The 61101-nt window shown below is 38.3% G+C and overlaps 1 protein-coding gene and 1 pseudogene across 2 annotated transcripts; both read right to left on the bottom strand.

Annotated features, from left to right (window-relative positions):
• Positions 1 to 6453: 6453 nt before the first annotated feature.
• Positions 6454 to 41985, bottom strand: GLUD1 (glutamate dehydrogenase 1; the record flags this gene model as incomplete). The annotated part of the gene is made up of 13 exons (XM_084246274.1): positions 6454 to 6573; positions 7112 to 7174; positions 11056 to 11147; positions 11954 to 12077; positions 13485 to 13565; positions 13762 to 13899; positions 14113 to 14250; positions 22138 to 22317; positions 26019 to 26113; positions 28617 to 28680; positions 29411 to 29466; positions 29888 to 29968; positions 41541 to 41985. 13 exons carry the CDS (start codon positions 41983 to 41985, stop codon positions 6454 to 6456), a joined length of 1677 nt encoding a protein of 558 aa, XP_084102400.1.
• Positions 41986 to 56932: 14947 nt separating this feature from the next.
• LOC311178531 (ATP synthase subunit g, mitochondrial-like) lies at positions 56933 to 57442 on the bottom strand (annotated as a pseudogene). Its single transcript has one exon. The product of its transcript is annotated as an ATP synthase subunit g, mitochondrial-like (transcript).
• Positions 57443 to 61101: the final 3659 nt, after the last annotated feature.

The raw sequence follows: 61101 nt of genomic DNA, 5'->3' as shown, positions 1-61101 counted from the left end.
AATGATTTGTAAAAATATGGATTGCATTGCTCGTTTACCTTTCTGGAAGCTGCTTGTTCTCAGCAGAAATTAGAGGAAAACAAGTTTTGTCTAAGCAGTGAGTGATTTGCTCACCATATTTATGGTGTTCTTTTAGACCTGACTTCACACATTCTGACTATCCATGTTCTGGCTTGGGAATGTCTGCCTCTATCCAGCTAGGTCTGGACCGCCTATCTTGAAGACTTTTGAATCACCCCCATCCAAACCCAAGCTCAAAAAGATGAGAACATTGTGGGCAGTAGTATATACTCTTTGAATGGTAACTCCTTTACCAGACTTTATTTCTCAGATGTGCACAGGTAGATACAGAAGCCCAAAGTTTGAGCAAACAGGTTTATCAAGGAATGTTTGTAATAGAGAAAGACTGGATGTACCTTAAAATGTTATTGGAAATTACTTGTATGATAAGTTTTGTGCCTCGTATTAGGTTTGGCACACTACAGAGAATTGGTAGCTGTCACATCTAGTGTGTTGCAATGCCTGAGCTGCAAAAATGGTACCTATGCCTGAATAGCTACCAACAGGGACCGATTAATAATTACTGCATATATATGAAGCAACATCCTCCATGACTGTCAAAAAGAAAGAGGAAAATGTACACATATATGGGAACATATCCAAGTAAGTTATTAAGTTGCAAAATATGTACACAGAATCATACAGAGTCAGTCCCTTTTTACAAAGCAAACACATAATCCTACAATAGAAAAAAACTGGTAGCACATAAACAGCAAATATATTAAGTGTTCATCTCTGAGTCTAGAATCATGAGGAATCCTAACTTTCCACGTTACATATTTCTATGATGCTTGAATTTAAGAGAAAATCAATGTAGATATATTTTAAAGTGTGGTAGTGGTAGGCATGCACTAGCTGATTGAAGATTGTTTCTGAGTAAATGCTATCCAAAGTTTGTTGGTTTGCAAACTTTGTTACTACTTAGCGATAAGATAAATAAACTGAGAGTGTTTAGAAACTCTAATAGCAATTGGACAATTCTTGAACAGAGCAAAGACCAGCTCAGGTTGTTGAACTTGCACAGCAAGTTGCATGTGAACTAGTCACATGAAATAAGACCACATACCAAGATGAATCAGATTAATAAAACTGCTCCTTTACAATAGAGTTGGAGAAGCACTGCCACGTTCCCCTAGCTTCTCCTTCCAGTGGGCTAGCTATTCTTGAATGAGTACTGTGTGGTGGCGTGAGGGGCATGGCATCAACCTCAGATAAATTTACTTTTTATTTATTTATTTATTTATTTTTAAATATTTCCCCTTAATTAATTATTTATTTATTTGTTTTTGTTTATACATGCACTGGGTACAGTCAGAAGCGCGGGAGGGTGAGAGAATTCACCAGAGCCAGAGTGGGGAGCAGAGCAGGCAGAAGGACCGAAGTACACTGCTGAGGGGAGCAGCGGGCGGCAGGAGAGGTCTGCGCGCCATGTGGGACCCTCCTCTGGTGGCCGGGGAGCAGCCGGGGATCGAACCGGCGCCACAGAGGCCGCGGGCAGCTTCGCAACCCAGCGCTCAACCGCTGCGACACCAGGGAGGCCCTAAATTTACTTTTTAAAAGCAAAAGTGCATATAGCGGATCAAGGTCCTCCAAAAAATTCCCTCCTTCATAAAAGCAACGAGAAAAAAAATGCAGAATGCAGTCAAAATTAACTACTTTCAGAACTCTGAAAATTAACTCAAGTTTTATAGCAATGCAGGGAGCATTTATGTAAAACAAACTGAAGACAAAATCTTGTTAAGAACAAGAACATCCGGTTTTGTCATGTTCTTAACCTTCCTTATTTGATTTTCACCTTCCCGCTCCCCCTTTATCCAGTGCCACGGTGGTTTTGAAAATCAATAGCTCACAATAACTGTGAAAACCAACAGTATGGCAGCCACTAGAAAGAGCAGTCATGGTTAGAGTTCCTTCAGAGCTCAATTACCAGAAAACTGACATTATGCGACTTTCCTGGTAGTTCCCCGGAAGAGCCCATTGCAAAATTGTCATTTGTCCTGACTCAAGAGTTCAACTAATGCCAAAGAAATTTTTCCTGGGGATGTTTGTCAAAAAACATTTAGAGGCGGGCCTCCCGGGTGGCGCAGTGGTTGAGCGCTGGGTTGCAAAGCTGCCTGCGGCCTCTGCAGCGCCGGTTCGATCCCCGGCTGCTCCCCGGCCACCAGAGGAGGGTCCCACATGGCGCGCAGACCTCTCCTGCCGCCCGCTGCTCCCCTCAGCAGTGTACTTCGGTCCTTCTGCCTGCTCTGCTCTCAGCTCTGGCTCTGGTGAATTCTCTCACCCTCCCACGCTTCTGACTGTGCCCAGTGCTTGTATAAATAAATTAAAAAAAATGAATCTTGAAAAAAAAAAAAACATTTAGAGGCAATTTTTTAAGTTGGTGGCTGCATGAGGTAGTGGTTAACAGTTTGGGCAAACAACGGGCTAACCAGAAAACTTAAAAGAAACAGCAGGAAATAAAATGTTCATGGGGACTTTGAAGATTGACGTATTCCTTGGAATCTAGAAGCCGATGCACACGTTCAGGGCAGTGTGGATGCTCAGTAAAGACCTGAGGAGGCTTAAAATGCTCATTTCTGACTTTGAGCCTTCATGTAAGTGGGAAGTAAAAACCAAAGCAGAGATGTAAGCTGCTTGGTTAAATGCTGGAGGTGAGGTCCAACAAGTACCCCATCACTTGGCAAAGGTGAGAGATTTACTGTTTCAGGTCATTAAGGAATCTGTCCAATCATTAGTTGAACACGAAATAGAAACTTGAGTGGTCACATACAAGAAAGAAAAGAGACGACAGAATTAAGTTTGGAAAAGTCACTAAACAATAATTTTGGGGGGCAGGAAGGAATCTCATTTCCAGAGTTGCCACATTATATTGCTTAATACTCTAGTTTTCAGCAAATCGCTCCCCCCGCAATATAGGATATGCAAGGAAAGAAATTATGGCCCATTTATAGGGGGAAACATGGAAACCATTCCTGATGAAGCCCAGAAATTGGAATTTAGAAGTACAGACTAAGGTTTAAATCAACAACTTTAAACATGTTCAAAGAGCTAAAAGAAACTACACTTAAATAATTTAAAAGTATGACATGCACATCAAATAGAGTGAAATGTAAGGAAAGGAGGAGGAAAAGATTTTATACCCTTCTCATTCATGGTTTGTGAATATTCTCTATTCTGTGGGTTGTCTTTTCACATTCTTGATAAATTCCATTGATGCAAAAAGCTTTTAATTTTTATGAATCCATTTTTCCTTTTAGACTGCTTTCAATGTCAAACCTAAGACTGCATTTTCAAATCCTGTTTCCTTCTACTCTTTAGATCTTTGAAACATTTTGAATTAATGTTTGTATATGGAATAAGAGGTCAAAGTCATTCCTTTGCACGTGGATAGCCATTTGTCTGCCTTTTGTTCAGTTATTTTTCCTCATTGAATGGTGCTAGGGGTTGAATTGTATCCTCCAAGAGTATGTTGAAGTCCCAAACCCACTACTTCTTAAAGAATGTGATATTATTTGGAAACAGGGTAACTGAAGATGCAACCAGTCTCGGAGAAGTCATACAGCAGAGGATGTGGGCTCTTACTCCAGTATGACTGCTGTCACTGTAAGGCAGACACACAGAGGGATGATGACCTGATGACCAGGCAGAGGCTGGATGTAGCTGCAAACCAAAGAATGCTAAGGATTGATGGCTACCACCATAAATAAGGAAAAGGCAAGGAAAAATTCTCTTGCTACAGATTTCAAAAGGAGCATAATCTTGCCTTTTCACACCTCAATTTTTAGTTCCTGGTTCTGTGGTTTTTAAGCCATTCAATTTGCTGGACATTGTTAAGGCAATCCCAGGAAACAAAAACAAATGGTGTTGGAATCAATGTTGACAATCAATTTGACCAGATATTTCTGGACTTTCAATCATTTCCATAGTCTGCTTGTATGCCAGTAGTAAAATTTTAATTGCTGTAGTTTTTATACTAAGTTTTGACATTGGAATTGTGAATCTTCTAAGCTTGTTCTTTTTCAATATTGTTTTGGTTATTTGGGGTCACTTGCAGTTTTATATAATTTTTAGGATTGGTTTTTCTATTTTGCAAAAAAAAAAAAAAAAGCCAATGGAATTTTGAATCTGTAAACTGAGTAGCACCATTTTAACAATAGTAAGATTTTCTAATCTATAAACACAAATGGCTGTTTGAAATATTAATTTTCAGTTTATAGCACCTTTATTTCCTTGGTTAAATTTATTCCTATTTTATTTTTGTATGTTATTGTAAGTGGAATTGTTTTAATTTCCTTTACAGACGCTCACTGCTGGTGTATAGAAAAATGTTTTAAGTGTTGGTAATGTACCTGATAACTTTGCTTAATTCATTCATTAGCTCCAGTAGGTTTGTGTGTGCATTCTGTGGAATTTTCTATACATAGAATCATGTAACTTAAAATAGAAATAGTTTCACTTCTTCCTTTCCAAGTTAGATGGCTTTTATTTGTCTTGCCTAATTGCTCTAGCACAAGTGCTTCTAGCACAATGCTGAATAGCGGTAATCTGAATCTACTGTCTACCTGGTATTGTTCCAAATATTGTGAAACTGAATTTTCACATCACTCTGTCCCACAACGCATCTCAGTGCTCCACCTAGAGTACAAGTAGATACTGTCATGCTTGGGAAGGGCACAGTGTGCCTGTTGTGGCAATTTACCTACTGCCTGGCTAGATGCTCAGAATGAGGCAGATTCTGGACAAAACAGACACAAAGTCTAACTGAAAGCTAAGCTCCAGATTTGGTAACTAAGTAATTGGTAGAATCATGTCTCATATCCAGTTCTGCTGATTATGGTTAGTATTCTGTCTTAAATTAGTAATTGTGTCTAAGCTACAAAATAAAACCTTAATAAAAATTTCATTAAAAAAAGGCACAGGAATTACTTCAGTATATCAGTTTTAAGCATGAAAATCTCTTTTCCAAGAATAGTCATGGATATTGCTTAATAGAGCTTAATAGAACAAAAGAATTCAAGAATAAAATTTGGGCTATTTACAATACACTGGAAAGAAATGTTATGTAGATGACTTTAAAAAAATTTCAGAAACCCAACCGTAGTTTTATCATCTACTAAGAGACACTACCAAATGTGAAAACACAGAAAAGAAACATAAGGTTTGGAAAAGGTAGACTTTTAATAACTGCTTTTATCACCAGGTTAAGTCATGCAGTTACAAAGTAGTTAGAAATTTCTGAAAGGATATTATTGTTTAAAAAAAAAAAAAAAAAGCTCATTCTTACATAAATAACATCTAGTACTTCATTGGGACACTACTGTTTAAAAAAGGCCCTGGCCAAATAACTCCAAACAAAACACTCAACCGAATGTTTCTAGCCCACTGTTAATGATGCTGTGTGCAGGACACAGTCAGGCTGAGTGGGGGCCATTGGCAATGCTCAGAGCCACCAGCCAGACTCCAAACAGGGAGACCACGTGTTTTTTTTTTCTGGGACACTCTACTTGAATTATTGTTCAATTAGTCTACACAATAGCTCTTCAAAAGAGAAGAACAATTAATTAACATGATAAGGAGGTTACTGCATTCTTTGGACTATATGTCATAATTAGTAAATTCGAACAGTCTTAACAAAAATAGCCTCCATCATTTGCAGGTAATTCTCCATTGGGCATCTTATATTTGCTGGACAACAATACATGATTGATAAGCTATAAATGATACTGTTTTATGTTATAAAAATACTAGCTTTTTTCCATTTATGTTTATAGGCATTCACTGTTTCAAAGTTAGGCTTGTTAAGTGATTAAAGGCAATTTTATTACAGCAGCATGTATTTATTTTATTCTAAAAGAATAAAATGCATAAAGAGAAATAGCTTTTGTTTGCAACTTGTAAAATGGAGTTAATTTGCTGATGTAAAATACCAATAACTCACTTAAGGACCATGCTACCTTATGAAAATGCCACACATCTGCTTCTTAAATGTGTCAAAGTCACAGCATGTCTCAGACTTGTCCACAGCTAAAGCAGCAAGCAACTGACTATTCTTGGACAATAGGTGCTTTCTGGGCCACAGCTTTCACCGTGTTGGGAAACAGCCATGGAGCAAGGCAGCACAGCCAGATGGAAGAGACATTTTATTTAAAGGCAAAGTACCCAAATGGCTCTCTGGAATAGGTAATTTCTACTTTCACACTTATCCATTTACACATGATCCCCTAACCTTAATTTTCTTTCTTCTTAAGGGGCTGATTTGGATTGGCTTGTTGAGAATGGTGTCCATTATCTAATAAGTCATGAGAGAGAGATTTCTGTGGTTACATGTAAACTCGTGATAGGTCTGCGGATGAAGAGGTGAAAAGGGTAGTGAAGAAGTCAGCCACAATCCATCTATGTGAAGGTTACACCAGCTTCATTGTACACCTTGAAGACTTTCTCAATGGCGTTGACATAGGCAGCCGTTCTCAGGTCCAATCCCAGGTTATACTTCATGGCAGTGCGCATGATTTGCTGCAACAGGAGAGAGGCGATGAAGACCACTCTGACTCTAACAGCCACAAACTCACAGGTAACATATGGGCCTATGACAAGTTACCCTGCTCCATTTCAGTGCAGGACTAGGCCAGCCAAAGAGAACTACTCACGCAGTAGGACACTCAAGAGTTTTAGACACCAGCTCTCTGAGCTCTTGTACATCCTGTTTTCTGGATTAAGTTCACTTGTTACACTGTGTTATCATTTAAAAGAAAAAAGAATGCGGTGACAAAAATAGGTGGTGATAGCTACTTTGTGCTCTTTTAAGGAGTGAATTTATGGCATGCCAATTATATAATCACTGAGAAATTAACAGTCAACAACATACTGAAGAGCCTGAAAACACTGCTCATCATTTAAGACTGAAGAGGCATGCATTTTGCTATATGCAAACAAGGAACATGTAAACAGATGGCTATTTCTGTCACTACACATACAGTCTGGCAGCTGAGATGACATACTTGAGCTTCATTTCATGTAACTAGCACAAACACAAACAGCTCTGCACACTTACCCTGGCAGAACGCTCCATAGTGTAAGCTAAGCCAGAATGCACGATGTCTTTCTCAGATGCACCCTATTAGGAAAAAGAACATAAATTTAACAAAGCTGCACAAAAACATGCTTCATATCTAAGAGTGCAAAGGATTCTTAAGGCAATATATAGCCAGGAAGAATTGTTTAGTCTTTCAGTAAAGACATACTTAATTTCTGTACAGTATCATGATAACTATTAAGTAGTTGCATTTTAATGAAAATTTAGTTTTGCTTCTGACAGCCTACAATACTCATAAGATCACAGTAATACAACCAACACAGAAAAATATGGACCAAGAAATTAACATATTAACAGTCAACAACATACTGAAGAGCGTGAGGCATGCTATTTTTAGAGCCAGGATATAACCTAGGGCTTTTGACCACCAAACTCAGCTAATGTTTTTCCTATGCCAATTATCTCTATAAGTCAATTTGTTTTACTAGGTTCCTCTTAGTATCTAATTTGTTTGGGATAATGTCTAAAACTTTAGGACAATCAATTATCACTAAGTCTCCCAGTATGTTTTATGTAGCTATAAAACACATATGCTAGATAAAAACTTAAAAGTGGGTAATCAGTGAAAAATTATCTAGGCTGAACTTCATCCAGGTAATACTCTATTCAATTAAGAAACCTATTTCTTTTTTTAAATAAAGATTTATTGTATTTATTTATGCATACAAGAACTGGGTACGTGTAGGCCAGAGGTGCAAGGGGTGAGAGGATTCACCAGAGAGAGTGGGCAGCAGAACAGGCGGATCTACTGAAATACACTGCTGAGGGGAGCAGTGGGTGAGACAGGAGAGGTCTGCTGCGCCATGTGGGTCAAGGGATGGATAGCTTGATAGTGTTGAGACTTTAACCCCTGCACCACCAGGGAGGCCTGAAAGACCATATTTCTATGACACTTGTATTTTTTTTTAAAGATTTATTTTATCTATGCATACAAGAACTGGGGTACAGGCCAGAGGTGCGGGGGGTCGGGGAGAAGGTGAGAGGATTCACCAGAGACAGAGTGGGGAACAGAACAGGCAGATCTACTGAAATACACTACTGAGGGGAGGAGCGGTGAGACAGGAGAGATTTGCTGCGCCATGTGGGTAGCTCCCCGGCTGGGGATTGAACTCATGCTGCAGTGGCTGTTATCTCAACTCCTGCGCCACTAGGGAGGCTCGACACTTGCATGAATTAAGAATTAAACCTTGTTTTATTCTATCAAGTTAAAAAGAAGGAAAAAAAGTTTTGCTTTATTGATGGAATACTGCTGCTTCGTTCATTTGATCACTCACCCAACATTTATTGAGTACCTCCTATGTGCCAGGCTCTTTCCCAGCACTGGGGATACAGCAGAAAACAAAACAATGGAAATTCTTTCTCACAATTTATATTCTAGTGGAAGGAGACAGCATATACACAGATTTAAGATCCTGTTTTAAAATTTTGAATTTTAGATAGAGAAGTGTTTCAGGGATAAAGCTTTCCCATGTAAAGAGGGTGAGATAACAAGAAAAGGAATGACTAGTGAAGTACAAAGAAAATCACAGAACTGTGGTGCCCTGAAAGTTAGAAACAGGGCCTCCCTGGTGGCACAGGGCATTAAGACACAGCCTATGAAGCCGTCCGCAGCCACTGCAGCATGAGTTCGAGCTACCCACATGGCATAGCAGACCTCACCTCTCCTGACTCGTCCACTGCTCCTCTCAGCAGTGTATTTCAGTCGGTCTACCTGTTCTGTTCCCCACTGTGTCTCTGGTGAATCCTCACACCCCCACACCTCTGGCCTGTGCCCCTGATCTTGTATGCATAAATAAATCAAACTTAAAATACGAGTAGGTCCAGTATGAAAGAAGAATTAGAAGCAGAGTATACAAAATGAACAATGATATAAAAAAAATTAAAAACAAAACCAAACCAAACCAGTATACACAACTCTTGAGGTTTGCTATAAGGGAAATAAAAAATACAACACAAATAAAACGGGAAGGAAAACTGGGATTAAGATTTATTTTTTTTCTAAAAGATAATAGGACTGACTGAGTAGAAGACATGATATAGGAGAGGGGGGAAGATCTGCTGAGCAGTACATTTGGGAATTGGAAAACAAGCCATCTAATGACCAGAACAAGCCTGGGGCTTATTTAAAGCAGAGCTGATCTATATCAAAAGGAGAGATGACACAGGACAGTACAGGTACCAGGAACCACGGAACGTGGACGTTGTCTGAATGCTTCAGTTTTCCTCTGGGTAGATTATCAGATCATGAGCTGGAGTGCAGGAGAGTGAGGAGAAGTTATTTGATCAATCAAGAGAATGAGAGAGGAATGGAACTAGGAAAAGTAGAATGATTGCTGGGTGGCCCTGAGAGCCTACTTGAGGTTAGTGGTCAGAATTTCAGGAGCCAGCTATGGGGGTATAGGCACGGAGAGGGTAGAGTTGGATTTCATCAGGGTTAAGGAGTTAAGGAAGCAAAACAAGACCAGGAGTGACTGTAGTGATGGAACATGGAATTTAAGTTAGACGACGAGAGAAGTGAGGACATCAGGGGATGAGAGGGACTAAAGTTAGTCAGTAAAGGACAAAGGTCATTTACAGTATCTGCCTTCCTAACCAACTGGCTGTCTTCTTTCTGTACTCCCTCCTCTCAGTTTCAATCTGAATGAAAGCTATGGGTCTAGACATGTGTCGGGACATGGGGTGACCACAGAGAGAAGTAAGAAGTCCATCTAAGAGCAGCAACAGAAGCTGATGAATTCAGCTACTTGTGATGGAAGGAGGTATGAATTTCTGGCACAAGGAGGGTGACAATCAGAGATGTGGTGATACTTAAACTCAGGATGGGTCAGGGCACTCCCGACAGAGACCAGAACTAAGAGACATGGTTCTGAGAAAGAGGAAGGTTTATTTAGGGAATAATCCAGAGTACAGAAATGATCTTTTCTTCTTCAAAACAAAACCCTAACTCTTCCCCATGTTGAAATATAGTCTTCAATTATTTCTCATGACTGAATCTTTAAGAAAAAATATAATTACTTAGCTATTTCTCTGCCATATATATACATTAGATTATTTAACCAAATCAATTTAAAAAAGTGACTGTACATATAGTTCCAATTTCATCATCATACATGGAGACATTCTATTCCTTCAGAAGTATTTTCTTAGGATAAATTCTTACAGGGCACAATATTATAGTGTCAAGTTTAAGAGCAGGAACATAACTTCAGAATTCTCAGAGCTTCACTGATGTGCACCGTCATCGGAATAGAGGTACAGCAGCCTTACCACAGACATTCTGAGTATAGAATTCATTAATTATTTGTGCTAGTTTAGTGCATTAAAGAAAGTTTATTTTAATCTGTATTTCTTTTAACAGCAAGGCAAAACTATGTTTCTAGGCCTACTTCTTCTGACTTTGTTGTTCATGTCTTCTGGCACTTGCTGTTTAGGAGTTCTTTTTGTGATATGCATTATTAATATACTCTGTCAGTGATATGCATTATTAATATACTGTCAGTAATCAACACAAAATACCTTTTAAAATCGGTTCTTTAACTCTCTAACTCTCTTATTTGTGTTCACACAGCAAAGTCAATTTTTCATATATCTAATGTTTACTTTTCGATCCCATTTCTGAAACTTAAGAATTAAAACATAATAATGCTTCACAATTATGTTAGACTCACTTGTTGAGTCACCTGTGTTGCGAAAGTATCAAAAGCAGAACCATCAATTATTTATTTTAAGCTAGAACGCTAGTCCAATTTTAGAACATAACAAAAGAAGGTACAAGCACACACAGGTCTTATAATTACTGTCATGTTGACTACTACCCCTCAACTCAAATCAATATACCTGGTCTGAGACTACAGACAGCAGGCAATGTGTGCAAAATACAACTCAGTTATGGGCTCACTCACCGATATTCTGTCTTGGAACTCTGCTGTGGGTACGACAGGGATAGTTCCACCATGCTTTCCAAATTTTCTTTCCAAACTTTCTTGAACAGACACTATAAAAAACAAGAGATCAAAATAAGACACTGCTAGGAAAAAAAATGAAGCAGAACCAAAAGAAGCCCTGAAACATATATTCATAGGACACAGGCCAAGAAGGAACTTCAGAAAAAAACCTTTGACACCAAAGGCATAAAACAGTTAATCATTTAAAACTCAGTTAAAAGAAATAAAGCAATTTGCCAAATTCCTATATAAACATGAATTTAGGTCACTGCTCAGTTTCCATAACACCCATTACCAGGGTTTTTCCTTGGCTCTTTCAAAAAGAAATTGCTCAGGGAAAAAGAAAAGGAAATAGATGGAACACTTTACCCAGATTCTCAGTGGGCTGAGTAAGAAGCTCAGCTGGAGGTCTTGGTCTTATTTCAACTTGACGATAAATTCTACTGCTAAATCTGCAGCCTACTCTAGTCAAAGAAAACCAGTTTTCTCATCAGAAGACTCAAACTTCTTGACAATAGGTAGGTCTTTCTTTATTAAGAGCAACCACAGATAGAAGTGGATGAGTATCAACAGTAGCTCATGATTTAAAATTATACTCCTTATATTACTAAGCTGAACATTATGTTTTGGGAACATTACATCAAAGAATATCTGACTACAAATAATGTGAGTGTTAATCTATTGAACACCCATAAAGAAATTCTACATTTTTGGTCTAGGTCTCATTAGACAGAATCAGTATGTTGTTGTGAGATTAAATTCTCTAGGATTACAACCTTTTAAATATAAGGTGTTTTTTTCTTTTTTTTAAGCTGGCCTAAAGATAATTTTTGGAAAACAGCTCATCAGAACTTACTAAGCAAGTGGTAGTTAGAATCTCTTTCATATTTGAAGGTTAAACGGCCATAGCTGACATGATTTAGGTTCTTTAGCCACTCGAAGTAAGACACTGTCACTCCTCCAGCATTCAGATAGAGATCCTACGCACAAAAAGTTACACAAAGACATCAAAAGGTGAGAAGACAATGGTTTTAATAAGCGCTTACAATGACTATAAGATTTAATTTTTAAAGCAGATTACTCTTCAAACTCTCTGATGGTTTAGAAACTCTGTATTTATACTTAAGCAACCCCCTTCCCAACCTATCTGAAGTTTTTTCAATTCAGAAAAAATTCTGGGGCAATTTATTTGTCAATAAGCATTTAATCAACTTTGTTAGTGCCTCTTCTTCACCAAAAAAGTTCTCAAATAACACTGCTTGCCCACTAACCACTAGATAAGATTGTCCACAGGATGTCTTACCAGAAAATTAATACTCCCTCTTCATTACCGGAGGGCACTCTATCTTAGTTAGATTGAAGATAAGTGTTCTCAGCCATGTGGCTTTTTCAAATGTATCCCAAGTCCACATTATCTTCCAATTTCCAATAACCTTTGGTATAGACCCCATTCTTATTCTTTGAAAATGTTGAATACATATTCCTTATCATAGCTTTCCGAGTAAAGCAGCAAGGGACACTTGAAATGCATTAGGTTAGAAATCACAGAATATCTTAGAGTTTAATTTAGAATAGTAATTATAGCACAATACACATTTATATAAATGAATTCTTAAAAAGACTAACTACAATACACACCATGGAGTGTGGTACTGCTACCACAAGAAAAGATGAAATATAGTCACTGTTAACTAAATGGTGGGAATTTCAGAGAATTATATATGTAACAAATTAAGTCAGAACAATAAAAAAATACCGGATATTTACATAGCACATAATATGACAACATAAAACACTTGGAGAAACTAGCGGACATCAATAAATATCTTAGGACTCTGAGTTTAAGTGGGAGGGAAAGGGACCAAGGGATACAAGGGATGGTGGTGGTGGGGAATGAAAAGACCAGGTACATACTGAAGAGTCTGAAGTTGGAAAAAAAAACTCAGGTCTACCCACACTTTGACTGCATTTTTTTTTTAATTTTTAAAAATTTCAAATATTATTTATTTATGCGTAGAAGTACTGCATATGCCAGAGATGCAGAGAGGGTGAGAGGATTCACCAGAGATGGAGTGGGGAGCAGAAAAAGAACAGGTGGATTTACTGAAATACTCTGCTGAGGGGAACAGTTGGCCAAAGAGGAGAGGTCTGCTGTGCCATATGTGGGTTAGCTTCCTGGCCAGTGACTGAACTCAGGCCATAGCGGTCTTAGTGCTGAGACTTAATCCTTAGACAACGAGGGAGGCCCAAGTGCATCTTCGTAAGTAAAATAAAGATTAAAAATTTCACTATAATTTGGAAAACTAACACCTCTTTGCACCAATTCCCTGCAAAAGGCAATTATGATTTCAAGTACACATAAAACCTGGCAAACATGGATGACTTACTGGAATAACCATAATGTTCCTCTCTAGGAAAATCTTATCAGCTTCTGGAGTTGTTGGTCCATTGGCACCTTCAGCAATGATCTGCAAAAGAATGAGGAACATACAAAAATGTCAGTAACATTGTCAAACCTCTTCCATGGAATCTGAGAGACGTGTATATATATATGAGCATGGAGTTCTGGGGAGAAGCACACATCTGGTTAAAATTAAATTAATAAGGGTTATTTTTCTCAATTCCACACTGATAAGGTTAACCAGGTCTCCATCATGCTCTCACCTTGGCTTTGACCCTGGGTGCATTGGACTTGGTCAGCTGCTTCTCGCTTGCAGCAGGAATCAATATGTCACATTCAGCCTCCAAAATGTTACCTTCGTAAGGCTTGGCCTTGGGGAAGCCCATGATTGATCCATGTTGCTGGAATTGATGGAAAATTAGGATTAATGACTTCAGCAGAACTTAAATGTTTATATCCATAATATGGAGACTTGGTATCCATAACATGGAGACTCATTTGTCAAAAGCTTTTAAAGTTACACTTCCAAAAATAAGCAAGGGAAATAATATTGTTAAAATTTACTTTAATTTACAATATTCAGGGCAAACAGTCCAGACATTAGATTAACATACCAATTTGTAGTCTTCCAGTTCTTTTGGGTCAATACCATTTGCATTCCATATGCTTCCATCAGATTCACCAACACCAACACATTTAGCACCAAAACGATGTAAATATCTCATAGAATGCAGGCCCACATTACCAAATCCCTGTGAAGAACAATTATATAACTTTGACATAAAAAGCAAAGTTCTAGTATAGAAGATATAAGCAAGTGCCATATTCTCACTAACATACATTCTGTTAGCTTAGAAGCAATTCACAAATCCTTTATCTAAAATGAACTAAATGCTTCTCTTTAACTATATATTTCCATTTTAAGAATGGGGAATCCAGGGGCGGAGCAACATGGCGGCGAGGAGACGCTGCGAGTAAGATCTCCCATTAAAAAAAGTTAATAGGGAGGAAAAGCTGCAGGTCCCAGTGAGAACTGGGACACGGAAGATAAACGGACGACTCCAGCAAACTGCCCGAAGAAGAAAGTTGCCATAAAAGAGGACAAGAAGGGAGGGAAGCGCAGAACCCTGCTCCCCTCCCCCGCCCACAGAGGCGGCACTCTCTGAGCGGCAGAGACGAGGGAAACAACAAACCAAAACGCCCAACAAGAAAAACGGATGCAGCAAGTGGGACTGTGAGTGGAAAGGAACTATTTCAGCCACCACACCCCGTGAACGGGAGCTGAGGCGAACCCTGCAGGATCCACCTCGGAGGTGAGCTCCACGCGCCATTAAAAAGAGAGCCCCGTGTGTGGAGATTTCTGGACCTACTAAACATAGAGCTTCCATATGACCCAGCAACTCCACTCCTAGGTATTTACCCAAAGGACACAGAAACATCAATTCCAAAGAGCACCTGCACCCCTATGTTTATAGCAGCACTGTTTACAATAGCTAAGCTTTGGAAACAACCCAAATGCCCAAAAATAGATGACTGGATCAAGAAGATGTGGTACATATATACCATGGAATATTACTCAGCATTCAAAAAAGATAAACACATGCAATTTGCTGCAACATGGATGGCGCTGGAAGGGATCATGCTCAGCGAAATAAGCCAAAAAGAAAAAGAAAAATACCGGATGGTCTCACTCATAGCAGGAATCTAGAAAACTTAAATAAGGGACCAGGAAAATGAATAACTATAAGAAAGTGAAAATCAAAATCAACAAAAAACTATGAACCAGAGACACTTTTAGGGGGGCGGGGGCGGGAGGGGAGGGATTGGGGTCAGAATGGGGGGCTGCAATTGTATGGGGAATATAACAATAAAATTTATAAAAAAAAAAAAAAAAAAAAAATAAATGTTTGATAAAATTCATCAGTAAAAAAAAAAAAAAAAAAAAAAAAAAGAGAGCCCCGCCCCCCAGGAGGAGACCAGCACCAGCACACAGCCCCGGCCGCCCGGTAAGCTTGCGCGAAAGCGGCGCTCGGATTGCAGCTGCCCAGGCCCCTGTGCCTGCGACCTAGGCTTGCGGGGAGACGGCGGAGGCCCTCCCTGAGTGAGCAGGAACAAGGTGCCCAGGCAGGGGAGCGGGATTCAAAAGGCGCCATTCCCGCGCCACTGATCTGGGCTACAGCCCGCGTCCTGGAACTGAGGGCTTTGGAACTGAGACCCGGGCGGAGGCCCTCCCTGAGTGAGCAGGAACAAGGCGCCCAGGCAGGGGAGCGGGATTCAAAAGGCGCCATTCCCGCGCCACTGATCTGGGCTACAGCCCGCGTCCTGGAACTGAGGGCTTTGGAACTGAGACCCGGGGCACGAAATTAGGGGCGTGGGTTCCCCACGACGATGGGACACAAGGCAGACACAGCACCCCAAAGCCGTTGAGGTGTACCCTACCATCCCCGCTCTGCTCCCTGTCCCACGGGGTGGAAAATCAGCTCCCCAAGGGCTCTAGGAGAGATCTCTGGTGCCACCTAGCGACTTGACCCCAGCACAGGCTACTGAAGGAGCTAGTGGCCAGCTGGGGAGTTAGCCCACACCGGGCCCCTTCTGAACAAGTAGTCTGAGCCCACAGGGAGAGCGAGCACCCACAGCCGGGGCAGACCAGGCGCGCAGAAGAGTGTGCCTGAGACCAGAAGCGCAGGGAGTGTGTCCCACATCACCATTTTAGAACAGGGACATTTCTTCAGTAAAGACTACCTGCAGAAGGCTTCCTCAGGAGCCAGAGGTGAGCGGGGGAAGTTCGCCCACGCCAGACCCCCTCTGGCCTGCAGTCCAAGCCCAGAGGGGAGCAGGAACCCACCGCCGGGGCAGACCAGGGGCACAGGGGAGTGTGTCCCCACATCGGCATTTTAGAACAGGGACCTTTCTCCAGTAAAGGCTGCTTGAAACTGACAGATGACTCCTGGAAGAACCAGAGGGGAACAGAGAAGCCCACCCAAGATGCCGGCAAGTCCCAACAACACAGTGTCCCAACGCATACGGCAAATTAGAAAACAGACAGTAGGGAGGAGAAGAACCACACGCAACCTAGCAACTCTCCAGAGAAAAAGCACACCACAAAAAGAAAGCCAGCCCCCAGATTGCAACGACAATAACTTGGAAGAATTTCTGAGCCTTCCAGAAAGAGAATTTAAAATTGCCGTGATTAAAAAACTGACAGAAGTCATAAAGGAAAACAATGATAAGGGAAAAATAATCAACGATCAGAAGAATGCAATTGAGTCCCTAGAGAGGGAAAACAATGGTCAGAAGAAAGAAATTGAGTCCCTAAAGAGGGAAGTAAAAGAAATGCAGGAGATCAAAGAATTAATGGAAGAACTAAAGAATTCTGGGAAAAGCAATGAAAGCAGAATAGATGAAATGGAAGAACGAATAAGTAATCTTGAAGACACAGAAATAAAAAGAACCAAAACAGAAAAGGAAAGAGAAGTACGAAGGAAAAAGAACGAAGAAAGACTTCGGGAACTATCTGACTCCATGAGGAAAGGAAATATAAGAGTTATAGGAATACCAGAAGGAGAGGAGAGAGATGTAGGAACAGAGAAAATATTCAAAGAGATAATTGAAGAGAACTTCCCAAATGTGAAGAAGGAGCTGAAAATTGATATACAAGAAGCAAGAAGAACACCAAACTTCCACGACGAAAGGAAAAATACAGCAAGACACATAATAGTAAAGCTCCCAAGAATCCAGGACAAGGAAAAAATAATGAAGCTGGCAAGAGGGAAGAAACAGATAACATTCAAAGGAAAACCAATCAGGCTGACATCAGACTTCTCCGAAGAAACACTACGGGCAAGGAGAGAGTGGAGGGACATAGTCAACAGACTCCAAGAAAACAGATGCCAACCAAGAATACTCTATCCCGCAAAGCTCTCCTTCCTCTTTGAAGAAAGAATATGGACCTTCCCAGACAAACAGAAACTCCGGAATTTCATTGCAACTAAACCCCCACTCCAAAAAATACTACAAGGAGTCCTAAAGCCAGAACCTCAGAGCGACGAATAACAATGAAAGAAGGCCAAAAAAAAAAAAAAAAAAAAAAAAGTTATTAAAAGAATAAATAAAATCAAAGGAAAGACAAACACAATGGCAAATACAGATGTTAACATATCAATATTAACTCTAAATGTAAATGGACTAAACTCTTCAATAAAAAGACACAGAGTTGCAGCCTGGATTAAGAAACAAAACCCAACCTTTTGCTGTCTCCAGGAAACACATTTAGCTACAAAAGATAAAAATAGGCTCAAAGTTAAAGGATGGAAAACAATCCTACAAGCAAATGGACCAAAAAAGAAAGCAGGAACAGCTATACTTATATCAGATAAAACAGATTTCAAACTCAAAAAGATAAAAAGAGACCCCAAGGGTCACTACATTATGATCAAGGGGACAATACTTCAAGAAGAAATAACACTCATTAACATATACTCACCAAACGAAGGAGCACCAAAATATATCAGACAACTGTTGTCCTCTCTGAAAACAGACATCAGAGAAAACACATACGTAGTGGGAGACTTCAACACACCACTATCAACAATGGATAGATCAACAAGACAAAAAATAAGTAAAGAAACCAAAGCTCTAAATAAAGACCTAGAGCAATTGGGCTTAACAGACATCTATAGAACACTAAACCCCAAAAAAACGGAGTACACATTTTTCTCAAGCGCACACGGATCATTCTCCAGGATCGATCACATACTGGGGCACAAGACAAACATCAACAGATACACCAAGATTGAAATCATATCAACCATCTTTTCTGACCATGAAGGCATCAAACTAGAAATAAACCATAAAAAGAAGGCAAGGAACTTTCCTACCTCATGGAGATTAAAAACCACACTACTGGAAGACCATTGGACTAATGAGGAGATCAAAGAAGAAATTAAAAAATTTTTTGAATTGAACGACAAGGAGGACACCAATATCCTAAATGTATGGGATGCAGCAAAAGCAGTAATAAGAGGAAAATATATAGCAATAGAAGCTCACATCAAGAAACAAGAAAGAACGCAAAGAAACAACCTAATCTCGAAGCTCAAAGATCTAGAAAAAGAACAACAAAAAAACCCCAAAACCAGTAGAAGAAAAGAAATAATAAAAACCAAAGCAGAAATAAATGAAATTGAAACTAAAAAAACAATCCAAAAGATCAATGAAACCAAGAGCTGGTTCTTTGAAAAAATCAATAAAATAGACAAACCCCTAGCCAGGCTCACAAAGGAAAAAAGGGAGAAAGCACAAATAAACAGGATCATCAATGAAAGAGGAGAAATCACAACGGACACAGCAGAAATCAAAAGAATAATCAGTAACTACTATGAACAGTTATATGGAAACAAGTTTAACAATCTAGAGGAGATGGACAAATTCCTACAACTCTACAATCACCCAAAGCTAGATAAAGAAGAAATAGAACACCTAAACAGACCAATTACAATTAGCGAAATTGAAATGGTAATCAAAAACCTCCCCAAAAACAAAAACAAAAGCCCAGGACCTGATGGATTTACAAATGAATTCTACCAAACATTCAGAGACGAATTAGTGCCTATCCTTCACAAACTCTTCCAAAAAATTGAGAAGGAAGGGACAATACCAAACACGTTCTATGAAGCCAACATTACACTAATACCAAAACCGAACAAGGACAACACAAAAAAGGAAAACTACAGGCCAATCTCCCTAATGAACACTGATGCAAAAATCCTCAATAAAATTTTAGCTATCAGAATCCAACAATGTATCCATAAGATAATTCACCACGACCAAGTTGGATTCATTCCAGGGGCACAAGGATGGTTTAACATCCGAAAATCAATCAACGTTATCCAACACATCAACAAAAAGAAATATAAAAACCATATGATAATATCAATAGATGCTGAGAAAGCTTTCGACAAAGTGCAACACCCATTCATGATAAAAGCCCTTGAAATTCTTGGGATACAAGGAACATACCTCAACATCATAAAGGCCATCTATGACAAGCCAACAGCCAGTATCATTCTCAATGGTGAAAAGCTGAAAGCAATTCCATTAAGATCTGGAACAAGACAAGGATGTCCACTCTCACCATTGCTTTTCAATATAATACTGGAAGTCCTAGCCAGGGCAATAAGACAAGAGAAAGACATCCAAGGAATCCAAATAGGAAAAGAAGAAGTCAAACTATCACTATTTGCAGACGATATGATATTATACATAGAGAACCCCAAAAACTCCACAGAAAAGCTAATTCAACTCATCAATCAGTTCAGTAAAGTGGCAGGATACAAAATCAACACGCAAAAGTCAGTAGCCTTCCTATACACAAACAATAAATCTGAAGAAGAAGAAATCAAAAAGACCATCCCTTTTGTTATTGAAACAAAAAAAATCAAATATTTGGGAATAAATCTAACAAAAGAGGTAAAGGACCTATACAAAGAAAACTATAAAACACTGTTAAAAGAAATAGAAGAAGACACAAAGAAATGGAGAGACATCCCCTGCTCATGGATTGGAAGAATAAACATTATTAAAATGGCCATCCTTCCAAAAGCAATATACAGATTCAATGCTATTCCAATCAAAATTTCAATGTCATTCTTCAAAGAAATAGAACAATTATTGATGAAATTCATATGGAATCACAAAAAACCCCGAATAGCCAAAGCTCTCCTGAAAAAAAAAGAAGGGAATGGCGGCATCACACTCCCAGACTTCAAACTATACTACAAAGCCATAATCATCAAAACTGCATGGTATTGGAACAAGAACAGACATACAGACCAATGGAATCGAATAGAAAATCCAGAAATAAACCCACAGGTTTATGGTCAACTAATCTTTGACAAAGGAGCAAAGACTATGCATTGGAGCAAAGAAAGTTTGTTCAATAAATGGTGCTGGGAAAACTGGGTCGCTACATGCAAAAGAATGAAGCTTGACCACCACCTCACACCATACACAAAAATCAACTCAAAATGGATTAAAGAACTAGACATAAGACCTGAAACCATAAAATATATAGAAGGAAATATAGGCGAAACACTACGTGATTTGCACATCAAAGACATCTTTACAGACACATCACCCAAAGCAGTGATAGTGAAGGCAAAGATAAACAGCTGGGACTATATCAAATTAAAGAGCTTTTGCACAGCAAAAGAGACAATAACAAAAACAAAGAGAAACCCCACCAACTGGGAGAACATTTTTGCACCCAACACTAATGATAAAGGACTGATCACAAAAATCTGCAAAGAGCTGATGAGTCTCAACAACAACAAAGAAAATAATCCAGTCAAAAAATGGGCAGAAGAGCTTAAAAGAAACTTCTCTGAAGAGGAAATGCAAATGGCCAACAGGCATATGAAAAAATGTTCAACATCACTTGTCATCAGGGAAATGCAAATCAAAACTACCATGAGATACCATCTTACACCAGTGAGAATGGCACATATTAAAAAAACTAGCAACAACAAATGTTGGCGAGGGTGTGGAGAAAAAGGAACTCTTCTGCACTGTTGGTGGGAGTGCAAACTGGTCCAACCACTGTGGAAAGCTGTGTGGAGATTTCTGGACCTACTAAACATAGAGCTTCCATATGACCCAGCAATTCCACTCCTAGGTATTTACCCAAAGGACACAGAAACATCAATTCCAAAGAACACCTGCACCCCTATGTTTATAGCAGCACTGTTTACAATAGCTAAGCTTTGGAAACAACCCAAATGCCCAAAAATAGATGACTGGATCAAGAAGATGTGGTACATATATACCATGGAATATTACTCAGCATTCAAAAAAGATAAACACATGCAATTTGCTGCAACATGGATGGCGCTGGAAGGGATCATGCTCAGCGAAATAAGCCAAAAAGAAAAAGAAAAATACCGGATGGTCTCACTCATAGCAGGAATCTAGAAAACTTAAATAAGGGACCAGGAAAATGAATAACTATAAGAAAGTGAAAATCAAAATCAACAAAAAACTATGAACCAGAGACACTTTTAGGGGGGCGGGGGCGGGAGGGGAGGGATTGGGGTCAGAATGGGGGGCTGCAATTGTATGGGGAATATAACAATAAAATTTATAAAAAAAAAAAAAAAAAAAAAAAAAAAAAAAAAAGAATGGGGAATCCAAGACATGGCAGTGGTATCAACCATACCACCAAGGTCCTTAGTTCCTGATGATTAGATACCCTATGACCGTAAAATAATAAGTTGCTAACTGGGAGAAATATAAATTATTATATAAAGTAGCATTAAAATAATCAAATAGCAACCTGAAAGTTGAAATTTGGAACACTGCAAACCTTTACTAGTTTAAGACTTTTCACATTCTGGAAACAATTTTGATTTAAATTTTGACCAAAAGCAGCTGGTAATAGCCCTCTATATATCTGAGAGATACGTAAAGCAGTTGTAATTTCAAGAATTAAACCAAATTTCAAGAAATAAAGTATTTATTACTATGAAAACAAAAGTTCTAAAACTTATGAGATTCAAAATTATTGACTTCAAAAAACTGCAAATCTAAAAACTTTAAAAATTTTATGTATATCTGTAATTCTTTAAGAAAATGAAATTTTTTACCTGAACAACAAATGTTTTATCTCCAAACCCTGGTGTCATTCCTAAAATGCTCATGTAGGAAGCTTCATTGATAAAGTTTTCAATCCCATGGAAAACTCCCCTACCAGTAGCAGAGATACGCCCATGGATTCCACCCTGGCTGATGGGCTTGCCAGTAACACAGGCATGGGCATTAATATCCTGCAAGAGAAGTCAAAATACCAAAACTTAGATGCTAAAATACCAGGGTGTTTCTGTGATGAACCAACATAATGAAGGATTAAGTTGAAACATTTATTTAATTAATTGTGTTTAAGGTTCACCTTCATCAAAAGGGATACTTTTTCAGACTTGTGTTCCTAGAAAGTATAAAGTAGATTTTATTTTCTGATGGGAGAAACAGGTTTTTAGGAATGTAACATCGAATAAGTACAAATAACATTATCATGAAAGTGGAGATAAGTGAGCTTAAAACTATTATTCCTGCAACAAATATTTAAGCCTTACGAAGCCAGGGTAATACATCCCAACCATGTAAGTGTCTTAAAATTTCCAAAGATGTGAGCATATCACCAAAACAAAAGCCTAAAGATAGGAAGAGGTATCACATAGTGTTCCTGGATAAGACTCAATGATCCCAAAGCATTTTTGCCATCAAATTAACCAGATATTCAATAAAATGACACTCTAAAAAATGTTTCCAGAGCAATTTGGAGTCCTTATCAAAATAAAAATACTGAGTATTTAATAAAACTTATGATAGAGGTATTTTTAAGAAGCTCAAAAACAACAAAAAACAAAAATCTAAATTAATCCAGAAAGTCTACTTCTAGGAATTCAATTTTCCATGTATCTAGTATATCATTTGGGTTAAAGGATAAAAAAGGTACATGTGGGTGACCACAGAGGGCCATGCTGTGGGTGAACAGGGTAGCTCTGTAAAGAGGAGTGGGAGGGGAACAGTCTTCACCACCCACCTTTCTGTACAATTTCAACTGATGAATCTTGTAAAAAGAAATGGACTTGGGAAGAGCATCCCTCCAAGGTATCAAATATAACATTAACAGCAACCAAAGTACAGACAGAACAGATAAATCCATCAGTGGCACAAGAGAAACTTAAGAGATATTCCTATGATATATAGGAAATCGATATAAAATGAAGGTAGCATTTTAAAACAGTGCCGTAGTATGGACTATTTAATAATCTTGTTGAGGCAATTCGCCACCCATGTGAAACAAGTTAAAGTGCCTTACTTTACCCAATAGTCCCTAGCCCCCAATATATGTTCTAGCTGGGTGAGGTACTAAATGACCTGATCTTTATTTGTATTGCTTGAATATTTTTACAGAGAGAACTTAAAATTGTATTACTTGTATAATTACCAACAAAAACAAGAGCAAGTGAAAAAAAAAAAGGCAATCTAGTAAAGTGATTTATAGAATTAGTAGTTTTCCCACAGCCTTTCTTTCGTGAATAATTAGCACTTATGAATACAGAATTGCAAACCTACTGCCAAGTGCTTTTAAACAGTGAGTGCAAATGCTGGAGCTGACAGCAATCCTGTCAGAGGTCAGGCAAAGTGCCAGCTGCACAGCTCCCCAGCATACCTATTAGTCCTGGAAGACTAGGAGCACACTCTCCCTCCAACACCTGCTCTTCTGTGTGGGGCAAGACAGAAGAAGTGAATGGTTCAGGTTGATGTCTGGAAATAAGTCACTAAAACTGTGTCTTCCTTAGATTAAGCGTTTTTTATTTTGAACAAATTTCTGATTTTGGATTTCCTGTCACTTTAAGGAGGAAAATTTTTACTGGTATAGTCCAAGCTTTAGCTGTTGGTGCCTCACAAAACCTTTTGCTGTCACCACTGGGAATGAGCTATGACTAACAATATGCTGCCTACTACTTTGCCCTCTTCAATCTAGTGTCTTGCTCTAAAGGAATGAGTGACTATACACAGAACTCATTTTAACATAAAATGGTGGCAGAGAAAACCTCATTTTGGGAAATCGTAATCAAAATTCTTCAGTTTTCCACTGCTCCCATTTTATTTCAGGGGATTTGTGCAAATAATCTGATATAGTGTTTAGAAACATTTATTGTTTTTTGCTTTCTAAGGGCTGGGTACTGTTGGAAGTGCATTCATTTAATTACATGACTATAGTTTGTATTATTATTATTTTACATACAAGGAAACTAGGTACAGGGAATGTAAGGTACTGGCCACAGATCGTGGAAATGATATGTGAGAGAGCCAGTTCTAGAATTCAGGCTGTCTATGTTTTGAATTACAGATCGTACCACTTAGGAAATGACACTGATCTCTAAATTCCTTCACCTGCAGCCCCTCCCTCATGTTTCTTCCCACACAGGGGAAAAATATGCCTCTCTTTCTCCACGGTTGATCTTTCCACACCAAACAATAATAAACGCCTTATACTCTGTCCAATAGCCACCTTTTAGGGTGTCTCTTTCCTGATGCCATTTTTCTTAAGTGGAGACTGTTCAGGCCCTCATTACTCTTGCATGGCATCACAACTTCTCCTAGCAGTTCCCCCAATAGCTTGCACTTAGTAGGTACATGATATGTAGTTATTATATTTTGTGCATGCAATTTATTTTCATTGAGTAACATTGGTTTACACTGTTGTTTATATTTTGGAAATACAGGATCCCCCTTTTTCCACTGCTGTTCCCACAGTGCTCCTACCACCCAATGCCCATGACCATAGTCCAGCCTGCTCCCTCTCCACTTTGTGCTTGCTCCTCCTCCTTCCCCTTCCTTGATATGTCTTTTATTTTTTTTTAAAAAGATTTATTTATACATATAAGAGCTGGGGTACAGGCCAGAGATGTGGGGGGTGGGGTGGGGTAGGTGGGCGAGAGGATTTTCCAGAGACAGAGTGGAGAACAGAACAGGCAGACTGACCAAAATACACTGCTGAAGGGAGCAGTGGGTGAGTCAGGAGAGTTCTATTGTGCCATGTGGGTACCTCACTGGCTGGCTGGGGATTGAACTTGTGCTGCAGAGGCTGTGGATAGCTTCACTGTGCGGTGCTTAACCCCTTAATCAAGGGCCACCAGGGAGGCCCTTGATACGTCTTTTAAATTAAAGTCACTGCTTCTGCTCAGTCCCCCATATTCCAGTCCTCCTGGTTCTCTATGACTCAACCTTGCCCTTTTCCTTGATCCCAAACATTCAACCCACTCAGTCTACCCCTGTATTGTGCCAGTGCTTCTCCCCAGGCTCCACACGACAGGCCTGACAGCATGAGGTTGTTTCCTTCCTCCAGCAACCTCACCTGCTGCGAGCCCACTCTGTCCTATGGAAGGGTCAGCTTCAAAGTTTCCCTCTGACTAGCAAATATGACAAAACCACTTTATAATCCTAGCTCATTTATCTCTTCATCTTTCCAAATATGCCTTATTTTCACAGAAAATCAGAGTTCTACTGATTATTCTCCTAGCTCTCAAATCTCTGTTAAAATTCTAACTATTTCAAAGGTCTAGCCCAAACAACTCTTTCAACAAGCTTTCTTTCAGAAATCATAACTCTCTTTTTATCACACTATTTTCATGCCATGTCTGTTTATGTGCGTAGTTCCTGTTAAATCAAAGTCTTTGAGGGGAAAAAATAATAGAATTAAATGCTTCTTTGTTTCCCTTCTAGTTTCTAAGGGGTGTGCCCTGCCCTGGCTGATGATCTTTCTTTGAGTTTCCCATCCTAGCATCTAGGAGAGGGCAACATTAAGTTAAAAGTTTAATCCATATTCACTACATCCATGGTTTACGAATAGAGGGAAGTAAAATCCAGTGAATTCCCCATTCTAAATATATGATCAGTTTAATTGTTATTTCTTATAGACAGCAAATGATGCCCTCACACTTCTGTTTGTACTCACATAGTGTCCTATGGTGCTAGCATAGGTGTCAGCAATCCAGGACATCTCCCGCTCTCCAGTGCTCATGTCTGGGGCAGGCACATCAATGCCAGGGCCTGGGGGCAGAGGGAAAGGGCATTGCACACACAGCTTTTAAGGTAAACTCACTTGTTGCACTTACTTTCTATATATTTGGAAATTAGCTATGTACAACAGATATAAACCACTCAGTAGAACTTCTGAATGTGCAAGCACAGGCCAATCAGCTGAGCCTCTCTTGACCCCAGCTCCTTAAATTGCAATTAGAGATAACAGTACCACCTCACCCTATATGAAGAGGATTGCTGTGGTTATTGAGTAGATGTGTATAACACAGTACTATATCACTCACTGGGAGTATAAGACCCCTTCACCAAGTAGAAAAAAGAAGGGCTCGAGAAAGCCACACAACTGAAGCACTTATATTAAGGCCCATAATATTTTTAATCATGGTAGAATGTTGTTTTGACCTTACTGTGAAAACTCACTCAGTGTACATAAAGTTTCAGGCTTTGACTTTCAATTTTTCAGATCACAGCAAATTAAAAAGTCGAGAATACAAGAAGTCAGCTCAAGGGCAGTAATAGATACTGGTGACAGTACTATTAGTAATGGTCACGGTGCAATCTCAGGTAGAAATGTATTAAATGATGCTCACTCAAATCTATTAGGACAGGAAATAAAGAAATTTTTCTATCAACAATAGTAAGAATAAAAACAACCCAATTATCTTGAGGTTCAATTAAAGAAATACCATGCAAACATTAAAAAAGGATGATTGTGTTTTTGTGAATGACTTGGGAAAATCACCAAACATACAAGTAAAAAAAGTAGGTTCCGTACAGTATATGTACACACTTTCATTATATCAACACCTTAGGTACACTTCTATTTGTACGTCTATGTGCAGAGGTTTGGAATGATATGCAGGAACTTACTCAGGTTGGATTTCAGCCATATGGCTAACCTGTTTTGTTTCAATGCTATACTACAAACTCATCTTTAAAAAAGAAAAAAAAAAAACACCTCTAAATAAAGTTCTTTCTAAATGTTGTACTTGAGTTCTTCCTATAACTTTCATTTTTTAACCAATAGAATAATGTACATTTTAATATTCTTCCACATTTCAGGGGCCAAGATTCTAGCTAAAGGTACTTACAAGTTGTGATATAATGCATACAGAACTGATAAACAACTTTGAAATGTCAAGGATTGATTCTGACAACCCTTCTATTCCACTCCCCCATGCAAACTGTAACTCTTCTGTATCCTAGTACTCTTTTCCTTAGGCATGCATCTTGAAACTCTCCTAAAGTCTAACCTCTCCAAACCTACCTTTCACCTCACACAACTCTACTTTTTTCTTGTAGAAACTGAAAGCTGATCCTACACTCAGTGAGACAGGGTCACTCAGGTCTAATTTCAAACTTTCTGTTTGAGGGACATTAGAAAACAACAGAGAAATCATATCAATTCCAAAGGTTTGCCTAGGACTAAGTAGTTCTGTGACCTGAACGAAAGAATAAAAATCTTCTGTCTCTCCAAGACAAAGTTTTCTGGGTCCAGATATCAGTTTACTTGCATTGTAGGTTAATGAAGCTTTTACATGTAAGCTTTTAGTTTCATTGAATCATTTTTTAAACTTTTGGAACTGTGTAGTACTTGTCAATACCCAGAAAATTAAGCTATATGTATCTAGACGTGGCCAATAAATATGACAGAATAAAATCTGAAAACACTTAAAATTATTAAATAAATTTGAGATTTGAGCTAAGAGGAAATACATGGGGGATTGTTAGGAAAGAAAAACACAGGGTTAGGAAAACAGAAAAAGTAGATCTTTTCCCCAATTTTAGTCTTCTTTAATGATGTTAAAAGGGTAAATATTCTATTAAATAATTTTGTCTATTTTATTAAAATTAATCAGAATCATTTTAGAGCAAAAGAAACAGACTTAATTTATTTGAAAGTTAAAGATTATATGACAAATATTTATATTAGAGATATTCATATTCATATCTCATATGAAAGAACATGACACATATGATACAAAAACATCGAGCAAATGAAGTTCTGTACCCTCAGAAATTCAGTATGCTTGGCAAAAAGCTCCTAGGAATAAAACATTAGGAGCCTCAGGAAGGAATCCTCAAAAATCAGCCAGTGGTAGCACAGTGAATCATCCGCCAAGTGTCTCTCCATCTCCCACCTGCTTTCAAGGAACAGGATTGCTCATGCCTCCGATTCCAAAAGGTATCAGATACCTCACTGTTTTAAGAACGGATTAGTATTGTAAAGCTGCTTTTTTAAGTTAAATTTTTTTTTTTTTTTAAATAATATAGGTATTACTAAGTTCCTAGAAGTAGGGCCTTGGTCTTCTGGATGTTGCATTAGAGATTGTGCAATGCTGTTATATTGATGAAGAAAAGGTGGACGTGATTTCTTATGGTACCCACACTGCAACCCAAGGACCTCAATGCACTTTCTCAAAGTAAAAGGGCAACCCTATCCATGTATATATACATAAAGCAGGAATCTGAATGTTCCACTCCAGGCAGTAAACTACACGTCAACACATACCAATAAAGCCCTTCTTTGCCAGTTCCATGGTGAATCTCCTTGTGATCTTTTCCAATTCATTATCCTATAAAAGAAAAAGATAAAAATGATAATGAAAAAATATTTTCACAGAAAAACCAGTTCTGGAGGTAACAGATGCATATTTTCCATTTATAGGACATTAATATATATTTTCTTGTATGATCCTCAGATCTTATATATTCTGACTTTAAAAGTAAGAAAATGTGAGATCTGAAATTAGGTTATACAATCAGCAGCTAGAACTAGGGCTCAAGTACAAGCTGCTGTTCTCTTTGTATTAACATAGGACCCAATGAGCAATCTCTATGGTATATTTTCATTTAAAGGGTACATTATAAAAATCATATATTTATTATGTTTGTGTACAGATATAAATAACAGCCATAAATAAAGCTAGTAATAAATCACTTTAATTAACTTGGAACAGATAGGAGAAAAACAACTAAATTTCTACTGGATTAAACTATTTGTGTCACTAAGACCTGACATAAAAATCTCACAGTAATATATAAATATAGATTAAATGTTTAAAAATATGAAGGTATTAATTACCATTTAACCAAGTAAGAAAATGAAAAAGGACATTGACATTAAGCAGGTAACCTTTTAATGTGGCCAAATACCCAATGAGTTAATTATTTACTTGTTTTTCCATTCTTTCTAAAAGCAACAGGGACCATTAGTCTCACTGGTATGGAGGACAGACAGAATCCCAGTAATTTCAAGCCCTCTATAAATGCAGTGTGTACACAAATTTCACTTTTGATACTTACAGTATAGTTCTTGGGATTGATCTTCACACCTGCTTTGGCACCCCCAAATGGTACATCTGAAAGAGAAAACTGAAAGTTGTTACTTCCATATAAAGGGTAAGAATACTAGAAAAGTAGAAAGCACTACAAAATATTAAAAAAAAAAAAGTATGTTGCATTAAGCTTGAATTTCATGAAGGAAATGAATCTACATCCCTTCTAAAATAGTATACATAAATATTCTCATGAATGAAAGTTACAAGGCTAGACAAGTTACCATGCATATTTAATCAGTGTGCTTTATCACTTCTAAAAGACAACAGCATACTTATTTTCCTTCTACTACGATTTGGTCATATTTACAGAGTATGGAAAGGGATTGAAATAAAGATCTACACTTAAAAATTAGATGAGGTACATTTTAAAAGTAACCTTGCATATAAACATATTTCCCAAGGGTTTCTATTAGGTATTAACAAAAGAGAATCAATCACTTACCAACCACTGCACACTTATATGTCATCAGAGAAGCCAAAGCTTTTACTTCATCCACACTTACATCAGTGCTGTAACGGATACCTGGACGAGTATTAAAAAAAAAAAAAGGCGGGGGGGGGGGGTGGGTGGGTTGAGAAAGAAAGGGATTTATTTAGAACATCCTTCTGGCAAGTTTTTTTAAAAAGCTACTCTCTGAAATGTCTATACTTTCAAAAACACTTGAAGTAGCTTATAATAAAAAGCCAACATAAAAAAGTCAAGAGGAAAAGTTGCTAATTACACACCCATAGCTACAGAACAAGCAAAATATTTGACTTTAAGTATTCTGAGAGTTAAGAGAAAAAGTTTGGTGTTGAAGTTCAGTTTCTGCTTTCTGGTAGGAGAAGATAAGCAGGGATCCTGGGGATTTAGAGAGGATAAGACACAGTCCTATCCTCCAGAGACTTATGCCGAACAGTACCTAAGATTCTACAAGACAAACATTACCTTCAAAATGAATTTTTTTTTTTTAAGGAAGTCCACTCAATTTGAGAAGCCACCATTAGTCATTTTTAAAGCAGGGCTTCTTTTGTGTTTCAGAAAACACGTATCTAAACATAAATGATTAAATTCTAAGAGAATTTTATCTATTGTATATATAATCAAAAGACCATGTGAAGAAGTAAGCAGAACTTCTACCTTTGGCCTACTGGAAAAATAAAATGATTATAGTTAGAAGACTTTAAAGAGCACTGCTTCCTCATCCCTACTCTATATCCTCTTCTACATTATTTAATATTTTACCAATGACTTTATGTATTTGTCTGCTATTTGATGCCCACTCCAGGTAAGCTGGTCTGTTAAGACAGACCTCTTTTTTTCACTACCCTAATTCCTAGTGCCTAACACAGAAAATGGCATGTTTTAGGCGATCAAATATGTGTTTCTCTAAGTGTATGACTATTTTTTTAAATAGGTTTAATGCTATTCTTTTTTAAAAGATGTATTTGTTTATTTATTCATTTTAAAAATTTATTTATTTACTTATACAAGCACTGGGTACAGTCAGAAGCACGGGAGGGTGAGAGAATTCACCAGAGTCAAAGCGGGAAGCACAACAGGCAGGAGGACCAAAGTACACTGCCGAGGGGAGCAGTGGGCACAGCAGGAGAGGTCTGCATGCCATGTGGGACCCTCGTGGTGGTGGTGGTGGTGGTGGGGCCCGGCAGGGGATCGGACCCAGGGGATCAAACAAACTGGTGCTGCAGAGGCTGCGGGCAGCTCCGCAGCCCAGCACTCAACCGCTGCGCCACCGGGGAGGCCCTGTATGACTATTTTTTGACTTAAAATCTGAGGACAGAAAAGCCATGGTCACTAAAAATTTTGACATTATATGCAAGTTCTCAGTAACTTACCATTAAGTGCCCATACATGTAAAAGTACTAGAAAGTACTAAAAAGCAAAAGTACAAGGCACAAAAACAGTATTCCAAAGAGTTTGGAATACTCTATCTTTAAAACAAAAATGCTGTTAAATAATAAGGTGCAGTGTTCTAACCAAGTGAAGCCAGTGCTCGAATAGCTGTGGGCACCTATGCTTGCTTGCTCGCGGGCAGAGGGTAACACCACTCTAGGCATCCTGCCAGGACTGCAGGGGACCACCGAGAGAGGCAGCTGGCAATCTCAACTATTATCACATTACAGGTATTACAAAGCAGTAGCAAATAACAAGAAATTTACTCATTAAAATCTAAAATGATAGGAGTTTAAACAGCATAATAAGGCTTGTTTGTTTCTCAAGATAAATTCATGGGGGTAATAATGCAATATTTAGAATCAGTATTTCTCCTGTGAAGCATTTTTCCCTATTGTTCTTTTACAGCCCGTGGTATAGACACTAAGTTATTGTAATTTCCCTTGCTTTCTTAAGTGAGGGCAAAAGTTACTTTCCTTACCTAGTGCTTATATCTAATGCATTCAGTGGGAATAAAAAAAAATGCCTGAAATAGTTACATTTATAAATCAGATAGTATTGTCACTTTTCATAAAATCAAGCCTTTCTTCCTTTTCTATTGGCTAGAAGTCTGGCAGTGCAGACTAAAGTTGAGCAGGATCAATAGTGGCAATACGGGCAGAAACTAGAAGGAACGAAATTTATTTAAGAAATGGAGAAAATTAGGCGTTTTGTTAAAAAGTCTCCTAAAGTTCTAGACCACTGTTAGCCTCTGTTGATAATAGAACTGCTAGTATTTGGGAAGAGATCATCTCTGGGTCTTGAGCAACAATGCTAGCAGGTATAATAATAGATTATCATTCACCTAACAATGGAGGTAGGTACTTTGAAAAGCCCACTGCCTTCTAAACTATAAACCTAGTAGGGTGATTACAAGGTGCAAACCACAGCATCGATGCCATTAGAAATAGGTCTAAAATCAACAATCACACATTCTGATCAGCTAACAGTAACCTGTGCTTCTAGTTCAAAGGAAATTAAAGAAACACCACCCATGACAAAGTTTATTATTTACCAACTTGGTAAGGTTGAAGGAATGACTTGTAATAAAGTACTTATTACAACTGGAACTTTGAAATCATACCTTTTATTCTCAAGAAAATGAACTTAAACAGTTACTTTAATCAACTGATATCCAAATGTTTGAAAAACATTTAAATGCAGACATCTGCAAACTATACACAGCAGAAAGCATTTTTCTGCCTTTTAATTTAGTTATACCAAAGACATTTCTTACTATCCTCAAGAGTCTAATGATTGGTGCATACTAAGTTTTTCCAGGGGAAATAAAAGTCAAAAGCAAAACGAGCTGAAGTCGCTATGGTGATGAAGAAAGCACACCAGTTGAGAAAGATTCAGTGAAAACCACAACCGAGTAGCTTGAATTTTTCTTCCTTTTGTTGGTTGACTCAAAACCAGAATCATACAAAAGGGCTCCTAGCAACTAAGTTACCATTATTTTTTATGATAAATCATTCATGATTTATAATGGTTCTTAAAAGCACTTGACCCCGGAGCTTTTTATAGGAATTGATTTATTCACCAGAAACCTAATTTCCAACTGTTTTCTCTCACTTTTCAGAAACTACTTACTCAATAACCACTAGTTCTACCACAAGGAACTCCCAGAAAAGCAAAATGGCCTTAGAATCCTTAAAAACCATGCACTAACACTCACCATTAAATCATTAAAACCTATTTTCTCAGTTAACACTAATGCAATTTCCTATTTCATAATAATAACATCACTTAATTAAAAATGAGGAAGGAGGGAAAGTGAGGAACTAGTCACCATCACTAAGTAATGACCATGTAAAATACTTTAAGTCTCAGAAAAATGTCAAACTTTTAGCACTAGGAAAGAGCATTTAACATAATAGCTAAGGAAAATCATACTCTTTAATTACTTTACACAGTTATCCATGTACTACTCTGTGTAGGAAGGCAAGCAAACAAATACTTTACAGTTTTAACTCATTATCAAAATTCTTGGATCATTTCTGAAGAAACAAACAAGAAGCTTTCTGGGAAGCAAATGGTCAGCTGATGCTGGAAAAATGAAATGGAAAATATTTTGTCTCATTGAAACCTTAAAATTATAACACATGTATGTTTTCACCAAAATTGAAATGCAGAAAAAGGTGAGGTTTCCCCTCAACACCACGTGACACCAGTCATCCCCATAAGAGACAATCATTCTCAGTGATTTAAATGTATTTATAGCTTTCCAAATCATTTATCTGCATGCATGCACACACACAATCTACAGAACACACAGCTTTGTATTGTAATTGTTTAACTGACTCACCTATGCATGCAGGAAAGATTATGCATTAAAGGGGAGACTTTGTTAGTTTTTATAGCTATTCCTTATTCCAGTAATAACTAACATTAAACTTAATCACACCATCATACCAAACAGGTCTTGGAAATGATGTTAAATTGGTGAAAATGAAGTTCTAGAATTAAAAAAGCAAAAGATATTAATAAGGTTCAAAGGAGTAAATGTTCAATATTTCAGATACCCAGTTTCATTAAAAATATTTATACATCTAGCTGATATTAAAGATCTTAAGAGAGGAAGAGAATTATAGAGACTAGAGGCTGGTAAGGGTGGGTACCAAAGGCTACCATCATTTTTATCTGCTAGTGTTTAAGACTAGAAATTTGAGTTATCTTTGACTTTTCTCTCCTTTATTCCATATATCTGAACTATCTTTTCTTATCTGTCTTTTACTTTCCATTTCCTCTGCAATTACCTATCACTTCATTCTTAGTCCCAGTGCTACCTGGCTTTCTATGTCCTTTTAGGTTTATCATTATTTATCCAACAAACTTCAATGGAAAACTTCTTTTACTCACACTTCTAATACAAAATATGTTTTTACCACATTACGCCATTTTCTAGTTCTCTTGGTGTCCTACAATTTAATTCATTTGTAGTGCAGACACCAAAAGGAAAGAGCTCAAATGCACAAGACCAACCTCCATTTCAGGGACAAGTACTGAGTGCTCAGGGAGACCCACATTTCTAAATAACTTGACAACAAACCAGGGCTCCCACACCAAGTAAATATTTGCTTACATTAATTGGTTTATTACTTGCAGAAGCTTTTGTGCCCCTATGGAGTTGGTATTCTATCTTCCTGGAATTTGGATGTGTACCATGAAGTTCTCCAAATCTAGTAGTTTAGGGATTTTTATGAAGGCTTTCTCACGTGGGCATGATGGATTATTAATTCAACCTCCAGCATCTCTTCCCTCCCTTCTAATCACTGCCTTAGTCTTTTGGTGATCAGCAGCCATCCTGAAGCTATGAAGGAACCCGAGAAAGAGTGAAGAGTTGCCTCATTAGAAAATAAATGACACTCATCACCCAGGAAATTCTAAGGGATTTATGAATTATGTCGTGATCTGGGGTGAAAAACCAAGTATTAGAACAAAAGATGCTCCTAGAACCCCTATCACTTAGGAAATTACAAAGGTTTTAGGGGTTCACATACACACACACACACTTGTCAGGTATTAATTTGTCATAATACCTTACTTCTGATTAAAAACAAAAAAACAACTCTGTCCCCATGATCAACATCATACCAGTGCAGGCCTCCTGCCTGTACTGAAACCACTTTTCTTCACTTGAATTACTGTTCCACTATCCAACTCCTATCTAGTTTTTCCTATTTCCAGATAAAAACTGTCTGTCCCTGGTACCTTTGACACACTACTGTAGCAACACGTTGTTTATAGTGTCATTTTCAAATGTGTAATTTATTGGCTGGTTTTGGGAAAGGAAAAATGTAGAAACAGAACACTGAGCTAATAAACACTACAAGAGGATGACATAGTGAAGAGATTGGATTGTTTTATTTTGGGGAAAATAAATGAAAAATATTTTAAGACATAAAGGACTTGAGCTATGAGCTTTGGTTTGCTTTTTTAAAAAACTCTCTCTCTCTCTCACACACACACACACACACACACACACACACACACACATATGTATATGGTTCCTTAGAACACAGTACCTACCAGAACAGACAGTGAAAAAAACATGCAATGAACAGGTTAATTACCAGAAGTCTCCATGAACTAAGGCATGTTCCTTAATTAAACATAAAGTTTAAAGCTCTTGCTGGCAGGGAAAAAACACATAATGGAAAAAGTGACTTATTTGGAATATAGTCTAAAATTCAAAGGAATACAGTTCCTAGTCAGTAAACCTTCAATATGGATATATCACTACTGATGATGTTCTTGTTTCTCTTTTGGTAAAGAGGATTTAAAAAAAGAGTTCATATAGATCCTGCTGATGCCCCAAATGTGCAAAAGTTTTTTTAGAAGTCTGTTGAATTGTATTAATGAAAAATGGCAAAAGGAGTCATACTACAAACAACTTTTGCTAATTATCTCTCACATTTTCCTCTAGCTAAGGTCTGACAGACTTTCTTCAATAATCAAGAGAAATAACTGCAATTCAAATTTCTCTCCATTTTTAAGGAAGAGGCACCCTAAATAAAGCTATTTTAGTATTACTCCATTGAAAACCCTAAGATACATGGAAAAGCTTTGGTAGGGAAATGAGCAGTTCTGGTAACACATTAAATTGTTAAACACTAATGTTCTTCAACTCTTTCAGTGGAACACTCCCTTTAAAGTGTTACTTCATTACACAAACAAGCAGAATAAATGGACCTCTAAAGATACAATCTATAAACATGCATTTATATTTTCTAGAAAGAAGGCAGGTTTTCTAAAAGCTTGTAACAAATTTCAAATGATCCCAAGTGTTAGGAATCATTGTGTGGCTGATCTGACTTGGTTCTCAATCAGTGTTTACCCCAAGATACAATCTATAACTTTTCACATGAATAGAGGCCACACAATGATGATTAAGAAGGTAGGTGTTGTAGTCATCAGATGACCAGAATCCCAAGACCAGCGCCACTACTAAGCTGTGTAATCTTGCCAAAGATTTCATTCTTCAGCCTTAATATCCACATTTGAAAGTTGGGGACAAGTCTATTTCATGGGTCACAAAGATGAATAAAATGCTAGTTGTTGTTAGCCCCTCTTTTGCCAGTTGACCTTTGTGAAGGTGGTATCTCTCAGGTTCAGATGCTTTTTTTGAAAGGTAATTGAAAAGCTCTTGCGCAGCCCTCTCTCGGATTGTCTTTTTGCCCATCATAAAACCTTTCTTATCTTTATCAGCAGTATTTCATACATAACCACCTCAGTCTTGATAGTGAGTCCTCCAATCAGCATTAAATCCTACCTCTGGTTAGTTAGGTCAGTATGAGGTTAACAGCTTTGGATTCAAGCCTGTTCATGGTTATCTTATTGGGAAGGGCTGGGGATAGTGTGCTTTACTGTACTTTTCATTTTATAACTTTCATTTCCAATGGACTATCTGATTATGTATATGTATTTTAATAGCAACTTGTTCGGCATAACAATTCTGGGTCATTTATGAATCTGTTTGCTTCATTAGACTGATAATTACTTTTTAAAATTTGCATTATAAGAATCTCATTATACAAATTAAATAGAAAAAAGTCTCAAGTTAGAGATTTTAGCCTAGGTATTTCTCAACATCCAAAAGCTAGTATTTTAGTACTTTATTGGTTCCTGACAGGCCCTTAGTATTTTTAACATAAATGGATAAAAACAAGTTTTCCCAAGCAATCTGAATTATTATCAACAGAGCTAAATCCAATTTCTTCCAGGATACGTCAGAAAATTCAAGTTTAATTTTTACTCCTTGGACTTCAAATTAATACACTGACAGTTCTGTTGGAGTTTAATATATACTGGTGCTTGTCCTCTAATTTTTGATGCTCCAATTCCTGCAAAGTATACTTTGCATAGCGATTGAGCATTGTTTGTCTTCCTGGTAAAAATGTGGGGTTTTTACTGCCAAAGCAAACTGGTTAGATGGAGTCACACACAAAGTGATAGGAAGACTTAATGACAATCTGATAAAAGGTCTCTACCATTATTGTAGCTCTTCATTACCTAGTATACTGGGAGTAGGGATTATAGGAAATTGCTTTCCATGAAGTAAAAATTGGGACAAAAAAATAATAATGGGAACAAAAAGAATTTTAAATTCCCTATTTTACTAAAAATTGTGAACAACAAAACTCTCAGACCTAAGTACTAGAAGACATACCAATTACCTTTCTTAAGAGAACTTTCAGATTGAATTAAATCCTAAAGTAAAAAAGCGTACAAAGGCTACATTTTTTTCTCTTGGAGGACAGATTAAGACACATAGTCATGACTTAAAAATATTATAAAGTGTGGTTTATTCTAAGTTATCCATGTTTTGATGGTTGTCAATTCAAAAGCCTTTTTTCAGTGAAGGGAGAGGATGTTTTGTTTTCAAACAGTATAGTAGTACTTATTTGGTCTTCTGCAGAATTCTGCCATTTACCACACAATTATATCCCAGAGGTGGAGGGGCACTAATACTGCACTGACTTCAATCCTTAGCTGCCTCTCCTGCCCTCCACTCCTGCATGCTGTCACTCAAAGAAAAGACAAAAACTTGCAAGCTGACCACAGATTTGAGGCATACAGCAGGGGAAGGGGAGGGAGTGGAGTCAAAATGGGGGATGGATCCAGGGTGCTAAGAACTACAGGGATAACACATGACGGAAGAAATCAAATAATGTCCAAATATTAACAAAGATGTAAGAAAATAAATTTAAAAACAAACAACTACAACAACAAAACAAAGATAAGAACGAAGCATTACTTGCTATTGTTTATGTGTTGTTGAATAAAAGATTTAGGGTCAGTGTATTAGAGGTGTCCACTACTCACAGGTCATTGAGTTGAGTTAAATGACTACAGTTTTAGAAAGTTCAGTGATAGGGCCTCCCAGGTGGTGCAGCGCTGTGAAGCTGTCTGCAGCCTCTGCAGTGCGGGTTCGATTGCCAGCCGGCCAGGGAGATGCCCACATGGCGTGGCAGACCTCTCCTGACTCACCTGCTGTAACCTTCAGCAGTGTACTTCGGTCAATCTGCCTGTTCTGCTCCCAACTCTCTCTCTGGTGAATCCTCTCACCCTCCCATGCCTCTGGCCTGTACCCCAGTTCTTGTATAAATAAAAATAAAAATCTTAAAAAAAAAAAAGTTCAGTGATAAAAGAGTCAGTCACAGGGTATTCTGACTTAAGTTTTAAAATTAAGACAGTGGCAGGGGGAAGAGAGTCTCAAAGAACAAATCAACTTCTCTATCAATATTATCAATCTGTATCCCTCCCCTCCAACTGACTTCAAAATGGCAAACATCCTTCTAGATGGTCCAGATAGAACCAAGGCCAATGAAATACAGAGAACTGATTCTAAGGAAGTGAATAGGTACAATCAATCATGGATAAAGTTTTCAAACATGTAAGAACCTTTGAAAAAGTCTTCTCAAAGCAGAAATTCTCCCAATGTTCATTTTTGCTGGAAATATTTTTTAAGGTCTGTTAAAAATTTTTCTTCAGAGCCTATAATACGCTCTTCTGAAAATCTTTAATAGATGTAAATCTAAAGGTTTGTTAAATGTGGCATATAGGAAAATAAGCACAAGAATACTACTATTAAATATTTACTTGGAACAAAGTATATATACCAGCCATCCCCAGGTCTTAAAACTACCTTACAAGATTCCCTTACAAAGACCATATATAATTAGATTGGTTGCTTTGCTTCAACTTTGAGAATTTTATTTCAGAAAACATAGGTCTAAGGTCACCCCGCGGAAAGATTAGATAAAAAGCTGAGGACTGGGAAAAAGATGAAAGCAACAGACAAAGTTTTGGGGTTTTTTTCTTTTGAAAAGAACGTTGGTAGAGAAGATAGTTTGTTGAGTGTGGCTAGGGAGCGAACAGTGTGCTTAAGTGGGAAAGATGAAGTTCACAGTAATGATTGGAAAATTACAATCTTTTTCACTTAATATAGCCTGCATTTCTAAGGGAAGAATGGGAGCAAGGGGTTAATAACTTTTTTACAAATAAAAAAAAGTTTTAACTGTTTAGCTGTTAAAAAAAAATCCCACTTAAAGTGAGTTCCTCTTAGAAAGCACATTCTCTGCAGAGGGTTATGAGTGGGTAGGAAGATTCTGGAGTGTCATGAAAGCAAAGCATGTACCTAAATTTTGCTGATCACCTCTTTAGTATTCTGTTTATCTTCAACAGATGGATATGTTCATAAAGACTTTCTTTCATAGTTAATTAATCCCCCCCCAATCCTATTCTCTCCATAGTTTTTCAAATTCCGAAGATAATACATTTTCTTTCATATTATATTATCTTGTAATGGTTGCCATTATTCACTGCAATTCAGTTTCTCAAATCCAACAGAGAACTGTTTCTTACACTCTAGCATAAGTAAGTGCTACAGTAACAGTGGTTAGGTATAGCTGATGCAATTTGTTGCTGGGTTCAACATTTGGTATTAAAACTGCTGTGGCAACAGGAGGAAGAGGATTGCGGTAAACTTTAGTTGCTTTAATGACTTTGTGAAGTTGTGATTTGAAGACCTGGCATTTAACAAATACAAAGAACTTCAAGGAAAAAAATCAAGTCCTGCAGAAAAACAAAACTGAAATATTAGGTTATTGTAAGCCTTTTAAGAGACTGGAAATACTGCCAACGATAGAGTAATATAACTTGATGTCCATTTTACAAACACATTGCAATGTACTATATTAACTTTGCCTCTTCCTCAACATACTTGCTTAGCCTTTTTTTTTTTTTTGAGCGTGAACTTGGTTTAGAGAATAAAGAAGTGGTAGGAAGAAGGAAGGCAATGTAGGATATTGACAACACAGTTTATATAATAATTTTGGAGCTGGTGAGGGAATTTGGAGGTCAACAAGATTGAAAAAGGAACCAAGACAGCAAGAGGATAATTAAGCTCCAAAGACAAATGCCGGAAGTGGGTGGGGTCAATGCAAATTTAGCAAGAAGTAAATCATTAAGCACTTTTAAAACCACCTTTGTTCCCCGGTTGGGAATGCCAGCCAGCACATCCTAGAGGTATTTCTAAAGTCTCCTTAAAAGTCAAACTAGTATAACAGAACCCTGGGCCAGGTTTCCAAAGACAAAGGGTCTACACACCATCAAACCTTCAGCAAGACTCTTCACCTACCTGGATTCTTTTTTTAAATGAAAAAAAGTGGCTTTGCCCTTTCTATTTTTAGGTTACTTTAAAGGACCTTTAAATTATGTGACTTACTGGGGAAAAAAAGCTTTTATTTGCTCAGAGAAAGCAAACTGCCCGCAGAAGCCAAATCTACAGAAATTCAAAAATTTCAACTATAGTACAACTTGGTGACTACCAAATTGTAACTGACTCAACGCCTTTCTTCCTGTACTTTATCTTTTCCCCAAGCTCAAACCTGGTGCTAGCCAGGACTAGTACACACCCCCAGGGCTATTTCATTCCATTGGTTGGCAGGATGTCCAGCAGTCTACACCCTTTAGATTTACTGTCAGGTCGCCCGGTGTTTATTTGTCAGAGATGTTACATTGCTCTTGTATTACTTTTCTTGCTTCCTTTTTTGCACAAAACAGAAATTACAGGGTAGAAAATGACCTAATTTAAAAGATCAAGGTAAAATCAATATATTCATTTGCCTAAAACTGTCTACATTTAAAACCTAGGGGGCAATTAATTTTGGACGTTCCTGCATGATCTGCCACTGCTATAAAAAAGAGTGGAAAAAAATGCGAAAACAATTATTTCATAGTTTGCATTCGTGTGAGTCATAGAAGCCCACAAAAACTTGCACAGGCACAATCAGATGGGCCGGACACTCCCTCTCGTAGAAGTGCATTTTGTCAGGACCCACCCTGTGAGTCACAGATCCTGGATCAAAAGAAGAGCGGTGCAGTGTCTGTTCTGCACACAGCATCAACACATGCAGAAAACCGGGATGATGGCTCGCGGGGGGCAAGGAGACAGGACCAACCGTGTGGTGGTCTTAAGGCGGAAAAATTACTAGGCACCCGAGCCTGATGCACCCGAGGTGGGAGGTGGGCGACCTCGGAAGGGGACCGGCGCCCGCGAGGCGGCCCGAGCGGCGGCCCCCCGGCTGCGAGGCTGCGGGGTGAAGCAGGGGCGCGGGGAAGGGCGCGGGGGCCGGTTCGGGGGGGGGGCGCTCACCTCCCTTGCAGGGCGTGCGGTGCTGGCTGTGCTGGGCCCGGTAGCCTTCGATGACCTCCCAGGAGCCGTCGTCGCGCCGGATGGGGAAGGACAGGCTTAGCACATGGTTGCAGGGCTTGATGATCCGCAGGATGCCGCGCACCCGGTTGCGCTTCTGATCCTCGCTCTCCCGGGTCTTGAGGTCCTCCACCAGCTTGTCCTCCACGATGCTGGCGCCGCGATCGAAGAAGCCCTCCACCATCTTGAAGAAGTTGGGGTCGTCCTCGCGGTCGGCCACCGCCTCGCTGTAGTGTCGCCGGGCGGGCAGCGCGAGCCCCGGCTGCGGGGCGGCGGCGGGCTGCCCCCGGGCCCGGCCCAGCAGCGCGGCCGAGTCGGCAGCCGCCGAGCCGAGGACGGCGGGCCCGGCGCGAGCCAGCAGCAGCGCTTCCCCCAGGCAGCGGTACATGGCGGCGGGGCGGAGGCCGCGGAGCCGAGGCGCTCTCGGAAGCCCGGGGACGGAGAGAGGGAGGAAGGGCCCGCTGCGGGCTGCCTTTTTAAGCCGCAGTTTCCTGCCTTCCTGACTGTCCCCTCCCCTCCGGCGCTCGCCGCCTAACGGAGAGGACGGACTTTGAGGACCGCGGGCCGACGTCGCCAGTGAATGGCAGGGCGGGGGGCGCGCGCCGCCCAGGGAGCCCGGCCTCCGCCCACGCCGCGGCCTCGCCCGGCCTCCCTGGCGGCGGCGCGTGCCGGCGGGGCGCGCCCGGCGCGCATGCTCGCTCCGGCTCCGGTGGGAGGGGCGCGGGCCCCCGCGGGCTGCCGGGAGCTGCGGGGAGGCGCTGTTTCAGGTCTGCGCGCGGCCGGGGTCTCCCCCGGGTAGGGGGTGAGGGGAGCCGAGGGCCGGCGGGGGGGTCTCCTGAGGCGGGGGTTCTCCCAGGGAGAGGCCCAGGCCGGGCCCGGGCCCAGTTCCGGGTTGGGGGTGTCCCTGAGGCGCGCTCTCCCTGGCCGCCTCCGGGGGGCGCTGCGAGGCCGGGCCGGGGACGTGCGGAGGTGAGGATGGTGCGGTCTGGCCGCGGGCCCGGGGCGAGTGAGTCATGGGTGTCCCTCCTTTCCGCCCGCGCGCCCTCGGGCGGGGCCGCTGCCCCGGGGCCTGTCCTCGTGCGGCCCGGAGGGGCCCCTCGCGGGGCTCTCGCTCCGGGCGGGAGGAGAAGTTCAAGATGTGGCGCTTGGAGGCTGAGCTGAGGGTTTGGCTTGTCAGCCGCACTGCGAGGAAGTTAATGTCATCCAGAGTCAGGGTTTTTAGGGGACTTGCAGAAACTAAAGAAAGTCTGGGAGTTGGGGGATCTCTTGCTGTCTGACTTTGCTACTTGAATTAAGGTTTTGATTTTGTCCCTTTCAGCTACTCAAATAGGCTGAGATAAAATAGTTAGGCAAATCACTGTTTTATCTTCCTGTCAGTTACTGTGCTTCCTCCTTTCAGAAACGTTCTTGAAATGGCCCAAAAACAAGGTCACTTACTGTAGAAATGCAAAAATATCCCAGGAAGTCCTTTCTCAGTACTATTTCTGCTAAATCCTTCAGGATAGGATTGGCAAACTTTAAGCTACCTGAGGGTTTAATTATTCACTTACATTAGACTCCTGTGGGTGCCCTAGGACTCAGACTTTTAAGAAAACCTGCCAAAGGCCCCTTACTCGCTTAAATGGACCCAGTGTACTCCGGTGGTTTTAAAATGGCAACTTTTTGATCCTCAAAACTACTTTGCTTCCTTAAATTCGCTTTACTCATCTATTAGAATATGGAAAAGAATATTCTAATTCTCACAGTATTCTGTTAAGGGTAAGGTGGCAATCTAGGTCAATTAAATTACATTCATCTAAGTGTACCCTCAAAGCAAAAAAGATGGAATTTATATTTTACTTTCTTTGCCAGATAAATGGTAGTTATTTATATCTGAATTGTGTCTTTTAGCGAAAAACATCCTCTGAACAGTGCCCTGAATTTGTGGTGTTGATAAAAAGATTTAAGATATCAAATTTCCTTTTCATTTAACAGTATTTTCATTTTACATTATAATTCACCGCCCCCCATCTTGGAATTTCAGAATATAAAGTGATTATCATCAGTAAACATGTGGACATTTTTTCTCTTCAGATTAAATTCTTTGGTATGTTTTGAGGAAAGTGGTTTAAAAGCTTAATTTATTGCCCTTGTTTATCTCTTTCTTGATAACCATAACCTTCAGAAAAATAAATGTTTAACTTTGCTTCTTCCAGTTTTGTTCACCTGAATTCAAGAAGGTGGAAAGACTTTGGAAGGAGTGAGGCCATTATTTTTGGGAGTTTTCTCTGTGCAGATAACTTACAAAATGGCACCACAAGAATCTGATAAAGTAGATGCTTTTATATTTAAATCTTCTTTATTTTTTAACTTATAAATAAGTTGTAAAAAAAAAATCAAACAGAACAGCATCTTTCTTTGTTCATGAAGAAAACCTTTGCCAAAGTCTTGACAGTCAACTTCAGCTTTCTTAGACTCCAGTAGCTAGAATTGGGTTATATTTGTTGTCCATGCCCTTGCTGTAAGGGAGACTATAAGAAGGACTTTCTGGAACTTTTAACTTCTGAAATATAGGCAGGTTCTGCCAACAAGAAAGAAAGGATGAAGGGAATTGCTAAGTTGTTGAGCAGTAGTCTTTGCAACATTTGCCACTGAAAAGAACTGACCTACTGTGTACTATCTTATGGAGATAATTATATTTTCTCATAATACATCCTTTAATATGACACTGGGAATTATGATGCTTGCAGTTTAATGTGCATTGAGAAATCTGCAGATTCTAGTTTACTTTGAAAACTGTCAGTGTGTTTCAAATTATTTACATTAAGAGATTTGCAGTTTTACTTCCTTTTGAGATCCTGGACAGTATAAGTTTTGCTTTTTGCCTTTTCAGTTAACCTGTGGCCAGCAAGGGTCCAAAAATATTATCTAAAATAAGATATTTTGAGAGACACTGAGAGTGCATTCACTCCACTTTTATTATAATATCTTATTATAATTGTTCTAATTAATGGTATGATTATGTTAATCTCTTACTGTGCCTAATTTATAAGCTATCATAGGTATATATGTAAAGGAATAGATATATGTATAGGGATGTTTCAAGCATCCATTGGGGGTTATGGTACACGTAAAGGGGGACTACTTTATAAATAATGATAGATTTAAGATTATGCCTCCTTTTTTGAATAGTTTTTTTTTTTTTTTTTTTTAACCACTGACAGCCTGTACAGCAATAACCCCAGTTGTGATGTTCATTCTGTTGTCATATAAATGGGTAGAACAGAAACCCATTCTCAATCTGGGAGTTAAAAAAGTTTCAGGACTTAAGAGGAAAGTTGTAATGAAAGGCTCAAATTAAAGCAAGCAGGTATCTCTACCTTCACACGCTTTTCTCTAGGTTGGGTATAAAATGAAATTATTTTTGAATAATAGTGATTTACATTTATATCTTCTCTAATGAATTATAGCCTCTGATTATCTTTTGTAATTTCATATTTTGTATGTCTCATTTTTACATTCAGTACAACAAACACAAAAAGGAACCAATTCATAAAGAAGCAATCACAACTAACTTTAAGTTAATTACAAAAAGTTGAAGTGGAAAACACTAAAAAACCTAAACCCCCCAAAATTACTTATCGATTATGGTTTTTACTTATTTTAATGTTTCCTTAGCAAAATATTGAAAAGTTTACCAAGTGAGGATAACAGAAGACTGACTCCTTCGTTCTCCACATTTCAACTACATTTCTGACCCAACTCTCGATGTTTGATCTTGGAAACAGAATAGATGAGACAGCAAGCTATATTTAGATTTTATTCCTAGCTTATTTTCATAGATTCTTATTTCTAGTCTATATCATTATTTTTTCATACTGGCTCTCATTTTGGGACATTTAAATTTTCTAAGTTTTCTCTATCAGATAAAGCAGTAATAACTGAATTAGAAAATTTAAAAATAAGATAAAACTTGAAAATTCTGAGAAGCAAAAGAATAATACATAAAAATATGCATGTAGTATTATTAAGCACTCCATGATGTAATTAAGGTACTGCTAATTGAAAACGTAATCACTGGGTATATTCAAATTTCCACTTTTATAAATTTGTTTTTGAAATAATAATTTGTATTGAAATAATTTAGAAATTATTTTGTTTTTAAAATAAATTTCTATTGAGATAACATATCATTATCATTATCAAGGGTTATGTCATTACTTAAGTTTCAGATATATAGCGTTAAAATTCAACATCTGTATACATTACATATACTACACTAAAAGTCTAATTTCTATCCATCACCATACAATATTTGTTCCATTTCTTTGAAGAATGCCATTGAGATTTTTATCGGAATTGCACTGAATCTAAATTGCTTTGGGTAGGATGGCAATTTTGATAATGTTGATCCTTCTAATCCATGAGCAGAGAATATCTTTCCATTTCTCTGTTTTCTTCTCTTTCTTTCTTTCTTTCTTTCTTTCTTTCTTTCTTTCTTTCTTTCTTTCTTTCTTTCTTTCTTTCTTTCTTTCTTTCTTTCTTTCTTTTCTTTCTTTCTTTCTTTCTTTCTTTCTTTCTTTCTTTCTTTCTTTCTTTCTTTCTTTCTTTCTTTCTTTCTTTCTTTCTTTCTTTCTTTCTTTCTTTCTTTCTTTCTTTCTTTCTTTCTTTCTTTCTTTCTTTCTTTCTTTCTTTCTTATAGAGGCATGCTTTATTTATTTATTTGTTTGTTTGTTTGTTTGTTTATACATGCACTGGGTACAGTCAGAAGCGCGGGAGGGTGAGAGAATTCACCAGAGCCAGAGCGGGGAGCAGAGCAGGAAGAAGGACCGAAGTACACTGCTGAGGGGAGCAGCGGGGGGCGGCAGGAGAGGTCTGCGCGCCATGTGGGACCCTCCTCCAATGGCCGGGGAGCGGCCGGGGAGCAGCCGGGGATGGAACCGGCGCCGCAGAGGCCGCGGGCAGCTTCGCAAACCAGCGCTCAACCGCTGCACCACCGGGGAGGCCCTCTTCTATTTCTTTTTAAAAGTATAATGTTCCTTGTGTAGGTACTTCACCTCCTTAGTTGGATTTATTCCCAGGTATATAAATTTCTTTGGGTATGATTATAAATGGAATGGTTTTCTTAATTTCTTCCTCCTAAGGCTGATTGCTTGCATATAGGTAGGCAACTGATTTTTGTGTATTGATTTTGTAACCTGCCACTTTACTGATTGGTTTATTGTTTTAATTAGTTTTTCCACGGGGCAGCAATTCTTCTGCCCATATGTGACTCTGCAGGTGTCTTACTTCACCCACTTTCTTACTTTGCAAAGCAGCAGACATAGCTCTCCTCCCAAGACTGCCTGCCTGTGACTATCCAAGCCACTCTTAACAAACCTGTCCCTTTCAGGGACACCTCTTGTGTCTATGCAAGTGTCCCTTATTATTCTCTCCCTTTTTATAGTAAACTTGACCTTTTGGATATTAAACAAAATTAATTTGGGGGCCTCCCTGGTGGCGCAGGTAGTTGAGCTCAGCGAAGTGAAGCTGTCTGCAGCCTCTGCAGTGCCGGTTTTGATCCCTGCTGGCCGCTGAGCAACCCACGTGGCGCCGCAGACCTCTCCTGTCTTACCTGCTGCTCCCCTCAGCAGTGTATTTCGGTCATTCTGCCTGTTCTGTTCCCTGCTCTGTCTCTGGTGAATCCTCTCACCCTCCCACGCCTCTGGCCTATACCCCAGTTCTTGTATAAATAAAAAATAAACCTTTAAAAAAAAATAAAGTCGAGCATTAAAAAAAATTAATTCTTCCATGAGTTTTTAAGGATTCTCTCTATATGTTATATCATCTGCAAATAATGATAGTTTTACTTCTTTCCCAATTTGGAATTCTCTTGCCTAATTGCTCTAGCAAGGACTTCTAGTAGTATGTTGAATAGTAGAGGTGTGAATGGACATCCTTCTCTTGTACTGGATCTTAATGGGAGAGCTTTCAGTTTTTCACCATTGAAAATGATGCTAGCTGTGGGTTTGTCATATATGGCTATGTAGAGCTAGGTTCCCAAGTTTTTCAAGGGCTTTCATCATAATCGGAGTTGAACTTTATCAAATGATTTTTTGCTGCGTATCATGTGTTCATATGATTTCTTTGTTTCTTTTTGTTGATGTGAATTACACTGATCAACTTTTTGGATGTTGAACCATCTTTGTGTCCCTGGAATAAATTCCACTTGGTCATGGTGTATAATGCTTTTAATGTGTTGTTGCAGTTGGCTTGCTAAGATTTTAGGGATTTTTAACAGCTGGGTTCATTAGGGAGATGCCCTGTACTTTTCTTTTTCTTTGTTGTCTTTGTTTGGTTTTGGTATTAGTGTGATGTTGACCTCATAAGGGAAATGTCCTTAATGTTTTGAAAGAGTTTGAGCAGTATAGGTGTTAGTTCATCTTTGAAAGTAGGTGGAAATCACTTATGAAACCATCTGGCACCGGGGCTTTTGTTTTTAGGAAGGGTTTTGATTGCTTTTTCACGTTCCTTTCTTGTAATTGGTTTGTTCAAGCTTTATAGTTCTTCCTTATTCAACCTTGGGTAGTATATAATTCTGAGAACTTGCCCATCTCATCCAGAATTTGTTTGCATTTAAATGTTCACAGTGATCTCTTACTATCCTCTAGATTTTTGCTATGTTGTAATTTCTCCTCTTTCATTTATGATTCTATTTATTTGAATTTTCTTCCTCTTTTTATTTGTGAGCCTAGTTAGAGGTTTGTCTATCTTGTTTATTTTTTCAAAGAACCAGCTTTTGGTTTCATTGATATTGTGGACTATTTCATTATACATCTATTTTATTTATTTCATACATCTATTTCATTTATTTCACCTTTAATTTTTATTATTTTCAAGGAGCAAACATTTAAATAGAAACTAAAGGTTGAGTTGGAGCAAATGAAATAGAGTGAAATAAATAGCAAATGAAGAAAATAGCACATAGAAAAGCCATGATATAGGAAGGACCTTGACATGTTTTAGGAATGGATAGAAACCAGTATAATTACAGTCGTCGAGTTGCAGAATATCATATTGTGATTTTTGGAAAGGTAGCTAACACACACACAAAGCTTTGCCTTTTACTGTCTATGCAGCAGCAAACCGCATTGGAAGTATAGCAGGAATAAATTTTGTAAACTACAGATTTGAATGTGCAAAGATGTAACTTAATTTCTCTATAACTAAAATTACCTTAACTCTGGAGCTGTTGCTTTCTCTTGGGAAGTAGGAAAAAATCTTGCCAATTTAGGATAAAGTCAGTAGTTTCTGGTTTAACATAGTTAATTACAAATTAACTCAGATCCCTAGGTAAATAATCAGCCATTTGAATAAATGTTCAGTTTTTCCACTTAGCTTCCCTCTTTTTCTTTTTTTCCTGGGGTAGAGGGTATTGGTAAGAGAAACCTCATAATTTTTCCTGGCACTGAAGATAGAACATCTCATCTTTGTGATAGTCTCTGTCCTTGGCCATTTCTAAGTTGTACCTTGACTGACTAGTCTTGAATGGCACTCAGTGCTCTGCTGCATCTGGGGTCCTGGTACTACTATGGCATCTGGTCAACAGATCTGTGCTTGTTGGTTCTTCCTCAGTTCCAGGCTCTTTTGTACCTAAAGTAAACTTAATGGTTTACATCATGGTTCTACATCATGCCGGCATGCTTGGAGTCTGAGGCAGCTTTTCAGGAATATGGTCTGGGCATGTTTACTATACATTGATATGGTTAGGTGTAAGTTTTTGCTGTAAGACTTGCATTTCCCTGGACCATAACTTGGGAAAAAGAAACATAATTATCTTTTATTCAGGGTCCTTTTCCTTAAACATACTGGAGATCTTTCTTACCCTTCTTTATCCCAAGACTTAGCCCAGTGGGATGGGAGGTAGAATCCGGGACTTATACCTAAGCTGTCCTATACCTTCACTTTCTAACTTCTCCTCTAGGCTTATGTTTTTTCCAACTGTTATGGGAAAATTGCACTTACTTACGTCATCACCTGTCATTTCCTCTGTGCTGTAGTTTATGGTGTAAACTCTGCCAGCTAAGTGTTCTTGCTTTGGTTTGTGATATTTAAACCATAGTTTTAGAATTTAAAAACTCTTCATATGCTTAAGCCCTTTATTACTGCCATTGGAGTTCTTAGGTTTCAAGAATTCTGGGTTCAATGGATTAAAAAACTAAATATAATAAATGAAATGATACAACTCTTAGTAATAACACAGGTGTAAGTATTCATGATCTCAGATTAAATATGGCATGAAAAGCACGAATGAATAGCCAAAGAAAAAATAGATAAATTGAATTTCATCAAAATTAAACTTTTTTTTGCATCAAAGGACACTATTAAGATAAATATCGAAGTACAATCTTTTCAGAATCATCATTAGTGAATGGGTAATATAAATATGTAATTCCAGGTTGGATGTGAGAAAAGCAAAGAAAGAAGCCCTGGGGTAATATTTGCTTCTAAGGATTGAGTGGAGAAAGGAAGGAATGCTCTGAGATGTTAAGAGTATGAATTATCATAGAAGTTTCCCCTATTTGATTCTAAGCTCCATGAGGACTGTGACTATTCATGCTCATCATTTTATCCGCAGTTCTTGTCATATAGTAGATTTTCATTAAATGTTAAATCAAGACTGAAGTTTTAAGAAAGAGTGGTAGCAGTGTCACATGTGGCAAATACTGAACTGTAAGGACAAAGCAACAAGTAGCTTATTGATCATGTTCTATAGCTCAGTTTCAGTGGAGTCTCCTAGGCAGGGATAAATGCCAGATTGCTAAAGAGTAACTAGTTGTAAAGGAATGTAAATAAGTGCAGACATCCTTTTCAACAATCTTAGTTTTGAAAAAAGTAAAGATTTGAGATAGTAGGTAGAAGACACCTTGTATCAAGATAGGGAGGAAGACTTTAGCATGTTTATATGCTAAATAGAAAAGGTCAGTAGAAAGCAAGAAGTTGAAGATATAGAAGAAAGGAGATGTATGTGAGATTAATTGACGTCATTAAGATTAGAGGGAGTAAACTGAAGATACTGAATTTGAGTAGGAATAGGGATATGGTTTCCATTGAAGTAGGAGTGAAGGAAGAAGGGATAGTGCAGATGGAGAAAAGAGTTTGGGTGGTAGGTGAGGAAATTGGGTTATCAACACACTTGATGAATGTTTTCAATGAAGTTGGGGGATAACAGCTGAGATTACAGGAAAATGAGGTAGTGATCGTAGTGGCAAGTTTGAGGAGAAAAAGGATAACTTTGAGAAGGGCATTGAGGAAAATGAAAGGGCTAACTGAATGGGAGTTCTTAGCATGTTTTAAAGAACCCTAGCATGGAGCTGTTTTTTCCTTTGGCAAGGCTTAGCTTTGGGTGAGGAGGAAGGAAGAGATGGAAAACAATTGATGCTCACTTGATCTTTTAACCTTGATAAACTTGACTCCAAGTTTGGGTAGACAAGTCTACCAAGTTTGGGTAGAGATAGCCCTGAGACCAAAGTGGGGGTAAGAAGTCATTAGGTTGTCAGGCCCTTGCGAAGTTTGATGCCATATTGAGGGGGAGTGCAGAAAGTTCTGAGTCCCTAAAGGAAGGGATAGCAATATGAAGACATGTCCAATAGTAATACAACAGTATTTAAATCATATTTGGTTTATAAAGTATGATGTGAAATGCTATATATTAAATGTTTATCATTGGAATTAGAACATGTGTCATTTAAGAATAATACCCAAGAGGGCCTCCCTGATGGTGCAAGGGGTTAAGATGCAACCTATGAAACTATCTGCAGCCACTGAAGCACGAGTTCGATCCCCAGCCAGGGAGCTACCCACATGGCACAGCAGACCTCTCCTGACTCACCCACCTCTCCCCTCAGCAGTGTATTTCAGTAAATCCGGCTTTTCTGTTCTCCACTCTGTCTCTGGTGAATCCTCTCACCCCCCACACCTCTGGCCTGTACCCCAGTTCTTGTATGCATAAATAAATAAATCTTAAAAAAAAAAAGAATAATACCCTAAAGGTTTTACCTCTCCCAAAATGCCTTTCTTAAAATCAGAGGTTACATTACACTAATCTTTGGCATATTTAAAGTATGCTCTCATGATGCAGGGTGTCTGCATCACTCTAATATTGACTTCAAGTTAAGACAAGACTTAGATGGCCATATATTGATAATGGAAAGCATTCTTGTCCTTATTCAAATAATTCCATGCTGGGTTATGACTGAGTAAGTTCCTCACAGTATCTTGGATAATTGAATAAATCTTCTATCTCTTAAAGCCATTGAAGGCTACACAAATGGAAAATAAAATAATATTCCATTCCACTACATGATAGGATCCAGACACAGAATCCATGTGCTAGAATCTGTAAGGAGAATTACTAGTTTATTATTAAGTATGCAACTCAAAAAATGGCCAACTGTGTAGGGCAAGATATGGAGAGAAGGGGCACAGAGCTCTATGCTTTCTCTACTGTTTTATGCTTCTAGCACACTGATGTGCTTATCTTTTTTAAGTTTTTAAAGATTTATTTATTTATGCACAGAAGAACTGTGGTGCAGGCCAAAGGTGTAGGGGGTGAGAACATTCACCAGAGACAGAGTGGGGAGCAGAAGAGACTGATTGACTGAAATAAATACACTGCTAAGGGGAGCAGCTGGTGAGATAGGAAAGGTCTGCTGTGCCATATATGGGCCAGTTCCCTGACTGGGGATCAAATCCAGGCCCAGGGTGTGGTGGTGATAGCCCTGTGACTTAACCCGTAGGCCACCAAGGAGGCCCTGCTTATCTTTAAAAAATTTTTTTTTGCTGATGGAATTCTCTATTATTTCTGAGAGTATTTTTTTTGAAAAGATTTTAGTCTTCTTGAGGGATAGCCTGTAAAAAAAGGGAGTTTAATCATATAAACCTGGAAAACGGCATACTTACATTCCTTTCTCTTCCCTTTGGCAATTTACAAGGAATGCTGACTTTCGTCAGCTTAATAAAGGCTCAAGGAAGTGATGTTACTACTAATAATTTAACATCTGTTGAGCCCTAACTATTTTGAGGCTCTGTTTTAACAGTTTCACATGTATTACTCTTTCTAATCTTTACAGAAACTGGATCTTATCTAGTTACCTCTCTCCCTCTTTCTTTTTTGACAGGTGAGAAAACTGAGGTCCAGAGTATTAAATAATAGGCCTAACATGACATATCTAGGAGAGTAGGTGGAAGAGCCAAGGATCAAACCCAGATAGACTGACTCCAGAGGACTCTCAGGCACAACATTGTGCTGTTTGCAATGGATAAAGCCACAGGTTCAGCATTAAACCAAACATTTCTCAAGCTTGTTTGACTACGGAAGCTCATTATCTTTCAATATTTTTGTAGGGATTTGTCTTGTATTCCGTTAACTCTCTGGAAATGCTGCTCTCAGCTAGCTTACACTATTTTTTAAAACACCATTGTTTTAGGGTAGAGTTAGGTTTTTTTTTTCCAAAAAAACATGGTTCTCTGTTGATAATATTAAATGTTATATTTGTTACTTTTGAAAACCTAGAATTTAGGCTTCAAGGCATTTCATATTCTCCTTTACAATGACCTTTCTAGGAATTTTAAAAAGGGCAACATTATTCTGCAATACTTTTGAGACACAAACCAGTTTATAATCTAAATCACTACTTAGTCTGTTTGCTCTGCTCTGATTATAATATTATAATTTTTTTTTTAATGAAAGTTTCTTTATAAGTGAAGAACCTGACAGCTGTTTAGTGTTGTGGAATGTTATAATAATTGACATCTGAGTTTGAACCTTGGCTCTGCCTCTTTACTAGCTATGTGACCTTAGAGAAGTTACTTCATTGCTCAAAATTTGTTTCTTCCTCTAAAAGGCAAGATTAATATCTTGTCAGGTGGCTGTGAGAATTAAATGAGAAAATTCATGTTGTATCTGGCACATAGAAGAATCTCGATAAATAGATATTTAGATAAATAGATAAATAGATATTCCCCCCTGAGAAAATATCTCAATTCTATATCATGGATGAATCATGAAAATGGTGGGAAAAGAAAGATGTTTTAAATTTGAACGTACTCAGTGTTATGCTGACGTTAGCTACATTGCTGATAAAGAGATGTTGTCATGATCCAGGTTGTATGGGAGTTAAAACCAGTTTCCTTCCTGCTTTCCAACTGACATAATAAGCAAAACCTGACTGGGCAAACATAGACCTATTTATTAGATCACTTATTATTAATGTTAAACTAGCTTTGGTGCTGACTTCTCCTGTTCTTTTCAAAATTTCACTGTTGGTGTTTAAAATCTGACAGCCCTTCAAAAGCGTTGTAGAATGCTTAATGGTTTAAATCATTCTCCAGAATATGTGAAGTACATTTTCCAAAGTGGCCGTTTCCATCTACTAATATGTTTGAAATCATGCACGCGGGACAGAATTGCTTATATTTTCACGCTTTGTACTGGAGGTCTGTTCAGTTTTCATGACAATCACCTTTTGGGGTTTATGGGCAATATTCAATATATACATAACCAAAGCATGAAAAACCATTTAAAACAAAGCTATTAGTTGAGGATTTTTCAATGATTTACCCCTAAGTAAAAGGAAAATGTCTTTAGTTTGAGCTGTATGTATGGAATCTTTAATTTTCTAAGTGTCTCTTCTAGCTTTGATACATAGTAGTGATAATCACTAAATATTTGTTACTGGACCAAATTTGCTGTCTAATTTCACTTTAGTTCCTTGCAATTTCTATAACCTTGTGGACCCTCCTGAACCTTCTCAGTTTCAGTTTCCTTTTCTGTAAAAAAGAAGGTATTGATTGTATCTCCCCAAATTGTTGCACCAGTTATGTGTTCATGCATTTAAAATAGCCAGTACAACACCTGGCACATAGTAGGCACAATATACTGCATGTTTCCCCAGACACCTCTCTTCATTCTTCAGTAATGTCCTTTACAACAACTTTTTTTCTTTCTCATTCATTCCCTAAATATTTAGAAACTGTATTCTAGAGAATACGAATGTTTGCGAATTATATTGAAAATGTATTCCTTTGTAGTCCATTTTTGGATTATTTTAGTGAAAATTATTTTATGTCTGACAGATCTTGACTTGAATCCTGACTTTGCTGTGTCTAGAGTTTTGGCCTTAGGCAAGTTACTTAACTATCTGTAAGGTGTCATGAAGTTGGAATAAGTTAATAATATGTATAAAGCATTGAGTTCTATTGCCGGGTTTGTGTGGGCCCAAAGTAGATGTTATTATTTTAGCTTGAAACTTTTATTTAATTTGGTAATTTATATAATGAACTATTGTATATGGAGAACCTACTCTACTCCAACCCCACTGGGAATAGACAGGAAGAACTGTTAACAAACAGTTGGGCATGTTATGGGTGACAGCATTTGGCCCTGCCATAGAATTAGGGTCAGTAGAAGGGGTATTTTCTCTTGTATTTGAAGTAAAGTAGGTTAATTGACCATTACTACATTGGGTCTGGAAATTTTTTGATGTTGTCTTTCTCTGTTGAACATCAAAATTAAAAAAAAAAAAAGCATGTCAAAGATAAGTTTATGAGTGCTAAAGTAGACCAGGTAAATTCTGCTGTTTTAAAAGTTTTTGATCTTTTGCCCTTTTTTCATTGGAAAAAAACATTTTTCTCCTGTGCTAAAATTCATCATATGATGATGCTGGCAATAAACTGTCCATTTTAAAATTCATTTGAATTGTTTGGATTCCTACTGGGCAGAAGGAATCTACTAAACATTGCAAAACTCTTGCTAAGAGTTTTATGGGAATTCTTAACAAATAGAAAAGCTTAAGGATTGGGCATTATAGAAAAAGGCTTAATTTTGAAAAAATGTTTGTTGTTATGTTCTTATCAAATTAACAATGAGGATTTTTACAAAAAGATATCCTACTGAATGGGAGAAAATATTTGTACCTCATACATCTGATAGTGGTTAATATGCAAGATGTACAAAGAACTCATAAAAATCAAAAACAAAACAACCCAATCAAAAAATAGGCCAAAGATCTGAATGGACATTTCTCTAAATAAGATATGTAGGTGTACGATATCTTACCATGTGCTGTCTTAGCAATAGCACATGAAAAAAAATGCTCATCATCACTTATTGGGCAAATGCAAATCAAAATCACAATGAGATACCAATAAGTATTTGGCAAGGGTGTGGAAAAAAAGGAGCCCTCATACACTTAGGTGGGAATGTAGGCTGGTTTAGTGCCTGTGGAAAACAATACAGAGGTTTCTCAAAATATTAAAAACAGACCTCCCAAATAATCCAGCAATTTCACTCCTAGGCATCTATCCAAAGAATATAAAAACACTAATTTGAAGGGATATATGCATGCCTATGTTCACTGCAGCACTGTTTACAAAAGACAAGTTATGAAAACAACCGAAGAGCCCAGTGATAGATGAGTAGATAAAGATGTGATACAGATACACAGTGGAATACTACTCAGCTATATAAAAAAGTGAACTCTTGTTATTTGGGATAACATGGATGGAACCGGGGGTGGGGGGGTTATACTAAACAAATAAGTCAGAAGGAAAAAGATGCAAAATGGATGATTTCACTTACATGTGGAATATAAAGCAAGCATAGGAACAGACAAAACTAACCTCCACTCCACTCTTCCTCCCCAACCCCCCAAAAAAACCCAACCCTTGCAATCTGACTGGGGAACGGAGACCACCAGGGTTTGGGAGCAAAGGGTGAAGTGTACCCAGTGCACTGTGGTGGAGGATGATTGATACTTTGGTGGTGGGCATGTTGTGGTAAAGAGGTAAGCCTATAACCCTAAAACATGTACAGTGCTGTAAACCAAGGTCACCTCAATTAAAGAAAAATAAAGAGGTACCAAAATAATCAACATTTATTTTGGAAGTTAGTTTTTTCTGATAAGATGCTAGCATCTTTTTTTGGTTGTTATGTAAGATTTCTTTTATTAATTGAGATATAATTCATAGAACATGAAAGTTTCGTGGTGTTAAAGATATTCACAATGTTGTGTAACATCACCAGTATCTAATTCCAGAACTTTTTCTTCATGTTCAAAGGAAACTCTGTGCCCATCAAGCAGTTACCCCATATTTTCTCTTTCTCCTAGTCCTGGCAGACAGTAATTTGCTTCTGTCTCTATATATGGACTTACCTACTCTGAATATTTCATATAAGTGGAATCATATGACATATTGCCTTACATCTTGGATCCTTTCACTTGGCATGTCTTCATGGTTTATCTAGGGTGTGGCATATGTCAGTATCTCATCCCTTTTTATGGCTGAATAATACTCCATTCCACATTTTGTTTATCCATTCATCAGTTGATGGATGTTTGGGTTGTTTCCCCTTTTTGGCTGTTGTGTGTACACTGTGAACATTTGTGAATGCTTTTTTTTTTTCTTTTTTTGTTTTTTACATTTTGACACATTCATTTATTCAAATACCCTTCTGATCACACATGGTCCAAGAATACACAAATAGTAAACCAAATATAATCAGATGTTAAAGATTGGTCTTCCAACATTATAGCCAATGAGCCCACGCTTGCCTATGATCTCGTCAATATAGAGCCACATCCAATCCTCAGTGGCCACCAAATCGTTCAGCAGAGCTTCCTTAACTGTGAGCTGTTTGAAGCTACCAGTTTTAGCACTATTGACTATTTTTTTCAGGCTCTGAATAGCTGCAGGGATCTCAGCAGGGGTTGGAGGAACCAGCTCAACCTTGGCATAGCTCTAAAATGTGGCCAATCGAAGTTTCGAGTAAGTCACAGCAGCAGCACCGGGCCCTTCTCCCTGAGGTTATGGACAAATTGGGTCATGGCTCTAGAATGGAGAGTCTGTGGCCCCGAATGGCCCGCTGAATGTACATTTGTGAATGCTTTTATGTGAACATATTTTTCACTTCTCCTTGGTCTATATCTAAGATGGTATGACTGGCTAATTCTGTTTAACTTTTTGAGAAACTGCCAAATTATTTTTCCAAAGCAGCATATCTATATATCATGTTATGTAGTTTTTAATACTATTTAATATACTTAGAAAGAAATAAGAGAAATGTTTATTAAAATATTATCCTGATAATATTAGTGCTCATGACAGCCCATCCACAGCCAAATGGGAGTCTCAGTTTGTTTTAAGAATGAAAATATTAAAATATAAACCAACACTGTAAAGATAGTGTAGTTTTTTTATGCCCTCTTGTTCTTCCATTCACCCACATCTCCTAAAAGTTTAGAATACGGGCTTCCCTGGTGGCGCAGGCAGTTGAGCGCAGCACTGCGAAGCTGTCCACAGCCTCTGTAGCATAGATTCGATCCTGGCCGGCCGGGGAGATACCCACGTGGTGTGGCAGACCTCTCCTGTCTGGCCTGCTGCTCCCCTCAGCAGTGTATTTTAGTCAGTCTTCCTGTTCTGTTCCCCGCTATATCTCTGGTGAATCCTCTCACCCTCCCGCACATGTGGCCTGTACCTGGGTTCTTGTATACATGAATAAATAAATCTTTAAAAAAAAAAGTTTAGACTATGCTTGGAATGGTGATATGTACTTTTGCATAAGGATAGATCACTAAAGTGACATATTAAAGTGCCTGATTTGCTTTTCCTTTGTGAATTTCATGTTTTATTAAACAATTTACTAATGCAGAGAAATTGAGCATTGCTCTATTCTACAGAAAATATTCTTGAAATTCAAAATAGATTTAATTGTGATTAAATTTTCTTGAATATAAAAATATTTTCACAAACATTATATAAAGACCTCCCATAAAAATCTTTGTATAAAAGATATTGTGTTAATATAGTAGGTGGTTTGAGATGCTTTTGTCTCCTCCACTGATAACACTGCCTCTCTGCTTTTGTTGCTCTTAGTCATTTTAAACTTTCAGCCTACATTTGTCATAATGCATGTTTATTTTTTTCGTAAATTTACATAAAATCATTATAAAGAATGTTAATTGGTTTCATTGGAGTACAGAATCAAAGCAGAAAGAGCACTCAAGAGAAATATTTATGGAGTAATTCTTAATGCTAGGTTGGCTCTTAAGTGCTTTTCATGCCTTTTCTCTTTTAAGGTGACAATTTATATTAATTTTATGTTTGGAAGAAGAAGTGTGATTATCAATCATCTGTAAAGCTTGACTTGAGCTCTGACTCTCTAGGATAAATTAATCTTTATCCCTTTAAGGATATTTTATTTATTTATTTATTAAATATTTATTTATTTATTTATTCAAGCACTGGGTACAGTCAGAAGCTCAGGAGGGTGAGAGAATTCACCAGAGCCAAAGCGGGGAGCAGAGCAGGCAGAAGGACCGAAGTACACTGCTGAGGGGAACAGCGGGCGGCAGGAGAGATCTGCACGCAATGTGGTGGCCGGGGAGCAGCCGGGGATTGAACCTGCGCTGCAGAGGCTGCGGGCAGCTTCGCAACCCAGCGCTCCACTGCTGCGCCACCGGGGAGGCCCTATTTATTTATTTTTTTAAAGATTTATTTATTTATACAAGCACTGGGTACAATCAGAGGCATGGGAGGGTAAGAAAATTCACCAGAGAAAGAGCGGAGAGCAGAACAGGCAGACCGACGAAGTATACTGCTGAGGGGAGCAGCGGGCGGCAGGAGAGGTCTGTGCACCATGTGGGACCCCCGGCCGCAGGGCGGGGATCGAACAGGCCCTGCAGAGGCTGTGGGCAGCTTTGCAGCCCAGCACTCAATCGCTGCGCCATCTGGGGGGGCCCTAAGGATATTTTATAGAGATTGAATTATTTTCTTAGAGTAATGAAAATTGAGGGAGTTCTTTTTTAGGTGAATTTCTCTTTGGTTTTAAGCTAAAACTATGAAAGCCAGTATCATCGAGGAAATTGAACATGTTTACTAAATTCTATGATATTAACCTGTGATTTTAGTTATTTTTACAATTATTTTGGTGCCTCAAATTATTTGTTACTGTACGTATGTTGGCTGCTTTTCATCTATTTCACTTCTGGTGCAGTTGAGCTAGAGAATTAATTGGATTTCACTCAGGATTTTTTTTTTTTTAAAGATATATTTATTTATTTATACAAGCACTGGGTACAGTCAGAAGCGCGGGAGGGTGAGAGAACTCACCAGAGCCAGAACGAAAGCAGAACAGGCAGAGTGACGAAGTACACTGCCGAGGGGAGCAGGAGAGGTCTGCGCGCCATGTGGGACGCTCCTCCGGTGGCCGGGGAGCAGCCGGGGATTGAACCGGTGCTGCAGAGGCTGCGGGCAGCCTCGCAACCCAGCGCTCAACCACTGCGCCATCAGGGAGGCCCTCACTCAGGATTTTGGCCTGAATATTGACACAATACTTTTTGGGGGAAGCATTAAGTTATCAGTATTAGTGTTAAGTTTGCAGATAACTTTCAGTACTAATTACAAGTAGTGCAGATACTGCAAATAAAAAAATCTACCTAAAAAGTAGAAAGACAGATGATTCAGAAATTCTACTTTGGCTATGTATCCAAAGGAAACAGAATTAATTATCTCAAGATATTTGCATCCTCATGTTCAAAGCAGCATTATTTATAATAACTGAGACATGCAAACAATCTACATGTTCATTAATGGATGAATGAGTAAAGAAATTGGGGTCTATAATCACAGTGGAATACTATTTAACCATAAAAAGGAAATCCTGTCATTTGTGACAACACAGAAAAACCTTGAAGGGATTATGCTATGTGAAATAAGATAGCGAAACACAGTATGAAATCACTTATGTGAAGTCTAAAAATATCCAAGGCATAGAAGTAGAACAGATTGGTGGTAGAGGCATATGGTTGGGCATGAAAAAAAAAAAATGGATGAAGGTGGTCAGACTTCTGTTTACAAGAGAAATAAGTTTTGGGGATGTAATGTACAGCATGGTGACTCTAGTGAGCAATACTGGTATTGTGTGGCTGAATTTTGAGATTAATCTTAAGAGAAATCATAAGAAAGAAAATTGTAACTGTGAGGTGATGGATATTAACTAAACTTACTGTGGTAATCATTTTGATATATGTAACAATCATTATGTTGTATACCTTAAAGTCATACAATGTTGTATGTTAATTCTATCAGTAAAACTGGCCCAAACCCCCCCCACAAAACTCTTCCCAGATAAAATGTTGATAACTGCTCTTTTTATTTAATGTACTGGTAAAAGGCAAGAAATTGAGGACATCTTGGAGGTCAAATTTTATATTATTAAAATCCTACCTATTGACTTATATTTACTTAGAAACAGTATAGAGATCTGTGACTGAAAGGTGATTTCTAGGAGTAGGAGGAATAATTGTATAGATGGAATATATACTCACACATTTTTTGCTCTTGGTGTTCAACCTCTGGTCTTGTTGCCAAGATAAAGAATGGTATTCCCACAATTAGAAATTCTACTATTCTCCATAGAAAGAGTACAGTTGGAATTGTACAGTTATTCATTCATTAGATGAATATTTTAAACTTCTGATGTTTA

The sequence above is a fragment of the Talpa europaea genome, assembly GCF_964194135.1.
Source record: "Talpa europaea genome assembly, chromosome: 10".
NCBI lineage: Eukaryota > Metazoa > Chordata > Mammalia > Eulipotyphla > Talpidae > Talpa > Talpa europaea.
Note: the sequence above shows the minus strand (reverse complement) of the source record. Positions and strands in the feature narration are given on the sequence as shown.